Below are 64,378 nucleotides of genomic sequence, written 5' to 3'. Positions count from 1 at the left end.
CGACCCATTAAATAGGAATCCATGAGTCCAAACTACTATAAGTTAAAAAAACGAATAAATGCGAGGAGATGATGCTTCCCTTATGTTATATTGCCAACTAATAAATGTAAAGTGAATGATGGGATTAGAAACCCACCATTTGGCAACCCTCATAGTAATACTTAATTCAACCCAGAATGATCAATGGATATGAAAACTAGAGAGTGAAAGCTTAATGAGAAATGGGATATTTACAAAGCTTCAAAGTCCCTTGCCACAAAGCACTTTTAATTACTATAGTTAGCTGAATAGTAGCCCCCTAAATAATATGTCCATGTCCTAATCCCTGGAACCTGTGATTGTTACCTTACTGGGAAAAAGGGTCTTTGCAGATGTAATTTAAGTATCTTGAGCTGAGGAGACCACCCTGGCTTATCTAGGTGGGCCTTAACTCCAAAAACCAATGTCCTTTTAAGAGTAAGGTCAAGGGAGATTTGACAGACAGATGAAGAGGCAAGTGACCACGGAGGCAAAAATTAGACTGATGCAGGCAGCTACGTGTCAGGGAATGCCAACAGTCAGCAGAGGAAGAGGTAAAGAATGGATTCATCCCTAGAGCCTCCAGGGGGTGTAGCCCTACTGACACCTTGGTCTCACATTCCTGGCCTCCGGAAATGTGAGAAAATACATTTCTGCTGGTATAAGCTACCCAGTTTGTGGTAACTTATTACAGCAGCTACAGTAAACTCACCCAATTCCAACGGGGAAAGGGCAATCTTACAGAGGAGAAATCTGGCAAATACTACCTTAACCACATGATCCAAGTGAATGTTACATCATCAGTAATGGGACAAATTGAAATGGTGGGTCACCCACTAGGATGGAATGAGCAGACCACAGTATCCCTTCTACGACATTCCTGACAGAGATGCATCACCTGAATCTAATCACGAAGAAATGTCACACAAACCCAAAATGAGAGACAGTCTACAATTGTAATCTTCAACAGGGTCAAGGTAATGGAAGTCTCCTCAGTCTGAAGGAGACTAAAGAGACCTCACAACTGAATGCAACAGGTGCTCCAGGACTAGATATTTCTCTTAGAAATGGACACACTGAGTCAACTGGTGTAACTTAAACAGGTTATGAGGATCGGATTGAGATAATCTATGACTGCCAACTTCCCGATCTTGATAGTATTGTGGTTATGAGCAGATGGCCTTGTAGGACTTGCATACTAAGGGGAATGTCATTTCAGGAGCCTTGGGGGAATGTGTTTGGCCACTTACACTCAAGGGCTTTTTAAAAACACGGCCTTTGTGTTCTACTTGCAACTTTTTTATGAGTCTGACATTTTTTTCTTAACAAAAGGAAACAAAATCGCAACTGTTGTAATTCTTAATCTAAGTAACAATAGCTAACGTTGATTGAATCAGATCATTTGCTGGATTCTCACAGCAAACCTATGAGTGAGGTACTACTACTGTCTCCAATTTGCAGATGAGGAAGTTGGGGCATTTTGATATTAATCATTTACCAGAGTTCACACAGCTAGGACATGATAAGCCAGGAATTGAACCCAGATCTATTTGATGTTAGACCCTTTTCTTTTAACTAGTACACCATTCAATTTTATCATATTCAATTATTGAATGTTATATGTGTATAGATATTAAGAAGGGTTCTGTGGAGAAACAGAACCAAAAGGGTGTGTGTGTGCGTGTGTGTGTGTTTATTATAAGGAATTGGTTTACAATAATTGGTTATTATGGAGGCTGGAAAGCCGCAAGATCAGCAGGGTCAGTCTGCAGGCTGGAGACTCAGGAGAGCCAGTAGTTTAATTTCAGTTTGAGTCGGAAGGTCCGGGAGAGCCAATGGTGTAGTTCTAGTCCAAAGGCCAATAGACCTGAGACCCAGGAAAAGTCAGTGTTTCAGCTTGAATCTAAAGGCAGGAACAAAGCCAACAACCCAGTTACAGGGTCATTGGGCTGGAAGAATTTTCTCATACTTGGTAAGGTGGGCAGGAGGGAGATATTAGCTTTATTGGTTTATTCAGGCTTTCAAAGGATTGGATGAGACCCCCTCAAATTAGGGAGGGCAGTTTGCTTTAGTCTACTGATTTAAACGTGACTCTCATCCAAAAACACCGGGAATCATGTTTGACTGAGTATCTGGTCACTCTGTAACCCAGAGAAGTTGACATGCAAAATTAACCATCACAGTATATATACATATAATACATGAGAGACAGAGAAAGACAGAAAGAGAGAGAGAGAGAGACAGACACTAGGCTAAACAGTGGACTTTGATAGCAAGAATTGATTAGCACCTATCCAGCCCCGCCTGAGGGAGAGAGCAAGGTGTGGTTTCTTGCACACGCTGGAAGACTGTACTCTCACATAGGATGGGATGGTGTTTCTAAACAACATGCACAGTCAACATGAACTTTCTCTCAGATTACTCATTGGCTCAGGCTCTTGTGTGAGTTTGGTTAGGGTCAATCAGGCCCCTTGTTGTAGTCATTTCTTGGGGTCTCTGATCACTACTCCCCTCACTTCTCAGAATTCTTCATTGCCTGGCCCTGTTGCCCCACATTCATGGACAAAACAATCAGGTTTACACCAGGAGACCCTGCTTTCCAGGCCACAGTTGAGAGGGCCCTTGGCCCATGTTAGGTTGTGATTGAGAGATACTGGTTAGTTATCTTAGCAAGTCCTTGGAAATGAGAACACCTTTTTGTGAGCTTTCCTTGAAAAGCTTACAGACAAGAGAAGGTAGTAGAAATGTAGAAATGTAGAAATGTAGAAATCTGGCTAGGAGCCAGATGTTTTGGGTTCTGATGCTGTTTTGCCAGACTAGCTTTCTACACCTCAACTTTCCCATTTGTAAAATGTCAGGGTTGGAGAGGCCTTCTGAGATCCCGCCCTCTCTAACTTCCTGGGTGCTTATGTAAGACAATCCCAATCATGATGGTAATAAAAATAGAAGTCACGTTACGTGAGTGCCTACAAGTTCTCTGGCACCGTGCTACATGTTTGATATTCACCATTTCACTCAAGTCTTGGGGTGGGGGGGAGTTTACAAACCCCCATTTTATAGGTGAAGAAACTGAGGCTCTGTGAGTTTAAATCACTAGCCCAAAGCTACACAGGAAGTAGTTGAGTTGGACTTCGAATCCAGATGGCTACAATCCCGAAATTTTCATCTCTTTTTTGTATGCATTGCTTCTTTTTAAGGTGGGTCAACGACGAGCCTTGGGTTCAGGCAGGGAGGTATTTTTGTTATGATTATTAATAACACAGAGTGTGTTGGGTTTTTTGTTTTTTATGCGTACTCTGACGGCTGTGTGTATACACTCAATTCTTCCAGCACCTGTACAAGGTGGTCGGTACTAGTGCCATCCTCACACGGGCGGGGAAAGTAAGGCTCAGAGAGGCTCTGTAAATTGCTCAACATCACACAGCTAGTAAAAGATAAGGACTCAAATCCTGGGAATTGGCCAGGAGCACCCCGCCGCGACCACTCTAGCTGGAACAGGGGCGCGGCGGGCCATCGCCAGGGGAGAGGCGGGGCGTCGGGCGCCTGCCGGGTCTATGGGACAGCCCTGGCGGCCCGCCTCCGCCGCGCACGCGCTCTCGGGCTCGGCTCGGGGCGCGCGGCGGGCGCGAGGACGGCGGCAGGGAGCGTGCGCGCGGTGACGTGCCGGGCGCCATGTTGGAGGGCTGGTGGTAGCGGCTCGGGGAGGTGTTCGCTCTCTCGGTCTCGCTCTCTCGCTCGCTTCCCCCGGCTCCCTTCGGTGCCCCCCCCGGTCGCCTGCGTGCCGGAGTGTGTGCGAGGGAGGGGGAGGGCGTCGGGGGGGTGGGGGGAGGCGTTCCGGTCCCCGGGAGACCCGCGGAGGGAGGCGGAGGCTGCGAGGGACTCCGGGAAGCCATGGACGTCGAGAGGCTGCAGGAGGCGCTGAAAGGTGGGGGTAGCTGCCCCCTCTCCCTTCCTCTTTACCCTCCACAGCTCCTTCTCCTGTTTTTCAGGGCTGGGGGCTCCGAGGGGCCGGGCCGGGGGGGGGGGGGTTGCGCTTCCCCGGCTCCCATCCCCCTCCCACTTCCCCAGGGGCGGGGAGCCCTGTGGGCAGCTCCCTCCCACCCCGCTCTGGGCTTTGTGTCGGCCGCCGGCGTCTGGGCTGGGGGAGGGGAGCCGGGGAAGCTCTGGTAGGGGCCCCAGCCTCTCGCCGACCCCTCTGGGGTGAGGTCGTGGGCCCGCAGCCTCGTTCCAGGCAGGCTCCGTTCTCTGTCAGGCCCCCGTTCGCCAGGCGTCGGGCTAAGAGAAAAAGTAGAAGGTTTGGGGGGGGGGGTGGCGGGGAGAGGGCGGTAGAGCAACTTTAAAGAGTCTCAGGAAGTCTTTTTCAGAGCTTCTGAAGTCATTCCTCCACGCGCCCTAATTCTAAGGTGGTCTCCTTCCACGCAACAGGCTTGAGAACCGTGGTTCTCAAACTTCGAATACCGTGTGATTTCAGCATTTTCGGAATTATGAATTGACATCCAAAATCATTTGGGAACGGCTACGTTAGGTAGCTGCAGTTTCTTAAGACGCAGGTTTATGAACTTAACGTAGATAAACAGCTTGTGGAAGTTGGGGCCTGGGATTTGTATTTTAACTGGTTTCCCAGATAAATGTGATGTTGGTGTTCCTCCGGACCACACTTTGAGAAACACCACATTAAGGCTTTGTGGAGAGGTTGAGTGCCCCCTTTAGGGGGATTCTTGTTACATGTGAAGAGACAAATGTTGGAACTAGAACTTTGGGAGTCAGAGGTAGCTAGTTGGTTGAGAGGGTGATTTTTTTTTTTTTTAATAATTGCTTCTTAATATTTGACGAAGGACTGGGAGGAAAGTTTGTTTTTGTAGTGCTTTGGAGATGGTTGATGGCCTTTGGAAACACTGATAACTTTTCTTTTTTCCCTTATCTAGATTTTGAGAAGAGGGGAAAAAAGGAAGTTTGTCCTGTCCTGGATCAGTTTCTTTGTCATGTAGCCAAGACTGGAGAAACAATGTGAGTTGAAAACATGTATTAGTTGTTATGGTCCTGTGTATCATTCAGAATCGCTTAGGAAAGGGAAAAAACTATTTCAGAAGAAGTGAATGATACGTGTGTCCAAACTGTACAAGCTGCAGTTATTAGAGCATTTACTAAATGCATATACTTTAGTTGCTTTATGTATACTCTAATGAGTTTTAAAAATTTGTTAAAATTTTCTATCTATGCTTTTGTACATTTAGAATTTATTAGTCTGAAGAGCTAGAGAAAAGAATGCCTATCCCGTCTGTTATGACCCTTTTGGCTATAACAAACAGACTTATTTCCAAAATTTTGTGGCTTTGATTCTGTCTCAAATTTTTTTTTTTGTTGGTGGTATTTTCCAATATTGTCCTGTATCCAACCTTTTGTTGTCATATTTATATATTTGAGTGTTTGAAGTGTCATTTCTATTTATTCTCTTGAGGACTTCTGGTGATTATCTGACAATTTCCAGATGCTACAGTTTTGACTGTCCTGTAAACTTTCTAGGATAGCTAACTTGTTACATATGCTCAGCATTTTATTAGGCTTGTTTCCAAATGTTGTGAATCTGAAACTTAAACTATGAAGTTTATTTTCAAAAGGATCCTTCCATCTCATTGTGTGTGTAGTTTATGTTGCAGGAGTTGTTTTCACCATCACCAAGTTAATTTGTAGAAAGTAGTGCAGATTTGTGACTTCCTTGTACTCTTCTCTTTGGGTAGGGGGTGGGGAGCAGGAAGGAGAAAGATTTCTTTGGGTGCAGTGTTAATAAGTGAGCATTCTTTTGGCTCCCTTATGTCCTTTTTGTACAGTTTCTTTTGAGGCCTACTATAAGAGTGTAAGGTTTAGCAAGTGATAACTGCTTTCTTTGGCTTTATTAGCCAATGTTCATTTCTCACAAGATTGGCTTGTGGCTCTAGTGTGTGTAGCCTTCTAATAACTAGCTTAATTTAGAAAGGAAAAAGATACTCTGATTGAGTGGTCATGTAGACAAACTGAATCTCTGTAGTGCTTTATTAAAATTATCATCAGCTTAAGAATCTGATGTATTCAATCTTACATTTTTATTTATTCCACTTAAAAAATGGAATCCTTTAGGGGAAAAATCATTTTTGCCTCTGAATTACTCTTAGAGCATCTTTTAAAAATTGATGGAACATAACTCACTGGTATTTATGTAGATAAGCTTAAAAATGACTAGATGCCAGGTTTCAAAAAGAAATTAATCCCTAAATGGTAAATACTCTGATTGCCACTGTTTCTTTTGAATTGTTAGTTGGTCCAAACTTATCTCTGTACAATATCAGGAGGAAAAGCTTTTTACTTTCAGAGTTTTGATACACAAGATTATATCAAACTATTGGGAGATAAATACTTAAAACCTCTTCTCCTTATCAGGTCTGTACAAACTGTCTTCCCTTTTGATAACTTTCATTGGCTGTAAATGTGTAAATAGTTGAAAACTTCTGAAAGAAATGTTTTTTAATATCCTGTTTGGATCACCAGGTGGATAGGAAAATTTAACCTGATTTTTGTAGATATTTTGTCTTGATAGAGGTCTTAAGGTCCACTGCCTTACTCCCTCTCCCCCCTCCAACCTTTTTACATTTACTAATAGTATTTTGTATTAAAATGGTGGTGTTAGATTTTTTATAGAATTTGGAAAATATTTTTAGAGTTACTAAAGCAGCTGGTGTTTACAAAGTATTAGCCTTTGTTGCTTAACATGAGCATGCCTTAATTTTTTTTTTTTTTAATGTTTATTTTTGAGAGAGGGACAGACAGTGTGAGTGGGGGAAGGGCAGAGAGAGAGAGAGAGACACGGAATCTGAAGCAGGCTCCAGGCTCTGAGCTGTCAGCACAGAGCCGGATACTGGGTTCTAACAGGATCGGCATGGTCGTGACCTGAGCTGAAGTCCGATGACACTTAACCCACTGAGCCACTCGGGTGCCTCTTAACTTTTGATTCTGAAATTTGCAAAGTTTCTGTCATTCATTTATTGTTAAATTGAGCTTTATGTAACTTCTAAGATTTTAACAAGAAAACGTAAAGAACAGCAGATCAGTTCTCTTTAGTGTTTTAGGATAGATAGGTTGCTTAAGATAAAAATTCCATAGTTCTGTTTTTATCTTCATTGATACGTTATAGTAACAAATTATTAACAAAAAAAATATTTGAACTTTGTTTATGGATGAAAATTAGTGACAACTTAGGCTATTTATTTTTCATACAAAAAGAAAACAATTGATCTGTTTTCTAAACAGTTTGATTTCTAAACAATTTAGAATTCGAAGTATAGGTTTTTACTGAGCAGGAGGTTGTAGGAAAATTAAAAAGCCCTGGAACAATTTTGCTTTCTGGTCTATTAAAAATTACCTATAAACATCTAATATAGGAAGTTGGGAAAGATGCCAAGACGTGGTGTACTAAACTGTTATGAATACAGAGATTATCTAAAACAATCACCAAATTTGTTGGTTTTGGCTACTTGAAAAAATTGTATTTATGTTGAAAATGGGACATTACCTTGAACAAAACTTTTCTGAAGGTAACAGTTTGTAACTTAATGCCAAGTATATATTATGTGTTGGATAAACAAACATGTGGTGGGTTTCAATCATGAATTTAAACATTTGATGGGTTTCAGTTGTAGATTTAAACTTATTTGATAAACTTAGTTGCAGTTACTCTTTTTGGTGGGCATATTGTCCCATGTTTGTCCTATGGGAGCTTCTTTAATTTGATTCCAGAGTCCTTTGACTTAATAGTATCCATAACTCCCTGGTATGATCTGAGCTCATTTTTGCCCAGACCTGGAATCAGCCATTTCTCAAGAAGCCATGCTTTCTTTTAGTGGGAAATGGTCTTTAAAGAGTACAAACTGGAGAGGAGAGCTGCTTATTATTACTGAGTTGGTCATTGTTTCAAGCGTCTTCAGTGGATAGAAGCTAATGAAATACTTAATGATTCATACTGATGGTTCCAATTCAAAATCAGGACTACAGTGTTTTATTTCTTCCACAATTTTGGTTCCAAGGACACAGGGGAAAAGTCTAATAATACCACCAATGTAATTATTGAGGACATTAAAAATATTTCATATCTCTTCCAGTTTGTAGCCCCCATTTAAGAAAAGTAGTTGTGTCTACATTATCTGAACATGTAACAATTACAGAAGTCTCTCTTAACCATCACTTAATCTTTTATAGTGGCTCTATTTCAGATGCTCACCCTAGTCCTTAGGTCAATATCTTAGTCAGTTTGGTTGTCTGGAGTTCGTTCTGTACTAGATTCTTTAGGCAGAGCTCATGGGAGCATTCCTGAGTTCTTGTATATTTTTAAGAGTTTGTGCCCTTTGTTCTTGAAGGTCAGTTGGGTTGGAAATAAAATCATTGGTAGCGTAAATGTGTTAATTCCATTGTTTTCCTGCAACTCAAAGTTACTATAAAAAAATCTGATGATAATCTAATTTTCTTTACCTTGTAAGTCATCTACACTTTTTGCCTAGATTCCCAAAGAATTTTTTTTTCTGTTACAGTAATTTTTTTGGACTTTGTTTTAGTATTGGGCATTTTGGGTCAGTAAACTCAGGTATGTGGTGTGCTCCTTCAATCTGTATTTTCAGATTTTTCATATCTTTTTTTTTTTTAATTTCAGGAAATCAAATTATGTCCTTTGGTTTTTGTTGTCCTCCCCGACCCCCCCCTTGTATTCTTATTTGTCAAATCATCTTGCATGTCTTCAATATTTTGTCATTTTGTTGAATTCTTTTTCCTTATTCCTGTTTTTAAGAAAAACAGTTTTATTAAGGTATAATTTATATGCAGTAAACTTCATTTGTTGAAAATATGTAGTTTGCTAAATTTTGATACCCGCATTCAAACATTGACCACACTCAACATTGTAAACATATCCATTCATTACTCCTAGAAGTTGCCTCATGCCCCATTGTAATCTTTCTTCCCTGTGTATGTCTCCCCTGCCCTCAGGCAAGTAATGATTTACTTTCCATCACTTTAGATTAGTTTGCTTGTTCTAAATTGTATCTAAATGGAATCATACAGTTTGTATCCTTTGCCTTCTTTTACTCAACCGAGATCCAGGTTCGGATATTAGCAGCTCATTCCTTTTTGAGTAGTATTCATTATATTGATGCCCTAGAGTTTTTTTAGTACAATCATTTGTGATGGACATTTGGATTATTTTCAGTTTTTTCTGTTACAAAAGCTGCTATGAACATTTGTGTACAAATCTATATGTGGACATATGTGTTCTTTTGGATAAAAACCTAGGTGTGGAATGGCTGGATCATGTGGTGGATGGATGTTTAACTTCTTGAGAAATTGCCAAACTGTTTTCCAGAGTGATTGCACCAGTTTGTATTCCCAGCAGTACTTTGGGAGTTGAGTTCCAGTTCTCCATGTCCTTTCCAACATTGAGTATGGCCATTCTTTTTTGTGTTAGTCATTCTAATAGGCACATATTGCATAGTGGTTTTAATTTGTACTTCCCTAATGACTAATGATGTTGCATATCTTTTCATGTGTTTGCTGTATGTATATCATCTTTGGTAAATTGGTTCTTCAAATCTTGCCCATTTAAAAATTGAGTTGTTTTCTTACTGGTTTTTGAGAGTTCTTTATATGTTACAGATAAAAGACCTTTATCTGATATGATATGCAAATACTTGCTATAACAGTGTGGCTTTTCATTCTCTTGATAGTGTTTTTCAAAGTGAAATTTCTAATTTTTTTTGTTTTAAAGAATGAACTTTATTTTTATTATTATTCTGGGAGAGCCAGAGTGTGTAGGGGAGGGTCAAGGGAGGAGCAGATAACAGGGAACGGGAGGGAGAGAGACAGACAGACAGACAGACAGACTGACTGACAAGCAGGCTGCAGGTTCAGCATGAAGCCTGATGTGAGGCTTGATTCCACAAACATGAGATCGTGACCTGAGCTGAAATCAAGAGTCGGATGCTTAACTGAATGAGCCACCCAAGTGCTCCTGAAATTTCTAATTTAATTCTATTTCGATTTTTAAAAATACCTTCCTTTGAAGAACTCTTACTGCGTTACCTCTTAGGTTCTTTTGTTCTCATATACTTTCTAGTTTATTTCCTGAAGTAATTTTTTAAGTTTCTACCTAATTGGTTGCCGAATTCTATTGCTTCATTTTCTGAGTTTCTCTAATTCTGACTTATATCATTTTGTAAGTGTCTTTAGCTCATTTATAAATATTATACAGATTTTGTTTGTTTTTGGACGAGTCTTTGTGGATTCCTCTCATTGTCTGTAGGGACGTTTGTTCTCCTTACTCTCTTTTTTTTCCCTTATAATCACCTTGTACAGGATTTAACCTTGATATTTTTCTCTTGTACTCTTTTATGTGAAATAAGTTTTCCTGACCCTTGAGAACGAGATAGGGCGCAGTAGCATTCCTAACTTGGAGCTCTCTTGTTGTTTGTAGTGTTTAAGAACATGGAGCTTGCTTTCTGAAATTTCCAGCTTCCCTTTTCCAATTTCTGCTTTATTTGGATCCTGTCTTTCCTTCATCTTTATTGTCGTCTTATACTGGGGTCATCTCTGAATGGGAGCTCTGGTTGGTCTTTTTTAAGAGCACATGGGAGCAAGACTGCTGCTGTCCTTCAGCTCTCATTGTGGGTCCCTTCCGTTTTCTCTTCGGTGGAGTGGGCAAAACCCTTTTCGGTTTCAGCTGCTGTTCTCAGATTGGCGTATCATGATTTCTAGTGAATGCTTGTTGGCTGTTTTGTGGTTCTATTCCTAGGCCCTTCAGGTACACCATGACTTGTTTCTGCTTTCTCTTCCTCGGAACCTGATACGGTACAGGTCATGTGACTGTCATTTTTCTCACCTGTTTTACTCTTTGGGGTTTGAGAAATTGACTACTTGGTCAGCTAGGGTTTTTTTTTGTTTTCCAGCTAGTTATATTATAAGTTCATTTTTGTAACTTTATTTTTGTTAATTGGCTTTTCGCTTTGTGTCTAGTTAAGTCTGATAGAGTTTTGGAGACATGGAAAACTGTAGCAGCACTGTTACCCTCTCATAATTACACTTCTTCTGAAAACTGTTACTAGTATTCTCAAGTATAAAATGGGAATAATAGTAGCCTCTCCTAGTATAAGTAGTTAATACAGGGAAAACTTAGCACACTGTTTGAGTAAATGCTCGATAAATAGTCGTCATTCCTGTGTTGACACTGCTTATGTTGAGTCTGCTTTATCCCCCCACCCCCTCCCTGAAATTTCAAGTTGTCTGTGTTGAGCGATTTTGACATATGATTAGGAAAATAAAATTTAAGTTGCTTAAAAGTAGTTATCAACAACTAATTATTGAAAACAATTGAATTATAAAATCTCCATACATTGAAAATAAAATCTGCATTATTGAAAATCTCCTTATGAATGAGGCCGTTAGATCCCTCTTCTGTGAGTTTCTTAAAGGAGGAGATTTTGTTTTGTCAACATAGTTTCTAAAATGTCATTCTCCTATACTGCCTTCCTGATTTTTGCCACATCTTTCTAACTTCTGTATAATTAACATTCTTCTCTAGGTTGGCTTGATTTTTTTCAGATTTGTTTTTAAGTATTACTAAGTAATCGTGACCCCAAGATCAAGAGTTGCATGTTCTTCCAAATGAGCCAGCCAGGCTCCTCTTTTCAGATTTTTTTCAAAATAGAAAAATATTACAGAAGTTAAGCGCTCATTTTGCCCTTCCCCATAAATATATCACTATGTTAATTTTATTCCCCTTGTAAGAAACAAGATCTGAAACCACTGGTTTGTTGCATTAGTTCTATCTTTTAAAGTTTCTTTAAAATCTGTAAGTACTAAAATACATACCTAATATGAGTTTTCCATGTGCCACCTAAAGTCCTCATGTACCACCGTCACAGTGGTACACAGGAAGCACAGTAGATTTTCAATAAATATTAGTTAAGTGAATGCTCTTTTTGTTTCAAATATTACAATAACTGCAGTGATTAAGGTATGAACATGAATAAAATTATAGTCGTTTTCATTTCTTTCATCCCATCATGCTGTAATCTGGATGTGTCTTCTACACTGCACAAAATTTATTGATTGGTGCATTGGAAGATAGACCTGTCACCTTTGTTTTTTGAGTAAAGTTAACTTCAAATCTTCAATCTCTTTGGTGTGCAAGTGAGCTCATATTTTCCATGTTAAGATTTTTATTAGTAGTTGGCCAGTCCCATAATTTCCTGAGAGTTAGCATGTGGTAATATCATTCTTGGAAGAAACATGGCTTGAGTTCTGAATTCAGCTTGGTGATTTCTCTGTGTGAATTTGGGCACATTATTTGTGAGCTTGTTCCTCATTTGAAGAATGGAGCTTATACTCTATAGTTGTCTCAGCTCTTGTGAGGACTCAAATAAATGAAAGTATGTAGCTATAAATACTAACATTTGGGAGTAAAAATTAGAATTGTCTGTATGTTGGGCATAAATTCAATGATTTGGGCTTAAGAAACAAGCCTGAGGTACTTTATCCTGTGGAAGGAGCTCTGGTTTGAGTCAGGAGAACACCCAACACCTAGGTTTGAATTCCTGCCTCTACCCGTTAGTCTGTGGCCCAGGCTGACTTCTCTGTGCCCTAATTTCCTCATCTGTAAAATATGAGTAATAAAATCTATCTCAAGGTGTGTTGTGGGGATTCAGTGGATTTATACATCTAAAGTTTTTGATATAATGACTGGCACACAATGACAGCCCCCTCCCACCGCCATCCTTTAAATGGAAGCTGCTGTAACTATTTTACTTACCATTATTTAAATCATCTAAGTTACTAAGGGACACAATTTGCTCTGATACAGACTGAGGGGTTCGTAATAGATGACCTCCAAGGTTCCTCCCAGCTTGAAAAGCTTATAGGAGCCTGTTGAGGCAGTAGTTCTGTAGTTATCTGGGGTGGTATTGCAGCAATAATGATTAAGGGTGGAAATGGGGCACAGTGATAGTCGTTGAAGTTAAAAATATCTGCTGATGGTGAAAGATGTTAACTGTTGAGAGTATGTTGCAGAGGTGAATGGTTTGCAGACCAAAAAAATGGAGAATTGGTTTTGTAGACTTAGATGAGAAAGATCAGTCATTGTTACCACTTAATTTATTAGAGCCACAAAGAGGTTCGTTCACAGAATGCCATTCATAGTGTACCCTGTATACATGTGTGGTTTTTATCTATATCCAGAGATCCTCTCTGTGCCTGCCAATTAATGCATGAGTTCAAAATGCGGATGGTCTATTACTGAAGTTTGTGAAAAACTTGATGCTGCTTCAGAACATCTTATTAATAAGAAATTAAGGAATTTATGATCTAGAATTTACTGTGCTTTCCCTCTGTTTTGTGGACTGTAGATCTTTTACCTTAATGATATAGGAGTTTGTCATTGAGGTGAATGAATGTGTCTGTCTGCCTCCCTCTGCTGTCTTTATCTTTTCTTTCTATACCAAAATCAAGTTTCAGTATTAGTAGCAAAAACAGACAAAAAACCAACCCATACATGTACTCAGTGACTAAAACAGTATAGACAGTTGAGGAGGAGAACGTTGGCTGTTATTTCATTTAATACATATGTGTGTGAAAGAATTTTACTTTAAAAATAACCAATGAGGGGCACCTGGGTGCCTCAGTCTGTTAAGCGTTCAATTTCGGTTCAGGTCATGATCTCACGGTTTGTGAGTTCAAGCCCCACACTGGGGCTCTGCGCTTAGAGTTCAGAGCCTGGTTGGGATTCTCTCTCCCTCTCTCTCTGCCCATTCCCCACTTGCGCCCTCTCTATCTCAAAATCAGTAAATAAAAATGTTTTTTTTTAAAGTACACTTAAGGGGCGCCTGGGTGGCTCAGTCGGTTGAGCGTCCGACTTTGGCTCAGGTCATGATCTCGGAGTCTGTGGGTTGGGGCCCCGCGTGGGGCTCTGTGCTGACAGCTCAGAGTCTGGAGCCTGCTTCAAATTCTGTGTCTCCCTCTCTCTCTGCCCCTCCCCTGCTCATGCTCTGTCTCTCTCTCTCTCCTTCAAAAATAAACATTAAAAAAAACTAAAAAAAATTTTTTAATATTCATTTTTGAGGGAGAGAGAAAGAATGTGAGTGGGGGAGGGTGGAGCAGAGAGAGAGAAAGGGAGACAGAATCCTAAGCAGGCTCCAGGCTCTGAGCTGTTAGCACAGAGCCCGATGTTGGGCTCCAATGAGCCGAAGTTGGATGCTTAACTGACTGAGCTACCCAGGCGCCCCTATTTTTGATCCTTCTAAAGTGTTATTCTCCTTTTGTTACTTGCATGTGGTGCTTCTCAGTACTCCTACATAGAATCTTTGATTGATTTTAAAATCGTGAACCTAAAACTGGGATTTATAAGGGACTAGAATTTTCACTTGTTTTGGGTTAAAGTTCTTTTATCTGCTTAAAAGGCAAACTTGTAGTAAACATTTATTTTGTGCCAGACATTGTCAGATATTTCATATGTCTATCTTAATTTGATCTTTACACTGTCTGAAGTAGGTATCTCTGCTTTTTAAAAGATGATACTGGGGTGCTCAGTTGAGCATCCAACTCTTGATTTCAGCTCAGGTCATGATTTTGAGGCCCTGAGATCCAAGGGCTGCGTGTGGAGTCTGCCTGAGATTCTCTCTGCCCCCCCCCCCCCCCCCTGCTTTCTGTCCTCTCTGTCTTTGGCTGTCTCTAAATAAATAAACATTTTTTTAAAAAGAGGGTACTGAGGGTGCCTGGATGGCTCAGTTGGTTGAGCATCTAAATATTTCAGCTTAGGTCACTATCCCGGGGATCAAGTTGAGCATAGAGCCTGCTTAGCATATTTTATCTCTCTCCCTCTCCCTCCCTCCCTGCTCTCAAGAGGCTAGCTTGCTCTATCTCTGCCTCATATAAATTAAAAAATAAAAGAGGATTCTGAGGCTTAGAGAACTTGAAAGTTTTAAGGTTGTGCATCTGGTGAGTGACAGAATTGGAATTTAAACTCAGGCATACCATACCGATAGGTTCTCTCATAAGTCTTACTTTTTTATACCCCTTGTCCCTTGTGCCTGGATGGCTCAGTTGGTTGAGCGTCTAAATCTTCATTGTTGTCTTCACATCTTTCCTCTTTACTGAAGAAATCTGAGAATCTTTTTAAAATCATTAGAATTTGAAACTATGCTTTTGATAGGAATCTGTTACTAATTATTTCTGAGATTTTCTTGCTGCTTATCTAATCCTGATCTGAGGCACCTGTCCTGCTTTCCCTGCATTGTAGCATACTATAGTGTGATCTTCTAAGCCCTGAGACCATGGATAGTTGCCTGGGAGTTGTGGCAAGAATGGGGAGGTTGGGTGTGGTAGTTTGGGACTTAAGAAAATTAAGAAAATCTATGTCAAGAGCGTCAGTAAGGTAAAGAAGTATATATTTGATATACCCTTAACATGTGTAAGTTAGACTATTTCCAGTAACTTCAAAAGTTGAAAGCTAGTAGTAATTATAATTTTGCAGAGGTGTAAATTTGAAGCATATAGGTAATGTGATTGATGTATATTTAAATTGAAAGTAAGAGCCTAATTTTCTTTTTAATGTATGGATTTTGGATTTGTTATTCTTAGTCAACCAAAAATATTAACCTTGCGGGTTAGGTGGTAATATTTCCATTTACTGGTGATGAAACTGGAAAAAAATATGCTGTAGAAGAATTTGAAATTTGAGAGGTATAAGAGCTGTTACAAGTGCATTTGTAGTGTGTGCTATTGTGTATCTCATAGAAGGAGGGTGAGAGCTTTTTTTTTAACTGATGAAATAGTTCTATTCAGAATTGTATGTTGTAAAGTAAATTTTATATTTTGGAAGTTGTCTTATTTTGGTCTTATTTTAGGGATATTGTCCATGGTAACTGCAGGGTGACTTTTGAGATTATGGCTGTTTTGTCTCAAAGTGGTTCTTTAAAAAAAATTATTTTTTAAACATCTATTCATTTTTGAGACATGGAGCATAATTTAGGGAGGGGCAGAGAGAGAAGGAGACAGAGAATCTGAAGCAGGCTCCAGGCTCTGAGCTGTTAGCACAGAGCCTGACATGGGGATTGAACTCACAGACTGCAAAGTCATGACCTGAGCTGAAGTCCAACGCTTACCTGACTGAGTCACCCAGGCGCTCCATCAAAGTGGTTCTTTATCTGGAGACAGGTCCAACTTTTCTAGGGATTTTGAACAATAGGATATTTCTGCAAGGAGTAATCTTAAATGGGGGTAGAATGTGGCCCGGTTTTCTTTTTTCCCCAATTAAGTATTGTTAGTGAATTCAGGATTTTCCTGGGCATGAGCTGTTGTTGTAAGACAAGTGGTCTTTCTCTTCCTCCTATATAGATACTGATAACTTTCTTGTCTTGCCCTGTTTATATTAGAGGGTTCATGAGGACACCTGTCACTGTATCTGGTTTTTTTGTAAATATTGTCTGTGGTATTTGATTTTGCTTTCTTAGTTGTTAGAGGATATGACAGAAATCAATGCCACAGTCAGGATGTGGCCACTTTAAAAATTATTTTCTGACAAAATTTAGATGAGTGAATAGGTGGTAAATTTTAAATACTTAAAACTTTCAGTCTTTCATATTTTAAGTATCTTAATGTGGAGACTATCATCATACTGTTCTGGTCCTGTTCCCATTTTAGTTAAGGAGAAAGTTAGAATAACTGCATATTGAGTTGAATGGATCACATGAATTAAATACTTATTGTCTCCATACTGTAAAAAAAAAAAAGTCAGGTACACAGATTATGGAAATCAGTACTGCTTTAGATAAGCCTGTCTCATTAAAAAATTTTTTTTTATTTTTATTTTTTTTTTAAATATTTTTTTTTAACGTTTATTTTTGAGACAGAGAGAGACACAGCATGAACGGGGGAGGGGCAGAGAGAGAGGGAGACACAGAATCGGAAGCAGGCTCCAGGCTCTGAGCCATCAGCCCCGAGCCCGACGTGGGGCTCGAACTCGCGGACCGCGAGATCGTGACCTGAGCCGAGGTCGGACGCTCAACCGACTGAGCCACCCAGGCGCCCCTCATTAAAAATTTTTTTATTCAAAGCACTAACAATAAGAAAAAAATCAAACTGTACCTTTAACCCACTTCTTCTATATTAACAGAATTTTTCTATGTTATATAAATGTATGTGTTGATTCTTTAAAAAAAACCACCTAATACCAAACATCTGCAGTTTGCAGAATACTTGCTGTATTGGCTGTCTTTTCTTATCAAAACACTTAAGTTTACCTTATTGTTTTTATGGGTTGCATACTAGTCCTTTGTTTGGGGTATACTGTAATTAATTTAACCTGCCCTTCTTTGATGATTCTTTAGGTTGTTTATATTTACAGACAATTCAAACAGTGTTTAAGTGAGCATATTTATGCTGGCACAGATGCAAGAATGGGATCTATAGGTTGAAGTCTATATTATTATTTTGACAGGTATTGCCAGTTGGCCTTCCCCCAAATTTTTTCAACCTATGCTTATACCAACAGGGTGTGCAACTTATCTCTCTACCGCAGACAGCACTGAGCATTATTAGGCTTTTAAATATGAAAATCTGATAGATAAAAAATAGTATCTAACTTTAACTTGTTTTATTTTGTGTCTGCATCTTTCCATTTGTTATCATTTATAGTTTCTGTTGTCCTCATTTATGAGGTTATGATTTGGTTTTCAGATTTTTATTGATAAAAATGTTAAGTATCCTGATAAAGTTGATTCTAAATAATTATACTTTTTATGTATTTTGAGAGAGAGAGAAAGTACACATGCTGGTTGGGGTGGAGCAGAGAGAGCCAAGCAGGCTGTCTGCTGTCAGTGTGACGCCCAACATGGGGCTAGAACTCACACACTGGAACCACGAGATCATGACCTGAGCTGAAATCAAGAGTCGGATGCTTAACCGACTGAGCCACCCAGGTGCCCCTAAATAATTATATATTTTACTGTGTTAGGAATAATTTGAGTTTACGAGTCTTCAAGCAGCAAGTTGTTTTAAAAAGATGGTCATGACTGTATAGCAAATGTGGTTGGTGGATTGAATTGTTATTTCTGGTGTTTGTCTTATTAGTTACACTCTCTAGACAAGTAGTCATATTTATCAGTAACAGTGACTTCAAATATATAGTCTGAGCAGTGTCTTCAATTTTAATGACTGTGTTTGAAATTTTGTCCTTATAAAAGAAATTTTTTTTCGCAGTATGGTTCTCGCCTGTTTCTTTGTGAATTGGCCAAAACAAACCACTTAGCTTAAGGGAAAAAAAACCTATATTCTGCTCTTAGGTTGACTGAATACTGAGGGCATTCTGAGATTTCAAATGTCAGTCATACTCAAGCAGAAAGAATGAAATTATTTCTCACAAAAATGGACGTCTTAAGATTGTTCCTACTATCTTTAGTTTTGAATAAATACATACTTTTTTTTAAATGTAAGTAAAATATTTAATCTTACCTGTGGTGTTTATGTAAGCTTATAGGACTTTGCAATAATTAGAAGTAAAAGTAATTGCAGATGTTTGAGATTTTGAGATGTGGGCTTTTTCTTTGAATTTGCATTTAATTCTATAATGTATGTCTTCACTTACCTTTTTAAAAATATACATCAGTGGTTCTTAGCCTACGAAGATAATGACTGGAGACATTTTTGGTTGTTACTAGTGGGGGAATGCTACTGCCACGGAATGAGTAGTGGCCAAGGTTGCTGCTGAAGATAACTCCCAACAACAAAGTATTATCAGATCCAAAATGTCAATGATGCTGAGATTGAAAGATTCTGCTCCATAGGAAATAGCATACATCAAACTTGAAAATGTGTCTTAGGAGCACCTGGGTGGCTCAGTCGTTTGAGCGTCCGACTTCAACACAGGTCATGATCTGGTGGTTCATGAGTTCGAGCCTCGCTTCGGGCCCTGTGCTGACATCTCAGAGCCTGGAGTCTGTTTTGGATCTGTGTTTCCTTCTCTCTCTGCCCTTACCCTGCTCATACTCTGCTGTCTGTCTCTCTCTCAAAACTAAATAAGTATTTTTAAAAAATTGTTTTTTAATGTGTTTTATAGTTCTTTCACCTGTAAAATAAAAACAATGGTGGGTAGGATCAAGAGTTTAACCATAGCTTCTAGCTTTACCTTTCAGAATTCTATTTGAGAAACTTCATAAACTTCAATTTGAGAAGTAGATACTACTTGAGAAAGAGTTATAGTCTAATTATTAAAGTGTTACCTTTTTTGATGTTCAGTAGATGGAAATCTTAAAAGTTATGTCTTTAATCAAATGTTGCCCAGAAAATTCTGTTTCTCCTTTACTCTCAGCCTCAAAACACTTCTGACACTACGTGTGTGGGCTTTTCTTCTCCACACCGAGCAATTCTGTGACACCGCGGAGTGTCCTACAATTCAATTCAGTTCAGACTCTCTCTCTCCCGTTTCAGATGCCAATCAGCATTCAGCTTGTTACCCATGCTTCTGAGTAGCAGGCTAAACAGAGGTTTTCATGGCTTGCTCCTTGGGTTCCATTAATTCACTAGAGTGGCTGCTCACAGAATTCAAAAAAAACTGTTTACTTAACTAGACGACCAGTTTATTACACTGGGTATTGAAGGATACAAATGAACAGCCAGAGATACAGTGGGTGAAGTCCAGCAGGGTCCTGAACATAGAAGCTTCTGTCCCCATGGAGTGTGGGGTGCATCACCCTCCCAGCATGTGGATGCATTCTTGTTCATGATTCTGGAAGCTCTTTGAATCCATAGTTTGTAGGTTTTTATGGAGGCTCCATAATGTAGACCTGATTGATTATTCACTCCACTTCTAGCCCCTTTCCCCTCTCTGGATAATAGGGAGGGGGCGGTGCTGAAAGTTCCCAACTTCTTTTTTTTTTTTTTTTTTTTTTTTTTTTTTGAAAGTTCCCAACTACTGATCCCAACTTGGTCTTTGTGATGACACACCCCCAACCAGGTGCCCACCAAGAGTTACCTTAGCTGTTTCAGGCGCCTGGGTGGCTCAGTTGGTTAAGTGTCCAATTTTGGCTCAGACCATGATCGTTAGTTGGTTGGTGAGTTCAAGCCCCACACTCAGCTTTATGCTTACTTACAGTTCAGAGCCTGGATCCTGCTTCACATGCTTTGTGTCCCTCACTCTTTCTCTACCCTTCCCCTGCTCATGTTCTCTCTCCTTCAAGAATAAATAAATGTTAAAAATTTTTAACAGAACAAAAACGGTTTCTGTTATTCAGGAAATTCTGAAGATTTTAGGAGCTCTATATTGGGAACTGGGGCAAAAGACTAAATAGTAGAACAAAAGATTGTCCTAATACCCCTATTTTCAAGGGTTTTAGGAGCTCTGTTAGGAATTAGGGGTGGAGACCTATATAAATTTCACAAATACATCCATTAGCTTCATGGGACTCATATACATAGGGGAGAGAGAAGCTTTAATTCCTCACTTCATTAAAAGGGTGCTGTACTGGCTTTGTGTGTTAACATTAGCTACTCTGCATATACCTTGAGAGGGTAGGGTTAGGTACATTGAATCAGAAAGGGGTAAGTGAAAGGTAAATTATGTCATCTTTCATATTTAACTGCACATTAAAGTGAGGCCTATGTTATACATGCATTTCATAAACAAGCCGACAAGATCATAGCAGCAGCTGGAAGTACAAAGTGAAGAGGCCTACTAAACTTGCATATTTTAATGTAATTACTAATACTTCATTAAATACAGTACCAATGGTAAACTGGATGGAACACCGGATGAACAGATGTAGACCAGGACTCTTCTAACTAGGATGTATAGTCATTCTCCATTGTTCCCTTTGAAGTCACCCTTCTTAGCATTACTAGTTAATACCATTCCTTTTTTATCATTCTTTCATTGAGATTATTCTTTAAAATTCTTTATTGGGGCGCCTGGGTGGCTCAGTCGGTTAAGCGTCTGACTTCGGCTCAGGTCACGATCTCATAGCTTGTGAGTTTGAGCCCCGCGTTGGGCTCTGTGCTGGCAGCTCAGAGCCTGGAGCCTGCTTCGGATTCTGTGTCTCCCTCTCGCTCTGCCCCTCCCCCGTTCATGCTCTGTCTCTCTCTGTCTCAAAAATAAATAAACATTAAAAAAAATTAAAAAAAAATTCTTTATTGATTTGGGTTCATCTTACCTTTTCAGTCTTATGTTTTGCCACCATTTGTAACTTCTCCATATTATTTGCATTTCACTGAATATGCAGTGCTCTCTTTTGCTAGTAGTATTAAATTCTAATAGCGTCTTTCTGTTGGTTGCCTCTGTTCTTCCTCGTGGCATGACCTCCACTTGTCTTTTAACATTGTTCAGATAGCTCAATTCAAATACATAGCAATCTGCGGAAAAGCTTTTCTCAGATTCCTTTTTCTTAATAGAAATTACCGTATTTCTGACATGCATTGATCACGTTTCTGTTGTAGCTGTTTGCTTACTAATCTGTTTATACTTGTGGTTCCCCAAGTGTTAAGGGGGCTGAAATTCCCTTACTGAGAATGTGGCATGAAATAGGAGCTGGATTAAATATATGTAAATGGAAGAAAAATCAAAATGTTGTCTTCTTCTGTTAAAGAAATATTTTAACTTGAGAAAATAATAGAAACTATTGTTTCCAAATCATAAGGTTTCTGTATGTAAGAGAGAGAGAAGCTTGCTTTCTCTTCCCTTTTAATTTTCCCTATGTCTAGATTCTATTTATCCTTTGTCACCTTTGCTTGTGTCTAAGCCTTCCCAGGTTTTCAAAAAAGATAGTAACTTTGCTGTTATAAATTCTCCATTTACCATTTTCTGCTGTGTATTATGGATATATTAATACAGATATTATTTCTCCTGGCTAGCTAGGTAGGCTCTTTAGAGATCATAATTTGGTTTTTGATCTTTATATCCTTCTGTGTCATATGTCACTGTTTCTTCAGTAATAGACTTGCTGTCTTATGTTGGGTTACGAGAACAAAATATCATAGATCACATGGCTTCAATAACATTATTTTCTCAAAGTTATGGAGTCTGGATATCTGAGATCAAGGTGCCAGCATATTTGGGCTTCGGTTGAGGGCTGTCTTCTGCCTTGCAGAAGGCCACCTTGCTTTGTCCTCAGATGCACTGTGGGAAGAGAGGATAAGGGAGGTGTAATAGCTTGCTGTTCCCCCCTCCCGTCCCCTTCCCCATCATTAGGGTCGCATCCTCACGGTTTCGTCTATACCTGATTGCCTCCCAAAGACCTTATCTCTAAATACTGTAAGTTTGTATGTTAGGGTTTCAACATAAAAATTTTGGGCGAACACATTCAGTCCATAACATTTGCAACTGATTTGTGCAATTAGTGCATCTTTCTCTGTTTTTATAGCTACTGATTGAATTCAGGTGTGGATTGTTTTATAGAGATGCATTCTTGAAGTTTTTGAATTTCTTTCAGTTTTGTGAAGTAAATGTTTTAGGTACATTCTCTTTAAAAGAAAATGGGAAAGAGAAGGGACTGGGATTTATTGAAAACATACTATGTGATAATCCATACTGTGTGACATTCTGTATAAGATATGCTGGTGTGAAATTCACTGAATGCAAAAGTTCCTTTTGTTATTTTTTCACCACTTAGTTTTTGTGTAATTTCTGATTGTGCATTTTTTGTTTAGTGTTCCTTCATTCCTTAACATCTCTGTGAGATGTTACTTAAGTCAGCAAATACTCAACATATAATCTGTGCTAGGTACTGTGCTAGTTGCTGGGAATGCATTAGTGAGCAAACAAACCACAGTTGCTTTTGTTTATTATTTTGGCAGTAAGGTATTATATTTATATTTATATGATGCTTGTTGCTTTTATCAGCATTCCCGTGTATCAGACACGTTAACTTCATTTTTAAAGTTAGGACAGGTGGAAACTTTAAATGTAGTTACTTAAGTTAGTAATTTTTGTCATTTGATTCCTGAATTAACCTATGCTATGAGCCTAAGACTAATTAGGTATTGAAGAGGTTAATCCATAATAATTTTTGTCATACTTTTCTGTATTTAAATTTTGGGTAGGGAGGGAAAGGTTTTAGTTTCCAGAGATACTAGCCTCATAATGTATGAGGTGCAGTAGAACTTTGTTAGGTTACATGGGAGTAAAATTGAAATTGCTTTAAATTTCTGCTTTTTTCTTCTATGTATATATCAATTCCATATATTTCTCAAAATTTTGACATAATTACAAATTTTATTAAAATAAAGGTTTAACCTTAGATTTTCTTTGCTACCCAAATAAACATTTTAAGAATAAAATTTCAATGAATTTTCTTCATTGATATGTTTTTTCCATATTTTAATATCTCTGAAATTGAATGTCTTTCAAACACCAGTTAGTGGTGTTGAATTCTTAAAATAATGGGGAATCTCACAGTTGATCCTGACTTAGATTTGGTGAATATAGTGCTGTTATTACCTCTTTGAAGTTTTAGGAAAAGCACATATTTAAGTGTATTGGATAGCTCGTACGGTTTGGAAGAATCATTCATTCAGTATAAGATTGATTTAATTATTGGCATATCTCAAGTTATAAAAAGTTATAAGAAACATAAGTTTATATTGCTTTTATATTTAGTTGGTAGTTTTCAAAAGTTCTTCAAGTTATGAGGATTTGTGAATAAAATCATATCCTTATTTGTAAATGTTAAGAGATTTTACTTTCTGAAAATTTATAGTTGAACAGTATACAACTTTACAGAATCATGTTGATGGGATGAAGTTTTCTAAATGGACTAATTTTTAAAATAACTGATTTTCTTACTGATGTTAGGCATGGAGTGTTAAGAAATGTGGCTGGGTATTTAAAATGTATTGTTTTTATTATAAAAGTAGGATACCCTTGTAAAGCAATTTGAACAGTGCAGTTATTCATAAAAGAAAGAAGTGACAGTTCCTTCCATTTCTGTGCCCCAAGATGTGTTGAATTTTTATATTCATTTCAGTAAAATGCAAAACAGAAGTGAGAATTTAGTAGTAGCTTTAAAAGAAAAAAATCATAAAAAACTTTTATGGAAAAACTGAAGCATACTTGAGCGTAAACCTTTGTTTTCTAAGGAATTAAATTCATATTATTCATGAATAGCCCTTTAAAAATACTGCTAGGATCAACTTTGCTTTCTAATACTTAGTTTGAATATTTTTATTTCTCAGAAAGTTTCAGCTTAATTCAGTTTATAATTTTGTTGACTTTAAACAATTAACCTTTTTATACTTCCCTTCAAAAGAAAAAACATAGATACGATTGGCTGAAATGTACAACCTTCTTCATACTTAATAAATTCATAAATATGAATTCATTTATGAATTCAGCTATAATTTCTGATCTAGGAGAATCATGTTTTTAGGGCTGATGCAGGAACCTTATGTATTTTGAACACTGGATATTTATATTGGAGAAGATAAAATTCAAACCATAATCAAGGGATAAGGTGCAAATAAAGAAGCAAATAGCAATAAAGTTACTTTATTGGCAGTAATCTCATACAGAGGTGGTCAGTGTATATAACATCATATAGGATCTTTGACATTCTGGAGGGTTACATGCAGAGAACAAAACTAAAACCCAAATTGCCTGAATACTGTGGGTAGGCTGCTAGATTGAATGATCAAATGGTTCATTTGGGGACGTCCCCTTAGACTTGAATTAATTTTTTAGTGTCATAGCATTTTAAATATTACACCATAAGAAGTAAACTTTTAAGTTGTAGTTTGAAAATACCGAAGAGACTTTTTTCTCAGCTCAGATTTCTACTTAAAGATAGAGCCTTAAGGATGTAGTCCTCAAAAGAAAAATAGCTGTTTGAAAGCATCAGATTCATTTAAAACTATCTTGCTTGCAAGCAGGACAAACTGATTTTGGTTCTCTTAAGCCCAAAAGAAAGTGAGAAAGGAAGAGAAAGATTTTTTGGAAAGATACTGAGGTAGATAGAATTTAGAATCACAGGGAGAGTTAAACTACCAAGCCAAGGATAGGACGATGGGGTACCTTGGGGGCCTCCGCCATAGAAGTTGCTGGATCTCTCCTTCGGATTCCTGCCAAACGGGTGATTTAGTCCAATAACTTCCATTGTGTGTTCTCTCCATATTTCACATTTCTGGAGGAAAATGTCCAATTGGCCTAACCCAGGATTGATCCATTTCTTTTTTAGAGGAGGAGGCAGGTAACATGGACAGGGAAACAGTTGGTTCTTGGAGGCCCATCTTTGTGTATTACATCCCTTTCCTAGAAAGTGGCTGGGGAACCAACTCAATTGGTGTATGCTATAATCAGCATATGTGCATATACAGTATCCCCAGTTCCTTATACAGGTAAAGTATTAAAATTACTACCTTAAAACTGGTAGGAGATTATAACTGTGACTTGGGGGAAACAACTCCTGTTCTTTTATTATGAGAAATTCATTGTCCTTACCAGGATCTCTGAATTGTTGAAATGCTTACAATTTGAAGGATAGCTTTTGCTTAAGTTCTTACCAGAATGTTCTCATAACAAAAGACGGTTCCCTCCCCAAAGATAAATTCTCTTGCATGATGCTTAGCTTCTTAGTACCTCTTAAGGGGGAAAAATGGTCTGGGGCAGAAGGTAATAGTTGCTTTAAGGGAGCAATTAAAATGCTTTGAGAGAAGTAGAGTAACAAGTTGATTTTTGAGGATTAGGGAAAACTTTGATACCAGAGGCAGTTAAGCTCAATTCCGCCAGAGGGAACAATAAGCAAAGGGATAGTCAGGAAAAAGTGAATGGTTATGAAGGTGTATTTGAGACAAATCAGAGTATCTTGCCGATACAAAGAATTTTGCATTTAGAGAGACCTTAGAAATTATTGAAGGTTTTTTTTTTAGCAGAAGAGAGAGAAAGCAGAGCTTTGCCTTGGGGAAACTAGTGTCTAATTCAGTTGAGTTACTGGACTTTAAGGTAGAGGAAATGAGAGCTTGAAATAGGGCAGTGTTAGTGGGAATGGACATGGGAGATTCTCAAACATTGGGTTATGGTTCTGTAGACATTATCCATCATTCTCATCTTGCCTGAGTTTCTGTATAGGCTTTTCTAAATGGTTTCTTAAAATGCAGTTTTGCTTGCCCTGTTTAGTGTCTACTCTATGCTACTAGCCATGGACATGCTACAATGTAAATAACACGTTATTTCCCTGCTTAAAATTTTTATGCACCCTCCTCCTTGCTTAAGTTAAAATTTAAGATCTTTATTATGTTTTAAGATGCATATGATTGTGTCTCTGCTTAGCGTGATATTCCCTAATTTGCTCCCTTTGTTTTTTTCTGCTTTGCTAAACTACTTACAGTTCTCTGGTGGATCATGCTCTCTCATCTCAGTGACTTTGCTTACTATTGCCTCTCCCTGGAACAGTCTCTTTTCCTTTGTGCTCATCTTTTTAAGATCTGTACTAAGTCTGGAAAACTTTACTCCAGGTAGATAAGTCTTTAGCCCACTTCCAGTACTTAGTGATTGCTTCCATCATTATTGCATGTAGATTTTGTTTTGCTGTCTTTTTTACACTTGATCTTAGCCAAAAGGCCGAGAAGTGATGTTTTGCTGTCTTTTTTGCTTAGATTGTGAATTCTATGAGGCATCTAGACTTTTTTTTTTGGTATCTTTTCCTACTGCACAGTAGCATACAGATGCATATTTGCGTTGCCTTTCTTACGTTCTTTCTTTTCTTCTCTTTTTTCTTTTTTTCTTCTTTGCCTGTAACTAGATGTCCTGACTTTCTAGGAGTATGGATTTTGAAGCCAAATGCCTAGGTTAAAATCCTGGCTCTGCCACTTACTAGTTGTGCAACCATGGGCCGGTTATTAAACGTCTTTGTTTCTTAGTTGCCTGCTGATGGTAAGATTGATGAAGTAATATTGCCTAACTCATAGGGTGGTTGTAAGGATTGAATTAATATGTCCAAAGTGCTTAGACCAGTGTCTGACATTGATGGTTGTGTGTTTTTATTATATATTGCAGTTCACATATGAATCTGTACTCCTTTTGCAAAAACAGTTGCACATATAGTGCTTCCAAATCTGTTTGGAAAGTGGTATTTTCCTGATTTTTTCCATACTGTAGTTGGGTTGCATTATTCCCACCAAAGCATGCTTCAGGATATTCACCAAATAATTACTGAGCACTTAACTATTTGTCAAACATATTTCTGGTAGTTGTGATATATATTTAGGTGAAGAAATATGTGGGCACATAGTAAATGTAATAAATTGCATGTTATGTGATTGTAAGGGCAATGGAAGAATAAGAAGAGTAAGGGAAATGAGAGTTAAGGGTCAAGAGGTACTTGTAATTTTATTTTTTTTTAACGTTTATTTATTTTTGAGAGTAAGAGGCAGTGTGAGGGGGAGAGAGACACGGAGAGAGGGAGACACAGAATTGGAAGCAGGCTCCGGGCTCTTGAGCTGTCAGCACAGAGCCTGATGTGGGGCTTGAACTCACGAAACAGTGAGATCATGACCTGAGCTGAAGTCAGACACTCAACCGACTGAGCCACCCAAGCGCCCCAAGAGGTACTTGTAATTTTAAATGCAGTGGTCAAAATAACCCTCCTATAGAAGAAGAGCATTCCAGGGAGAGGAATCTTCCAGTGTACAAGTCCTTAAGTAAGAGTGTGTCCTGCCTTTTCACAGACTAATAAGGAGGCTACTGGAGTAGACTGACCAGAGAGAGGAGGTCAGAGACGTAAAGGGGATTGGAGTTAGCTTATGTAACGCAGTGTGGACCATTGTAAGGACTTCGGCCATTACTGTGACTGAAATTGGAAGACATTGTGTAGTTTTGAACAGAGAAGTGACATTATCAGACTTAAGTGTTAGGATTGTTTTACAAACGGCTGTGCTGAAAATGCACTTTATGTAAAATAAGCTAGAAGCACAGGTTATTGAAGATTGATAGTAGCTTGGGTAGCAGGAGGTGGTGAGGATTAGTCACCTTCATTATATATATATCTGGAAGGTTTAACTGACAAGATTCCTTGTAGATAGGCTGTGGTGTATGAGAAAAAGAATGGAGTCAAGAATGACTCAAGGGTTTCCCCTAAGTGTAGAAGATGGAATTTCGTTACACCTGAAATGGAAAAGGCTGTGGCAGGGGCAATATTTGGGAAAGAAAAGCATGTTCAGTTTTGGACATGATGAATGTTAATGTTAATGTGGAGCAGGTGCTTGGATGGATGACTGTGGAGATCAGGAGGTATAGTTTTGGCATATAGATGGTATTTAAAATCTCCAGACTGGATCAGATCACCAAATGTAGATAGATAGTCTGAGCTTTGGATCACTCCAGAATTAAGCAGTTTGGGAAACTTGCAAAGGAAAATGAGCAGCAAAGACCAGTGAGTTAAAAGAAAACCCAAGAAAATAATTAGGAAACAGTGATCAGCTGTGTGAAATACTCTTTTAGAGCAACTAAGGATGAAGTGTGAGAATTGAACTTCGGATTTAGCAATATGGGAAGTCATTGATGACTTTGTTAAGATCAGATTAATTTTAGTGGTGCGGCTGAAAGCTTGATTGGAGTGAATTTGAGAGAGAGAGGGAGACAACTCTTAAGGAATTTTCCTGCCAAGGAAAACAAATAAATGATGTGGGGGATAGGTGGGTCAGTGGAGGAAAGAGGATTTTTTGAGATGGGAGAAATACTGATATATTTCCATGGTATAGTGGAAATTATTAGATATTAAAAAGTAGATATAAATGTAGTTAGTAGGAGAAAGATGGAATTACATGACTGAAGCTTTTAGGTGCACAAATGGAGAATCTGGTAAGTTAATAGATGAGAGAATGTATAGTTCATCTGTGATTACGGGAGGGAATTCAAGGTGTGTGTATATGATCCTGATAGTAGGTGGTTAAATGTGGTAGAACTTTGGAAATTTTGTTAACTGCTTCAGTTTTGTAAGTAAAACAGGAAGAGTCTGTGATGGTGAAGAACTCGATGGGGATTTGAGGAGAGAAGATATAAAATAGTTACCTATAAGGGTCTGAGAGTGAATAAACTAGGGACATGTATTATCTGTCAGCGTTAATAGTGTACTTGAGTCTAACCAGCATGGTGGTGCCTTTTTCTATAACTTTTGTCTTCCTCTTTCTGTGCACCAATGAACGGGCACACATGTGGTGGGGATTACCTTTAATCAGTGGAGTTGATTTTGTGAGTACAATGAAGGCAAAGAGAAACTAGAGAGTCAGCTGTATGTAAGGGGGTGATTATAATGAGTATTATAATTTAATCTGGGTAATGAAGAGAATATCAAAGGGGAGGATATCCAGGGGAGGATATCAAAGTGGTAGGATTGGTGGATTGGAGATCATGGTGGAATCAGAATTTTTGGAGCAAATGTAATATATGAAATATTTTCTAGTTCATCAAGAACTGTAAAAAATATAACTAGCTAAGGTTTGAGAATGCTAAGTGACATATAGATTATTTTTTCCTATTCTCTCTTCTTATCTGTTAGCTGCAACACTTCATTTATTTAGTTTCTTTAAGGGAATAGTTTTGTTAATGGTGGAGGGAGGAATATTGGTTAAAAAATTTTTCCTGTCTCTGATGAAGGGAATAAAGACATATTCTTACGCCAGAGAGATTGCCTGAAATTGTTATAATCTATTATGTGGTAGTACATAAGATTTAGCCCAGCCATTTTGTTATAGTCTAACAGGTCTTGCTCACTGTTCCAATTCTTTCTTAGTAAATGCCACTTGGAAAGCTCTCTGCACGGTTCTGCTGTAATTCGCAGCTGCTCTCCCTGTTCAAGTTTCTTGAGGAAAAACAATCATTGAGTGTTTCCTAGGTGTGCATTACTTTGCTAACAAGCACTCTACTTACAGCAATGTTAATCCTTACAGCAGTTCTGTGAAGTAGGTACAGTTATTTCCATTTTACAGATGGGGAAACAAAGGAGGGATTATCTGTCTTCGATGAAGTGAAAAGTCTGAGCTGAAATTTGAACTCAGCCTAGCTTCCAGTTTATTTTCTTGGTTTCATTATATATAGGTTGACATTCTCAAGAAGGGTTGTCTATTTCAGTGTCATGTGTTTGTTTTCCACACGTTGAGACAGTTCTTAGACCAGAGTATAAATTGTTCTTGCACTAGATGCTGTGCTTTTAATGATGTTTTTTCTTCCTTTGGGGAGTATGTAGAAAATAGAAAATAGAAAAATGCTAAGTAATTAGATTTTTATTTAATTAGTAATTTTAGAGTAGCACATAACTCTGGGGCATATTTCAAAACATGAGTAAAAATAATCTGTATGTGATACAGCACAAAATAGACACGTATCAGACAATTAAAAGCCACTATTGCAAATACTGTTTAAGACTGTTTGAGCCTCATCTTCAAACTCAAGATTCTCCAAGATGAGGGGCGCCTGGGTGGCTCAGTCGGTTAAGTGTCTGACTTCAGCTCAGTTCATGATCTCGCCATTTGTGAGTTTAAGCCCGGTGTCGGGCTCTGTGCTGACACCTCAGAGCCTGGAGCCTGCTTAGGGATTGTGTCTCCCTCTCTCTCTGCCCTCCCCTGTTCATGTGCTGTCTCTCTCTTTCAAAAATATATAAACATTAAAAAAATTTTTTTAAAGATTCTCCAGGATGAAACCTGGGTACTAAAATGTACAGTAATCTCCTGCCACCTGTGGATGTGTAACCTCATTTTTATATTTCAATGACAAATTGTAAAGCCTTAATCATTTACTGTATAGAATATATTGCAGTCTTCTTAGAAAAAACCCAAACAATTACTGATTCTTTGTTTTGCAGCAGATGAGTTTGTCTCTGAGTCGGGGTAGAAAGATTTGTTGTTGGTTTTTTACCTCTACCTTTCTCAATATGCAGAAGACTACACCTGAGAAAAATTAAGGTCAGATCTTCACAGCACATTTTCCCGTACAGTTGGAAGTGACTCATGAGGTAGATTTTAATGTTAAAGAACATTTTATTCATTTCTTAAATGAATCCTCTGCATTTTAGAAATTGTCTCTGCCATTGAAAAATATATATGCATATTATTTTATTCTTCAAATTTTGTGAGTCTTTGATCTTGCAGTTACCATTTTCCAGCCTTACTAAATTTCAGGAACCAATGTAGTCCTCAAAAAAAGGAATTGTGTATTGCATTAGTACTAAGTGTGTTTGTTGAGGGGGCAGTACCCCCCCCCGTTCATTTGGCATTGTCTGGGGACCTTTTTGGTTGTGATCACTCAGGGTGGGAGTGCTACAGGAAGTTCTCTTATAACTTGGAACTGTCTAGCCCAAAATGTCACTAATGGTAAGTTTGAGAAATTTGATCTCATTAAAGTGTCTTCTACTTTTAGGTCCTGTATCTTTCCACTTTGTTTTTCCATACTCCACTCATCCTTCTAAGGTCTAGCTTACAGTCCCATTTTGTCCTGAAGCTTTTCCTAGATAGCTCTAAGCCTACATTTCATGTTTCCTTTCTTTAGATTCTGTTGTACCATCACTAAATCTCTACAACCAGTAGTTTCTGATGTCTTATTTGTTTATTGTCATTGTATCTTGTTTTCTAAAGTCATATGAGTGGAAGATCAGGTTGTATTTTTTCTGGGCTGTTGTTGACTTAGATGTATAGTATGAGTTGGTAGAATGAAAAAAGGGCCCCGGGCCTACCTAGGCTCTGGCAAATGTAGCAGTGGAGAAAAGGACCATTTCCTGTGGATGGGAATTTGGAGTTGTTAATTTATGAATTGTGGTGAAAGTGATAGCAGTAGTGGTGAAAGTGGAGAGAAGAGTGACCAGCCCCTCCTAGAAGGGGCAGAGTAGATCCACCTCAGCCATTAAGCTAGGGCTATTAGAAAACCTCAGTACCCTCTGAGTTCTGAATTGGCTTTCTTCAGCCTGAGCTGTGCTGTTAGAGATGTATTTTTGTTTGATTTAGCTGTTTTTATGGGAGAGTGAAGGGTTCATGTTTGTATAGTAATAAATTTTAGAAAGATTTTCAGTAAGGGGTTAAAGGGGTTAGCTCAGAGTTAAGTATAAATCAAGCTAATCAGAATACACTGTTTCTTCAGCTTTTTGTTTTAATTGGTAGGGAGAGATGGGTGAGTGGAGGAAAGTAACTTGACTCTTTAGACATGTTAGAATCCTTATCATTGAATGTAAAAGTTGCCAAAGAAGAAACCCAAGTTCATGCTGAGGTATTACCTGAACGTTTGTGTTACCTCTTGAAGCTTTCTTTTCCATCAGATTGGATCCTTGATGTGTACAACTATCATGAGATTTTTAGTACTCTTTTTTCTTAATGTTTATTTTGAGAGAAAGAGCTCGTGCATGTAGGGGAGGGGCAGAGAGAGAGAGAGAGAGAGAGAGAGAATCCCAAGCAGGTTCAGCATAGGGCTTGATCTCACCATGGTGAGATCATGATCAGAGCTGAAATCGAGAGTCAAGTCAGAAGCTTAAACATCTCAGCTGAGCCACCCAGGCGACCTGAGATATTTAGTACTCTTAATTTGAAAGATTCACTTTTCAGTGTTTGTGTTAGAAAGAAATGTATTGCTTTGGAACAGGTACATACCATGCCACCTTCAGATAAGTGTTTGTGCAAGAAAATGTGTAACATTTGAAGGGTAATTTCAAAATAGGAACAATTAGATAAATATTTTAGTGTCACTTCAAAATTTATATAAAAAGTTTTCATTATTTTAAGCAGTCAGTACAGAATGGGAATCTGAAAGTTATGTTCACACTTAATGTCACATAGTAATTTCCTTTTTCTGTGAGTAAGAAAAAGATATTTTAAAGGGATAGGGAGGGACAGTGGTTCTTGATTGGGAACAATTTTTGTCTTCTAGGTAACATTTGGTAATATTTTTAGACGTTTATGGTTGTCATAACTTCTGAGAGTGGGGATTGGGTACGACTGACTTCTAGCGGTAGAGGCCATGGATGCTGCTCAGCATCCTATAGTACACAGGACATTCCCCTGTGACCAAGAATGATCAGGCTCACAGTGTCAGTGAAGCCAAAGTTGAGAACCCCAGGATGAGAGGATTGCAGAGAACCTGTTCAAACACAAAAGAATGTTCTTGTGAACAGTGAACATAGGTTAAAATACTCAGGTTTACTAGCAGTGAATGAAGTGCATATTAAAGTGTTTTTCTACTATTAAATTAACAGGAGTTTTGAAAGATTTTAATATTTGAGTGAAATAGGTGTTAATATACTGTTGGCCCTATACAGTAGTACAGCATTTCTGAGAGGCTCTTGAAAGTATGTATCAAAAGTTGCTATTTATATTTTAAAAGTTTTGACTCCGTAATTCCACTGATGGTAATCTATCCTAAAGTAATAAAACAGATCCCTCCATTAGGATGTTAATCACAATTACTTCTCATTGTAATGAGCTGGAAACAAACCCAGCTCTTCTTAAAATGGTGGCGATTAAATAAATAATAGTGCAACTATATATGATACAGATTAAAAATCCTTCTTGCAAAGACTGTTGATCATGTGACAATACCTATATAGTGAATAAGGAGGGAAAGAAGGATATCAAACTAAGGATGCCAAATTTTAATAAAGGAGTAGAACAAAGTTTAGTGAAAAATACACTAAAATGTACTTTAATAATGATTAATGAGCAGTTTATGGGCAGTTTTCATTTTATTTTCTGTTTTCTAATTTTTTATGACTGTACCATTAATCAGAAAAAATTGTTTTTACACTCTAGTAAAATTTTATACTAGTCCTATAATTTCTTAGGGTATTTCCTGATTAATCTGTCCTTTCCCATATACCTAGTTTCCTTTTGTGTTGCGTCTATGTCTGGTCTCTCTTCTGTATTTTATTCCCTCAGTTAATTGATGAAGTATAATATATGGTATAATCATGATGAAAAGGGAAGGTTCTCTTGAACTAGTAATTTGTATTTTAAAGTTCTTAAAAATCTTGTCATTTTGTGTAAGCAGTTCACAATGTACTCTTATTTTTGCCATGTGATTTTGCTCATGTGATTGAATATTCAGATTAAATTTACTTAGTTTTGCTCTCTCCTGTCATGCAAAAATTCTGACACTTTGTCACCTGACTTAAATAGCTGCCTTTTGAAGATTGTTTTATAAGCCTGTCACCTTGTGTGATTGATCAGCCTCCTTAATTTTTTTGTTTTTATTCATTCTTCCCATATTCCCTTTTTGATATTTCCAAATGGTGTAATATTTGGTATCCCTTGGAGGTAATAGGCCTCTCCTGTGCTGTCTTGTGTTAGCTTCCCACACATTGTGTGGCAACCAGTAAGGCTGAGTAGGAGTGATCTTAATAGAATTTGGAACTGTAAGAGGCAGCAAATTAAAAGATGGTGGTCACTGGTCACTAAAATGTTTTAGAACCAGCTGAGAAAATAAGAGATGGCTTTTCTGCCCTTGAGCCTCAAAAAAATACCTTTAACTCGAGAATTGTGAGGGAAACATGTTTGTTTTGGAATAGACTTGTAAGTTCCTATAGAGGAAAAAAGTGTGTGATGTTTTATTGACGGATATCTTCATTAGTGATGTGAGTTGTGCCTTTCTAGAAGAGAAACTGCGTAAAGAGAAAAATGGAAAGATAAGAAAATGAAGGGAGATGAGGTTACTTTAAAAAGAGTAATAAATTTCAGTAAATTCTTGAGTTAATCTTAGCAAAGTAGATTAAATTGTATTTTACTCTTTGGAAATTTTTTATGTGGAGGAATTGATTCTAAAGTTGAAAATGTGTTTGTTTCGTGAGCATCTGTTTAGAACAATTTTATTTTCATTTGAAAAATAAGGTGTTTTTGTTGTTCATTTCTAGTTTCTACTCAACCAGTGAGTACATTCTGAATAAAAAAATTTTTTTGTTGCCAGATTCTTAATTGATTTGATCATGGCCTGTTTTTTGTGGTCAAATTATATAATATTCAGGGAAGCATTTTCTGTTTTTGTTTTTTTATTTTTTTTTTAACGTTTATTTATTTTTGAGACAGAGAGAGACAGAGCATGAACGGGGGAGGGTCAGAGAGAGAGGGAGACACAGAATCTGGAACAGGCTCCAGGCTCCGAGCAGTTGGCACAGAGCCCGACGCGGGGCTCGAACCCACATACCGTGAGATCGTGACCTGAGCCGAAGTTGGACGCTTAACCGACTGAGCCACCCAGGCGCCCCGTGTTTTTGTTTTTAATCATGTAGTTGTAGTGAAACAAAAAGTTGCACCTTTCAACATTCTGCAGAAGTGGTTTTTCATCTTTATATGGTGTAGTAACTTCTGAATTGCGTCTCTTGGATCTAATTCTTAAAATACAGTATTTACAAAATTTAGTTATGAGACTTATTCTTGGCTGGTAAGTTAACATGATACTTTTTGAATATCCCCATAGTTTGCTTGTGTGGGCTGTATCTTTTCCGTTAATGTGTGTGGCTGTTTTTTGGGGTTTGTGTTTGTGGGTTTTTTGGGTTTTTTTGTTTTTGTTTTTTAAATCTTGGGTGGATTGACAAGTGGTTAATGGAAAGATGGGGGGAAAACTCCTGTGTGTGTATAGAAATCCTAATTCATAATGTAGATTATTACTTAGTGGCTTTATTAAAACTATAAAATTTTTAATTTAAGAAATAAAAAGCATAAGTGTTCTCTTTCAGTAATCTTCCTTGGTGAATTCCTCTGGGGAGCCTAGTGAAATTTAGAGATAAATTGTAGTAACCACTGGCAATTGTATGTTAATCAGAAATTAATATAAGGCATGTCAAAAATTATAATATGCTGCCTCTGCTCGTTAAACCTTGAATTCCCCTTCCCAAAATAGACCAGGGAATGGAAGAAAGGTGATCGTGCAAATAGCTTTTGTTAATCATCCTCAACAAAATTTTTTAGTGTCAATGCCATTTATATACCATGTAATTTAACTCATTTAATAGAATGGAATTGTCAGGTCACGTGTTAACTCTGTGTTTAACTTTTTGAGGTACTGCCAAACTATTTTCCCACAGTGGCTATAGCATTTTGCATTCCCTCCAACAATGTATAGATTTCCAATTTCCTTACATCCTCCCCAACACTTGTTATTGTCCATCTGTTTTCATTATACACCCCTTAGTGGATGTGAAATAATGTCTTGTGGTTTTGATTTGTGTTTCCCTAATGGATAATAATGTTAAGCATCTTTTAACATGTTTTTTTGGCCATTTATCTTCTTTGGAGAAATGCCTATTTGGGTCTTTTGTTCATTTTCTAACACTTTTGGTGTAAAATACATATAAAAATTTTAGTATTTTAAGTGTATAATTTGGTGACTTTAAATACATTCAGAGCTTGTGCCGCCATCTTCATTATCCATGTCCAAGCCTTTTTTGTCTTGCCAAACTGACACCCTGTTCCCATGTAACAGTAACACCTCACCCTTCCCTTCCCCCAGCTCTTGGCTAATGCCTTTCTGCTCCTTGCCTCTTTGAATTCATTTTAGATCCCTCATATAAGTGAAACCATAAAATTTGTTGTTTTGTGTCTGTCTTATTTCATGTAGCATATTATGTTCAAGATTAATCAAAGTTGTAGCATGTGCCAGAATTTCCTTCTAGTTTAAGTCCTAATAATATGCCATTGTTTGTATATATACCATATTTTGTTTATCCATTCTTCTGTTGACTGATGGTAGTTTCTACCTTTTGGCTATTGTGAGTATTACTGCTTTGTGAGTTGGTGTACAAACATCTTTTGGGTATCTACTCAGAAATGGAATAACTGATCATCCAATAATTCTTTGATTTTTTTTTTTTTTTTTTTTTTTGAGAAATCACCATCCTGTGCCACAGTGGCTGCATCATTTTGCATGCCCACCAGCCAGTGCACAAGGTTTCCAGTTCCTCTACATCTTCAGCAGAGATACTTGTTACTTTCTGTTTTTGTTTTTTTGGAATGCAGTCACCCTAATGGATGTGAAGTTCTGTCTCATGGTTTTGATGTATGTTGTAATGATTAGTGATGTTGAGCATCTTTGCATTGTGCTTATGGGTCATTGGTATATCTTTGGAGAAATATCTACTCAAATACTTCACCCGTTTTTTTCACTGGATTGTGGCCCTTTTCCTGCTGAGTTGTAGGAGTTGTTTTTACCTCCTGGATAGTAATAATACCTCATGGGGGAGATTATTTGCAAGTATTTTCTTCCATGTTGTGGGTTGCATTTTCACTTTTGTTGATAGTGTCCTTTGAGACACAAAAAGGTTTTGATTTTGATGTAGTGTAATTTTTTTTTTTTTTTTTTTGCTGTCACATAATATTGTTGACGTCAACAGTGACTGATTTTGAAATGTCCTGGGAACGTATACGAAACCTCAGCTCACACTGAAAAGCATTTTCTAGAATTTTCATTTTTTGTTTTGAAGTTCACATTTTATTGTTGACCACAAATATTTTAGTTCTTTCTCTTCAAGTCATTCATTTTTGAGAAAATGTCCACCACATTCTCTTGTTCTGAAATAGCCTTATTTGTTTGACAGTCCTTTCAAGCAAAAGTGGCCTTCTATGATAGCAGCTAGTTCCACTGGCAACAGTATTCAGCTGTTGTTCCTTGACGTGTCTGTAGTATTTTCCTATGCAGCAGAAGTTTTTTTATGTATACTTTTCATTTTGTTACTCAGCATATTAGAAAGATGTGTATTCAGAGGTTGAGAATTAATAAAATGAGTAATTTTTTTGTTTTATTAAACATTAAGTGAAAGGGTTTTTGTTTTACTGTGAATTTGGTGGTGAAGAAGATGATGACTACTAGTAGATACAAGTTTTGTACTGTTACCTTGATTTGTGCTAAAGTATCTTCATTTTCCCACTGCTCTTTTTGCACTACCAAGACAAATGTTAACACGGTAAAAACAAAAAAAAAAGTTTGGCCTCTTCGACTATACTTTGAGAATAGCTGTCCTGGTTTTTAGGATTGTGGATGGAAGGGAAAGGTGATCGCAGATTAGCATCCCCCTTATTTTGCTTAAGATTGATCTGCTGCCACTAATGGTTTTACTTTCTGTGTGGGGAATTGGTTCACATTCCTGATTTTTGGCTCTCCTGGAATTTAGACTATTTAGGCAGGTAGCATCCCAATTTTTTTTTTTATATTAGTGGGAAAATGTGAGAGGATAGGAATAAAAATATATTTATATTAGTAAATGAATAGATATTAAAAGCACATAAAGAAATTATGTATTTTTACTTTGTAGATACATATTGTATAGAACCTGTGATATATATACTTTGTTAAAAGACATAAGATTCTGAAAATACTAGCTGAAAGTTAAAGGAGAAATTGAAGTTTATTTTGCTGTTTAACATAGATAAAAGACAAGAAGCTTATAGAGTCATTTTGATTTCTTTATTTAAAATTACAAATGTGAACTTGCTCTAATTTCTAATAACCTATTTAAGATGGGACAGTAACACCTCCCTGGTTAGGTTTGTTATGAGCAATAGAGTCAAAACAAAACTGTTTTAAAATGCTAGTAATGAGACATAGCACACAGTAGCCTTTCAGCCTGAGGTAGTTCTTTTTAAAGCTTTTTATTAGAGATTTGGGTGTCGTTTGGGTCAGGAGTGGGGAGAATTGGACATAACTAGTTTGGAGCTTCTGAGTCAAATTCATCAGATGCAGTCCTGGTATATGTTACTGAAAAAGATACTCTCACTGCTACTTATTCAGATCTTCATTTTGTTACCATTCGTGTCATGATAAATTCTGTGTTTGTGGTTTGTGTTGAAGAGTTATAAAGCTACATGATACTGGTTTTGTTTTGTTTTGTTTTGTTTTGTTTGGTTTTTGCTTATAGGATTCAGTGGTCCCAATTTAAAGGCTATTTTATTTTCAAACTGGAGAAAGTGATGGATGATTTTCGAACTTCAGCTCCTGAACCAAGAGGTCCTCCCAACCCTAATGTCGAATATATTCCCTTTGATGAAATGAAGGAAAGAATACTGAAAATTGTCACTGGATTTAATGGGTATGCACTTAATACTATTTTAAAGGTTTACTTTTTAGCAGAACATTATGGATTTTTATTTACGCTTTGTTCATTGATTATCCATTAAATAAGTTCTGTGTCTTTGGTGACATTTAGTAGTTATGATTTTTAGCTTACAAGTATTTAAAACAATTACAGCATTTTAATGTATTTAATTTGTTTAACTTGAACTACCTTTATGGGTATCATTGGCATTTGAACTTTAAATGGGTATGACAGTGAAAACATGGAGGAAATATGTTAGTTTTTGCTTTCCATTTTATATGTGATACTATAAGTCATTATATTTTATCTAGAACCTGTATATCATTGAGATAAATGACACCTTTTTGAAAATGAAAAATAACAATTTATGTACATATTCCCCTTGGAATTTTTTACTTAAAAAATTTTTTTTGGAGTTCCCCTTTTACTCCCAAGTAAGAAGTAACTGTTCTTAGCCCTTTGTAAAACATTGCATTGAAAAGATACACTGCACTAAAATAAACCTACTATTTTAAAAAATGTTGCTGTATGTCATATTCTGTGTCATTTTAATATTTTTCTTTTTAGGACTTTGTATTGGGGTTCCTTTTGAAGGGAAGAAGTATTTGTGAAGTTGAATTGTTCAGTATTTACATTGGCAATAGCAGTTTGGAGTGTGGGTTGGCAATACCAAATTTAATGAACTGTGGATATGTTAACTGAATTCATATTTGGGCTAGGGAGTTTCATTTGTAAGTATTTTTAGGTAGCATAAACAGTCTCATTTTTTCCCTTCAGATATTTAAACACATGGATTTGCACCAAGATAGTGTAATTCAGTTAATTCTTTATATGTTATGTTTTGTGCCTTTGAGTTTTGCTTAAAATAACACATCCTTCGGCTTTGGTTTGAGATAAGTCACTAAAATACTTCCTTGGGGGTAGAATTTACGGCTGTATGTTTGAACTGCCTTTGTGGGTTTGGGGTGGGAGGGAGACCTATTTTGACTTTGTACCCTGTTGTACTTTTGTACTGTACTGAAAATTACTTATCTGTATTCATTAATTTCTTTTTTAATAATAGTATATTTTAAATGCTCATACCAAAGAAAGTCACATGCTATATATTAGAAGTATGTTGCATAAGATGTATTCTTGATCTGAGTTACTCACGGTAAGAATGCTTTTTGGGGATATTTATAAATAGTGTATAGGTAGATAGTATTTACATGTTATGGTAACTTTTAGTAAGTTATGGCTACCATTTAAAAATAAGAGTTAAGGTAAAACAAGTGATACCACATATACTACTGCATTGTTAATGTTAAGCTAATTTACTTTTGATTCTCAATTAGTAATACCATTTTTCTTTCTTTCAAATTAAAATGGACTGGATAGGTAGGTTATTAAATAAATCTAAATATTTATAATCTCTTAGTCTATAAAATAGGTAATTGACTTCTGAAAATGATTTGAGCAATCATTTAAATACCTAAGTATACTTAAGATGTAATTGCTTTTAAAACATTTTTCATCCTTGAACTGTAAGTATTTTGAACTTACATTGTTTTTAATTTGATGTTTCAGAATAGTAGTTATGAATCCTTTTCCCTAATCAGGCAGGATCCAAGTCTTATTAATCAGTGGTAAATAATTTTCAGTTTTTACTTAAGCTTTTTTGTCTATATTATCATATATTGGCATATTGAAATGTGTTTATGGTTTTTCTCAATTTTATTTACATGCTTTGAATACATACAAATGCTGTTTTAAAAATTTTGCTATGAATGGTGGCTAAAATTGCACTTTGGTCTTTTTCAGCCAGATTGAGGATTTGTCCTTTCTAGTATACCTTTTTGCTATTATAATAGGTCATCTTTTAAGTAACAAAAATGATACTTGGTCATGGTTTCAAAAAGATCCTCAGGTGTCATAGGAGTAGTCCATAAAAAAAAAAAAGTAGGATCATGTCATGCTATTTGTATTTTCCATTCTAAGATTAGCTTTGATATCACTGTCTCAGTGCATTTATAGTTGTCTATGTATTTGAAATAGCTGCATTATTTTTTATTATACAAGTGAGTTAAAATTCATTTGCCTTATTTCCATTGGTGGTGGGTGTTTTTGACTTCTACAGGTAGTGCTTGTAGTGAGCGTCTGTATACATACCTTCTTGTGTTGATGAGTGTCACACATTGAATGTATATGTAGATTGTTGCTTTTCCTTTTGATTTATAGAAATGGAATTGATAGGTCAGAGTGTATGCATACCTAAATTTTTACTGATCCTGCCAAATTAACCTCACAAAATGTGTTAATTTGTCATTCCATGTGTGAGAAAGTGCAGATACTGTAATTATTCACTAGTTTGTGTGTGTATATGCATAGGTTTGTGTGTCTTTGACTGCAAGTGAAATTGAACATCTTATTAAGTGTTTATTGGCTCTTATAAATTGTTTCATACCCTTGTTTTTCTTACTTCGAGGCGATTTTCTCACTGGTAAGTTTATTGTTTTGGTTTTGCTTTTAATTAGTAAAAGCTCTGTTGTAAATGCTTCATAGTATTTAGCTATAAAATAGAGTATCCGTTTTCCAAAATTATTTCACTATATTGTCAGCACTTAAATTTTCCCTCTTTGAAGTGGTAATTGTCGATTGACTTGTTGGCTTGATTTCTTGAACTGTAAGGGGTTACAGACACAGGGTTAAGTGTCTTCCAAACAAGGCCTAGAATAGTCAATGCCTGAACATAGTAGGTTTTCAAACAAGTACTGAATAAATGGATGAAAAGAACAAAAGCATGCTTCTATATTTATATTTTGTTTCTGGTAGTTCATTCCTATAATAGTACACAGGGACTTCAAGGGGTAGAAAGAATGTAATTTACATTTCTGGTAGTTTTAAAAAAGATAGTTATATGTCCTCTAAATGACTGAAGTGGAAGAAGAATGAATACAAATTAACTGTGTGTCTTTGCTTCTCCTTTGTCAATGGTGTTAGATCTAAGGCCTTTCTAAAATAAGCAGTGAGTTTCAGTTGTGGGTAGTTGACTAATATAGTATGGCTATGTATTTATGAGCATGTCTGGAAGAAATACATAACCATTTGATGCCTAAAAAAATCTTTTAATTGTTCTATCATCTGTAAGGCAGGTACAGTCAGTTACAACAGAGGAGTGCTTTTCAACTTTTGACATGATAGTCTTTCTGAATATTGAATTTGTTCTCTAAAGTTACTTTAACATACATGACTGACCAGATTTTTCTTAGTCCTAAAAACTTCACACTAATTGTTTTACATGTGGGTCGCATACATACAGATACTAAGTTTCTGCACTTGAGTGTGTGCCTCTTCATACCTTTTTTAAAGGTCGTATATGAGATTTTTATACTCTTCTATCTGCATCATAGATGTAAAACACACTCCTGTTTTGATTTTGTATTGTTGCTTTACACTTAGCTTGAGATTACTCAGGGATGAGAAGATGGGTTCTAGTCTTTTGTTACTTTGTTCTCTTTGACCTGTTGGTTGCTGAATTTTCTTTCTTCTCTAGTTAGGGAAAAAAAAGTTTTTGCATTTTTTTTTGTGTTGAGCATATTAAATCTTGTAGCTGTGTTTATTTTCTTTGATCTCTTTCACTTAGCATAACATAGTTGAGAATTGAAATTATTTAGTAACCTACCCTCCTTGCTCTACCACCACTTTGTCTTGTCCTTTGGTAATAATATTTGATTTGATGTCTAATAAAATGTTTTAAATCGAAAGGTAGTATATAGCAGAACTCTTCATTTTTTCTTGACATTTTCTGTTTGATAAAAGTACAGTGACAAATCAGCCTGCTGTAGGCACTGTAAAAGATGATTTAACTTGATTAAAAGTGTTGACAGTTGCTACGGACTTAGTTTGGGATGGGGAATGGTGCAGATTCTTCGTTTTCTTAATTGTTTGTACTTATAATTTTACGTTGATGTTTTCAGTGTCAGGATTTCTAACGTTGGATTTGAGATAGGAAATATATACCTAAGAATGTTTATGTGTATATTTATACAAATATTAAAGCCTGAGTACAGGTAGAGCATCTTGCTTTCTGTAAAAAGGAAATGTCACGTGGCATTTCTGACTTTTGTAGGACCTAAGAGTAAACCAAACAACCCGTTTAGCCTTTGATAAATTAAGATATATTTAAGTTAGTTTTTATCTAAATAGTTCAGGTCAGATTTAAGTAATTCTGTTAACTGAATATAGCCATTAATAGAAAATACAGTAAAAACCACATCTTTATGCATAAAATAAAAGCGAGCTGGCTCTTTTAGCATTTTTCATAATAGGGTGTCTGATTTTACGGTTATCGCTTAGTTTTTTTACTTGAATGGCCTGTGTTATATTTTATATTCCTTTATCTTCTTTATGAGGAAAGTTTATTGTATTACAAGAGTAAGATAATAAGTTATCTGATTCTTATCTTAGATCCTGAATAAAATGTGCATTTTCTTTTTCTGAATGCATTCTTTCCAACTGAATACCTTGGTATGCATTCAGAATATTTGTACATCTTAGTGATAAAAACATTTAAACAGACTAAGATAAGTTTTAATCAAACTATAATCTCAGGTTAAAATATAAGGTAGGAAATTCTTCCTTTAGGTGTTGGCTTTATTGTGTAAAATTTCTTTCTTTTAAAACTAACATTGAATTGCTAATTTTCGCTTAGATGTTTTTCTCATGTACAGACCCTTTCCTGATACTTGAATTCTCACAGCTTTCAGGTCTGTAGGACTTGATACTTTTTTTTTTTTTTAATTCGGTGAATGGGAACAGATTGCAGTCAAATTAAGATATACTCTGTAGCTAATATAAAATGGGTGATCCTCTTTAATCAGGGTTAGTTGCTCTCCTTGGAATTAAAAGGAATATTTTTAAAGGCAGATAAACTTTTGATTTTGTTCCTCTGTAGTTGGTCTTTGGAGTGTTTGTGCTTTCTAGTCTCTATTAATTAAAGGGATCAGGATGATGATGGAACCTAAGATTTGATGAACACCTTATAAAATATTTCAGGCATTGTTAAGTGGTTTATATACATTATGTTATGTTACATTTTGTGTGTGTGTGTGTGTGTGTGTGTGTATACACGCTTGGACATGGTCTCCCAGTGGGCTATCAAATATGCTTTTTTAACTACACTATATAATTTTGTACATCAAAAGTAGACTGGTTGACAGTGTTCTCTAGTGTTTCTGAGTAATGCCATTTTGAAAGAACCTGTCACTTTTGGATCTTTAATGTGGTTTTGTTTTAAGTTTTGCTGGATTTTATAGACACCTTTTTTTTTTTTTTTTACAGTGGAAAATGCTAGCTAATCATGTTCTTTTTAAAAGTCCCTGCCCCCCCCCCCCCCCCCCAGTTCCTTATGTATTCTTTGTTTTTATCTTTGGTGGGCAAATAAGGTAATACATTGCAGAGTAAACTAAATACATTTTTATTTCAAATTACCCCAAAGATTTTTTTTTTTGAAAAATTTTTTAATGTTTATTTTTGAGACAGGCATAGTGAGCGGGAGAGGGGCAGAGAGAGGGAGGCAGAATCTGAAGTGGGCTCCAGGCTCTGAGCTGTCAGCACAGAGCCCTACGTGGGGCTTGAACTCAGGAACAGTGAGATCATGACCTGAGCTGAAGTCTGATGCCTAACCAGCTGAGCCATCCACGCACTCCCTGCCTCATTTCCTTTAGCAGATTTTTCTGCTAAATTTTATATTTTACAGTATGTTGTTCCATTGAATATCTTTACCCCATTTCCCCAAATTTAGGGATTCTGGTTTAGGTTTTTCATTGTGTGCATTTTTGCTTTTTTCTTCTTAGCACAGGGGTCTTAAGTTAGTGATTTTTATTGGCATATGTGCTGCTGAAGCGAGCATGTTTAGTGATTTTTATTGGAAAAAAACTTGACTTACAGGAGCTAGAATAAATGGTTTTGTTTGCTATGTCTCAAGAGTAACAGAAGAGGGATGCCGGGGTGGCTTAGTCAGTTAAGCATCTGGCTCTTGATTTCACCGCTGGTCTTGATGTAAGGGTCATGAATTCAAGGCCCGCACTGGTCTCCGTGTTGGGCATGAGCCCTACTTAAGAAAAGAAAACAAGTAACCGAAGGCAAGCTTTTTGTAACAGTTTTTGTAGCAAACATTCATTTTGGATTTGTCTGGTTTATTCTTAGGCCTCTTTTTTAAAGACCTAACTCAGATGAAGTGTTCCCAGGTTCGTGCTTGCTTCCTTGGCATACCAGCTTATCCTGACAGCATTGTGTACAATTTTATTAGCATTTACTGTAATGACTTATATGCTCTGCTACTGAGTAAATATTTCTAGCTTATATTTACTTAAAAAGTACAACTGTGTGTAAAGAGACCTTCATTGGAGTTATCAAGATTATATTAATGTTTCCAGTGCATACTTTTATTTACAAGTAATATTTATATTTTAGCCTGTTCAGGTAAGGAGTAGGGGTGTTATATGACATTTTAGTGCCATCTGTTGGACACTTGGTAAAGTAACTCTTAAAGCTGCAGAGGTGCCTAAGAAGTAAACTCATTTTATCACAGGCTATTATTGCAAACATTGCTATGCAGATATAATACACTCCCCCCCCCCCACCCCCGCCCCCAAAGTAGTATTATTTACCAACATATGCAGTGTTGTTAATTGGCTACACTTTTACTTACCTTCCTAAAGAAAATAGGCAAAACATTTAGGGTAAACATTGTTAACAAACAGCTTAAAGATATTTACGTTTTAAAGCTCTTTCTTTATTTTTTTTCCATTAAAAAAAAAAGTTTGTTTATGAGAGAGAAAGTGTGAGTGGGGGAGGGAGAGAGAGAGCATCCCAAGCGGGCTCAGTCTCTGGAACCCGAGATTATGACTTGAGCCAAAATCAAGAGTTGGATGCTTAACCAACCGAGCCACCCAGGTGCCCATAAAGCTATTTTTAATTTAAGAGAATATACTGGTTTTGGTTCTTGAAAGAAATGTAGTCGGAGGAAAAGATAGCTAGATATAACATCTATTTAAGTAGTTGTCAGTTAAGTATTGTTTGACTGTTCTTAACTTTGGGTGCTATTTTGCTTCTTTTTAATAACTTACCCACTCAGTTACAGTGTGTCTATTACTTAATTAGGGAATAGCATAGGTGGACTGTGTTCAAGGTTTGGGAAGTAATGAACTTGAAGAGGGGCTGACGTACAGAGATACTATTAATATTCAGAAATCCCTAATGGTAATGCATTTCAGATATATATGTGTACAAATAACTTACATATTGAACCTAATATGTAGGAGGAGATCCTGCCCTTAAGCTTTCAGTTAAATCTGAGGAAAGACAATTGTAAATTTATGTTGTTTATTATATATGTAGCTTGGGAGATGTCTTTTTTTTTAATTGTTTAAATGTAGTTAACAGTTTTGTGTATTAGCTATATGTAGGTTTTCAGTTGTGTTGTCTTTATAGAAATGAATAAAACACATGTGTAAGCTTACTGTCTTGTTTCTAGTAACGTTGTTGATGTGCCTTGTTTCCTTTTTCCATTTTAAAGATTCTTAATTTGGACTGTATACTCCACTCTGACTGTATTTTCAAAAGGAAGAAATGGTCTTTCTCAGAAATCAAAGGCATTTCCTTTAGCATTCATGATGACATCAGAGAAGTTCTGTAATTTCTAGCTCCTTCTGAGTATTTGCGACATCAGCCACACACATCTTTTAGTTCGTGCTCAGTCTTTTGTTGGCAGAATGATAGCTTTCTCAGTTTTAGGTTTTGATGCTACTTGAGAGAAGATTGAGTCTTGGCTTCTTATATATAAAATGTTTTCATATGAATAAATGTATATTTTTTCAAGATAGGTTCTAAGTCTTATATTGACTTTTTATAAGAACATAAGGGTAGTATTGATGCTAAAAATAAGAGAACCAAATATAGTTTGCCCATTTAGACAATTAAAATTTTAAGTATGTTTGGAATAGTGGAAAGGGAAGACAAGGGATTTCAAGTTAGAGATACTGGCTTTGAGTCCTGGCACTGTTACTCACTCACTGCTTTCCCTTGTTGGGGAGAGTACTGTGTCAAAATGCCTATACTCAGTAAAGAACTTTGTGAATGTTAAGTCTTAATTCGAGGTTTTGTAATTGTTTTTAAGGAGAATAAGTAGGTTTGAATGGCAAATACTGAAGTCTAAAGTTTATGTTTGTACTTTTTAGCTGTTTGTCCTAATGCTTTTATGTTTGCTGTTCACACTGTAATTCTAAGGAATGCTAATAGTATGTGAGATGAATTTTTTTACATTTATATAATGATATTAGTCCAACATATATCAATTTTGTATTTGGTATGATCAAGTGAAAATGTGATTGTGGTTGAAGTATTTGGTAAAGTTAATAGGGCACTTATCAAAATAATGATGGTGTTTGTATTTTATGTCTGATGAAACACACATTGTATATAAAACTGTAATTATGGAGCGGGACCTTATTTATAATACTTTTTTATTGAATCATTTGCTTTGTTCCATCCAATAACAAAACATTTACATTTTGGGGGGGGGCACTGTACAGAAATCTTTGTGTGCAAAGGAATGCTTGAGGAAAAGTTTCTGTATTTAATAAACTGTAACTTGATTATTACTTGTGTTGTCTCTCTTGTAAACTTAAAATTCAATTATATTCAGAATGTTAAAATTTTTTTCTCAGTTTTGAAACTTTCAAAAATTTCTTTCTTTTTTTAGTTACTTTTTAAGGCAAGGGATTTTCTTATTAAAAAGACAGGTGTACTTATTGTCTTGCTTATTTTTAAGTCACTCATCTATTCATCTTCCTATTGTAACATTTTCTTTTGTCAATACCAGATGACTAGATAAATCTTTAAATAGCAAGATTAATGATGTTCCTGATTCTCTTAATAATTAATGATCTCAAACTATAAAATCATATTCTTTTGCAGTATCCCTTTTACTATTCAGCGACTATGTGAGTTGCTAACAGATCCAAGGAGAAACTATACAGGAACAGACAAATTTCTCAGAGGAGTAGAAAAGGTATTTATTTTATTTTTGGAATTATATTAAACTTAGCCTAATGTATTTCAGAAGAGAGTATTGAGTAAGTGCTGTTATAGGCATCTTTTCTTTGGATAGGCTTCCTGAAACCTACCTAAAGTTTTTCCAAGTTGTTTTCCTAATTTGGGAAAAACTAAGTTTTGGAGAGAGAGTTAATAGGAGGGGCATAGAGGGAGGGCTTGTGATCACTTAAGTTTGGGGAAAGCACCTTATTGTCTTTTCGGAGTTCATGGTATGCATTCACATTAAAGGCTCTGCAAAATTCTAGCATTGATATTTTAACTTCAGTTGTGTTTTGCACACTTGTTTACCCATGGAATTCATTTCTTTATTTCTGGCTTTCAGAGATGCACAACTTTGGAAAATCTGATGCAAAAATTTAAGTTAGATATTGAGAAAGATGTAGATCAGACTTAAGAATGAGGAAAGCATTGGGTTTTTTTGTGGGTAGGGGATGTTAGTTATAAGAGAAGGGTATTTTGGACAAAGGAAACAGTGTGATGAACAAAGACATCAAGGTGTTTGAGGAAATGAAAAGTAGGAAATTGACTTGTCTGGAGTAAAGAACCAGTGAGGAAACCCTATGAGAACCAAGATTGGACCAGTGGGTTTATAATTCCCTGTGATTGATCCTAAAACATAGTTCAGTGTTCATAGTTAATTCAGATTCAATTTATTTTACCCTTGGAGCAGGAATCCAAAACCATTTCTTAGTGATTTACAATAGATCTTAAGGCCTTACTGGATTAATGTATTTTGGTGCAGCTTCCATGCCCTCAATTTAATAAGATTCCTGAAGGGCAGGAAACTGAGATGATTCGTCAGGACTTATTTTCAGCCTATGGACTTTTAGCAATTAGATTTTGGCTATCTTTGGGTGAAGAGGCAGTTGTAGCAGTTGTACCAGGGGTGGCCCTCTCACCAAATCAGGGCTACAGTGTTTGATTTGGGTGACCATAGACTAGTTATATAACCCAAGTCTCAGTTTCTCATCTGTAAAGTATGGATAATAACAGGGTTCTGGAGGGGATCAAATGTAAAGTGCTTACTCTGGCTTAATACACATTTAATGAATATTGACTATTAATAAGGTTCGTATTACCAGGAAGATTATACTCTTAAAAAGTTCTTAGGCTCTTTTTTGGTATATGATGCTACTACACATCAGGCTTCTGATTGGGTACTGCTCTATAAGGAAATTCATTATACTTGGCCTAAGTATTTGAATCTCTAAATATCTTGGAGTGATTTCAATATAATGTAAGAGTGTGGCTCCACTGTATGATTGATATATATACTGTCAGGACTCCAAAGTAGCTAGAGTAGAGTTAAAATAATACTGGCAGAAAAAGCAAATGGTTTAGTAGGTTATATTAGATTTAGTCTGGGGATGCTTGGGTGGGTCAGTTGATTAAGCGTCCAGCTCTTGATTTTAGCTCAGGTTATGATCTCATGGTTTGTGGATTCATGGGATCCAGCTTTGCATCAGGCTCTGTGCTGGCAGCACGGAGGCTACTTGAGATTTTCTCCATCTCTCTCTGCCCCTCTCCCACTCACATGCACATACGTGCTCTCTCACAATAAATAAATATTAAAAAAATAGTCTTATTGTTTCAGTTTCTCTTGTTTGATTAATCCTTTCTAACCATTTATTTCCTTGTATTAGTAAAATTGGAATAGATAGGCACTTAATCTGTCAGGGGGATTCTGAGAAATTAAAAACAAATGATTAAACTTTATGTTGTAGTGCTTTCCCTCACATTAAAGCAAGAACTTTTGTTATTACAGAATGTGATGGTTGTTAGCTGTGTATACCCTTCTTCAGAGTAAGTATATATAGATTTTTGCATTTCTGTATATTCTAATAATTGTATCATTTCTATTAGTCTTTAAAATAGGTTATATTTACTTTAGATGGAATGAAGCATGATAACATTTATAAATACTTGTGAACCTACTACCCAGTCCCCCAAGTAGAATATTACCAATGACATTACCTCTATGTTTTTCTGATAAAGAGATGTGGATTAAAGTGATTTGATAATTTACTGTAATCTTTACATTTGTGGATTTGTCTACTGTCAGGGTGTTCAGAACCCTGAGATCCCATTCTAGATACCTTACCATGGTGTTTGTAGGGCAAAACTCCTAGGTTTGGGATAACTACTTGATGAGTTTCCTCTTCATAATGGAAAAGTATTTCCAGTTGTCAAGATTTATATAACAAATTAACGTATCAGTTTAAGACATAGTCTTTGGCACTATTGATCCTTTGTTTTGAGTGGATGTCCTGGGAATTACAGCAGTTAAGCCCTGTCCTTGGCTTCTACCCACTGGATGCCTGTAGGGTCCTTCTCCTTCCTCAAAGAATGTCTTCACGCATTGTCGGAAGTCTCCTGGGGCTGTGGGCTGGAGGAAGGAGAGCTGCGAGAATGATGTTGCCTCCTGTTGAGAAACACTGGGTTTATAAAACGTCTGTGATGCCATAGGTAGTAACAGTGAGTTTGTTTTTAGAACTCTCACAAGAATAAACCTGTGGGAAATGAGATATTAAGGTAATCCCATAATTAGGTTGTTTCTCACAGAAGTCTTTTTGTTTGGTTCTGTGACCGTGAGATCTTACTTAAAAGATGTTTTAGGTCCATGGCTCTTACCAAAATTAAAGAACTAAATGATCTGTAACAGTGTTTTTTTAATTTTCTCCTAGGAAAAACAATTCCAATAGTTTAAATCGAATGAATGGTGTTATGTTTCCTGGAAATTCACCAAGTTACACTGAACGGTGAGGTTATTGATTTTAATATCCAGAGAGATTGCATTTTCCTAATTTTGAGCAGCAGGTTCAGTATACTTTGTTACAAATTGGGCATTTTGTTGAAGATACAGGATAAATTAATTTGGTAACCCAAAATCTAAAAGTCAAAGTTAAATACTTCTGTGATATGTATATATAAGCAAACTTTGGGAGGGCGACCTATTACAAAAATGAGAAAATGATGTTCATTTATCTTACCATAGGTCTAATATAAATGGGCCTGGAACACCCAGGCCGCTTAATCGACCAAAGGTTTCTTTGTCAGTCCCCATGACAACAAATGGCTTACCTGAGAGCGCAGACAGCAAAGAGTCAAACTTACAGCAAAATGAGGACAAAAATCACAGGTTTGTATGTGATTTATATTTTAAAACAAACATGTTTTCAAAAAAGGTTGACGTTTATTGATTGTTTTCAGCACTCATTATTTACTATTTACTGTTGTTTTGAGGAACACAAAGGTTTTAGTGTGTTTTACAGGAGCAGTCTGTGGCTTCTGGTAGTTTCCAGTATTAGTACATGATGAAGATGATCATAGAAAAGGTTGAAAACTGCTAATTTGGGGAGGTCCTATTTATAGTAGGGTCTTAAGAAAGTAAAGTGGTCATGATATTTTTTATTTCTTGTTTTTGCAAGTAACCTGAAATGTTGAAATTTAGTGAGTTATTTCTCATTATAGATTATTAAAGGAAACCTTTTGTTTATATCCCATTTCACATTTTCTGCAACACATTAAGGGAAAGCAGACAAAACAAGTGAGCGATCTTAGTGAGTATATCCGTCTGGAGGACTTGCAGTTATGTTACGGGAAGCCATTTACTGCAGAATTGAACAGAAATGTCATGCAGCTTGTTGACTGGTTCTAGTGGGAAGTACTCATTAAACAGTTGAGCTTCCCTCGAAATTACTGTGTTGTGTTTCTCTTTGCCCAGATGGTACAGTTTAACTTTGACAGTGAAATACAGTTTTAAAAATTACTAGACCTTAAAAATGAGATGAGAATGTGGAAGATGAAGAAAATCTTACTAATGGCATTTTAAAAAAAACATTTACAGTGACTCTGTGACCGCTGAATCCGAAGGTTCCTCAGTGAGCCCTATAAAAAATAAACACCCAGATGAAGATTCTGTGGAGGCTGAGGGGCATGAGGTAAAAAGACTCAGGTTTGACAAAGAAAGTGACGTCAGAGAGACAGCCAGCCAAACATCTTCCAGTGAAATTTCTTCGGTTATGGTAGAAGAAACAGAAACATCGTCGTCATCTCAGGATAAAGACAAGGAAAGTAGTTGTACCAGACAGCACTGTACAGAAGAGGATGAAGAAGAGGATGAAGAGGAAGAAGAAGGTATTTAGAGACCATCTGTAAAAGGGTGGAGTAAGGAGATCCTCAAATTCTTGTACTTCATTTTTGCGTGAAAGAATTAAACGTAATGGAACTCCTTATAATGCTGATGTTGGGCTTTTCTGCCACCTGTATGTAGTTGCTGCTGAGTTTCAGGGGATAGGATTTGAACTGTAGAATATCAGAATTCATGAAACTTAACTGTGGAGGTATTTTGAAAATAAAATTTAACTACAACAACATTTGCTTATTTTTAGAGTCTTTTATGACATCAAGAGAAATGATTCCAGAAAGAAAAAATCAAGAAAAAGAATCTGATGATGCCTTAACTGTGAATGAAGAGACTTCTGAGGAAAATAATCAAATGGAGGAATCTGATCTGACTCAAGCTGAGAAAGATTTACATTCTGAAGGTAGTGAAAATACAGGCCCTGTAAGTAGTGGTTCTGATTGCCATGAGACAGAAGAATTAGTAGGATCCAATTCCAGTAAAACTGGAGAGATTCTCTCAGAATCATCTATGGAAAACGACGAAGAAGCCACAGAAGTCACAGATGAACCAATGGAACAAGACTAACTATTTAGAAACATGTAGATGCAGTATTTTACATACAGTTCTGGTTTTACACTGTATAAAACTTTTATGTAATAAAATGGACCTCTAGTTTTTACAAGAGAAGCAGGTTGTAAAATAAAGTACTTTATGGGATAAATCCTGAAAGAGTTGTACATGTAAGAACTGTGAATATCAGCTCCTCTGGGTCCTGCTTACCGCTGACTTTTTTTTTCAGTCTGGTCAAATCAGTGGTTTGTGTATAGATTTTTTTTTTTTTTTTTTTGAATTAAAGTTTTTAAACTGGAAGGTAATAATTATAATTTTCAAAACCTTTTGGAGATGATCACATTTAGTTTATACATATGCAAGAAGTCTTTTTGTCTTGTCTCTTTCTGACAGCTCTAGCAGTTTTCATATTTTGGTCATAGTTTCAACATTTTAACATGTGAATTATAGGGTTTCATGCTGGTTTCCAGATTTTATTGTTTGACTATGTACAATGGAACTTTAAGTCATATATACATATATATATATATATATATACACATATATATATATACACATATATATATTATTCTAAGGGGGGAAATGTTATATTTTTCTGTTTCTATAAGAGATGAATACAGTGGATACTTTTTCTATTGGTAATGATTGAGTTCACCTCTTTCAGAAGACAGTTTCAGTTTCTCTTCTGAGTAATTCAAATAAAATCTGGCCCTTGTGAAACCCTGGAAATAAGTCTGTTGAAATACCAGGTTAAACACATTCCAAGAGATCTGTTCAAACTAAAATTCTTTTGTATACTTCTGAGGTGCCTGAGAAAAAGACTTCACTATTTATGAGAAAATATGCTTTATCTTGGAAACTGTGTTCAAACATTAGCTTATTACTATTTTGTAGAATGAATGCTGACATGAGACCATCTCAGAAGAACCTGGCAGGTTCCTTGACCTTTTGCTTGCTTTTCTGAACATTGTGAATATTACACATTTCTTTCTAAATTATTCTAGAGTATGCAAATGTCATTGGTGTGAAACCCCACTGTACTGGAAGAATTAATATATTACTATAGTAATGTACTGGAGCTAAATGGCTGAAGCTTTAGGGGTGCATAGAAACCACCATAATTTGTATGACATTTTGAAGTGAATTAAATATTTTTGAACATGCTTCTTCGACAGCCAGTGTTATATTTTTCAGATTAACACAAAGCACAATGATTACTCTAAACTCAATATTTTCCAATTCACATATTTAAAGTCATGCAAGCTGCAACTTCCCTGTCAAAATGACTGGCTGCCAAATTTATACCTGTTTCTTCAGCTGTACCTTTTGATATTTAGAATTTTTAAATTTCTGTAAAGTAGATTTTGTAGAATGTAATGTGTTCACTGCCTTTGTGAAGCGGTATATAATTGTATAATTTCTGTGTGTAAACTGAATGCTTGGGCTTTCAATACAGTATTCATATAAAGCAATAAATATTAATGTTATGAAATATTCGAGTACATTTTTATCAAAATACAAAAGAATCCCTTTTTTAGTTTCAGATATCTGAATTACACAAATGAACTTAGAAAACTGATGCAAACAGTTTCTGACACTGTATCATAATCTTTGGGGTGATGTGGGTGGCAATTACAACTTTTGCATTTTGACTACTTAAATTGCTATAATTACCAAATTGGGCTCCGTTTATGTTTATAGGGTAATATACTACTGACTGACTTGACTGTCAGGTTCACAGCAGCTAGATGATATATTTATGAATATGTCTAATAGTTGACGTAAAAACTACATATTGATTTACTGTGTCCAGGAGGGGAGAAAAAAATCACACATTGTAAATTTTTAGAAAATTTTTTGCAAAAATGTTAAAATGAAGCAAATTTTAAATGTGACATTCATTTGTAGTGACTTATTTTGTTGAGGGATATTTTGCCAATGAGAACAGATTTTAAACATTTTAAGTTTAGAAATTTTAAACTTTTCTTTAGAATATTTATGAAATTATTGTCAATAAACCTCTTCTTTAAGATCCTGTGACCTTTGATATTTTTTGTTTTAATTGTGCCATGGACCATTTGTAAACAAATCAGTTTACTTTTGTTGGTTATAAGTTGAAGATTTAGCAACATGATTTTAAGGTCTGTGGTTTTATTTGTAAACTTGCAATTGCTATTTTTGCAAGGGCAAATGTATTTCTTTATTAAATAAAGTACAATAATGGTGAATGTACCAAAATGCCATCATTTAACTCTATGAGAGATCTGCATTTTAATCTATAGTTTAATAGTTTTAATATTTATTAGATATTCATATGTTGATCATAGATCAAACTTGTTGCTGTTTATACAGATAATTGTAGAATGCTCATGGGATATATTCTTTAGGATAGGTGGGATACTTCTGTAGTTAAACTGGGAAACCTTGTTCAGCTGGTTTAAGATATTGATGCCCATTTGGAAGTAGATTTCCGCAAGTATGCATAGGTGCACTTACACAGACTTTGCTTAATGAAAATACGAGTTTTAATAGTAACTGATTGAGATGTGAATCTTTTAAAGGCTAATTTTAGGCACATTTTAACACACATCAGCAAAGTCATTAAAAGATCTAAATGAAGCATCAAGACCTCAGTGGTTAAAAATAATTATTTTCTTTTTTTGGCCTTGAGCAGATTGTTTACCTGTTAGAATGTAGACTCTGAACCCAACGTGTGAAAAGGACTTTCAGTGCTGATGAGGATACAGAGTGTATATGTACGATGTTTTTAGCACTTTCCCCTTTTAAAAAAGTGAAAACATTATCCTAGTACATTTTTGGAAATACATCTTTTCAGGTCTGAAAATGTAGCAGAACAGAGACGAGTAGTGGAAAGTGTCCTATTTTAAATGTTGATTATTAAATAAGTTTAATCCGGTTAGGGTTTATTGTAACTACACCTTTCACACGTGTGGACAGAGAGCAGTGGGATTCCCCATCAGGGGGCTGTCACCCTTTGGCTTGGGAAGGCGTCCCAGAAATCCTGCGCCAGAAGGTATAGCCTGTGAAAGCATGGAGGTTCAGAGTACTTTGTCTTGGTGGTGTAGATAGGCATGTATTTATGCATTTTTGCATTTGTAAAATCAGTAATTTTTCAAATAATGTAAATGTAATATACTAGATTACTTATAAAGGTACTGGGCAGAATCTATAGCTGCTACAATGTTTGATTATGAGAAATGTAACGTGATAAGAATGAAATGCAACTTGTAGAACCAAAGGAAATACACATTTTGGGTAGTGTTTCAAATTGTCTTCTGAACAGGAGTTTAATTACATTGGTTTTGATCAAACGAAGCTCACTTCTCTCGAGATTTGTGCTAATAAAATGGATGAATGCAAAAACACCTTGTAATTTTATGTGGAATTATTATAATTAGGTTTATTGGATTATTGGCCTAATAAGGATGCTAGTATGTATTGGTTAGAATACATCAAATAGTTCACATTTAAAAAATCAGTACACTTCCTTCGGAATTTTATTTTATTTCAATTTGGAGCCTAGATTACTTTGCCAAATGTATTATTTTCATAATGCAATAAAATATAAATTAGAAGAGTATCTTTGTGTGGAATTCCTTTATTTGCCATAATAGTTCACACTTCCTCTCTCCCAACTCCTCCTCCCCTAGTCACTTCAGATGGTGTAGGATCCATAAGCATTTATTTCCTGGTCTATAGGGGGAAAAGCCTAATGCGTGACTTTATTGCAGCTCTGTTTCTTGAGTGATAATGGTATTTCTGTGTGGAGGGTGCAACTGTGTCGAATGGACAGTTCAAACCTGGTATCTGATAAAATCCTGGTTTACCGTATAAAAATTTCTCTTTGGGAATAATATGGCACTAATTTGCATGCACAGATCTGTAACATTTGTGTTAGAATTCTTTTAGAACTGCCTCTTTCAGACAACTACCATGGCTAGAAATGTAGAATTGCCCTGAAAGAAGAGGATGGGTTCTGTTTTCTTTTCTGGGTTCTTGTTTCTTCATATGTACTGCACAGTAGGTGATAGTAAATAGTAACACTTGGGGCTTTGGATTCAGAAGATACTACTAATTAACTAGCATGTGTCTGATTTAAAAAATTTTTGAGTTTCAGCTTCTTTATAGGATACCTAATTTGCCCCCAGGCAACTTTATTATGTAGTAAACGGAATTGGTAGTACGAGTTTTGTTTGGGTAAGGAAGACTGATTCTTGCCCTAACTAGGAAGAAGCACAATGGTGGGCCCTTACCCTAATCTAGAATGAAGAGTATACTATTTTCTGTTGTCACAGTTTAAGAGCAACAGACGTTTTTTTCTTGTTTAAAATTGAGCAGTAGAGTTTGTGGTCTGGGATTTATAAACTTCCAGCCTTTTTCTTCCAAAGGCAATGGATTTTTTAGCTAAAGAAAAAGAAAAATGTCAGCAATCCTGTGTTTTCCAGTCTGCACACTCTACTCTTCTCACTTTTATACTTGGACAAGCCAGCCCTGTGCTTGCCGAGTGGCGGACAGTTGAAATCAAGTGGGCTTGTGGATACTGTCACACAGTCCACTGTGAGATTCCTAAATTTTACTAATCTTTTGATAACTCTCTGCCCACTTGAAGGGTTCTGTGTTCATCCCTGAAGCCTGTCTTTGCAGTGAGGCTTATGGTGTTGGGAGCAGTACACACAGGTGGATGCTCTTGACTGGAGCTCCACGAGCAGTTTGTATCACCAGGAAATAAGCATGCTGGTGACACAAGACCTGGTGTCTGCAAGACCTGGCCTAGAGCAAGGAACAACACACCCTCACCTGAATAGGGGACAGTGTTCCTCTGACCCGGAGGTTGAGTAGTCAAACAGGCCCAGTCCTGCTTTAATGTGGTATAATGGGACTTGATATTTGGTTACTACTGGTATTAGTAATAAATAATACTAAATGTAACTAATAGTTCTATCAAGAAATGTTTGCAGATGGATAGGCTTGCAAGTGTTAATGCTGCTTATATTTGCTGAGAATTTGAGGGTGAAATATGTGGTATTGGGCTATCTTCGGATGTTTTTCTTTGCCTGGCTTGCAGTGCTACAGCATGGAAGGGTCAGGTTAGGTGATGACCCAACAATTGCCATCTGCATTTAGGAATGCACACAACCTTCCACTTTTCAACTTGACTAGGTACCTAAAATTAAGTTGGGTGGCCACTTGTATGAGCTGTGTATTTGCGGGGAGAGGGGGAGGCTCAACAGAGTAGACTCAGCCCTTTTGTGACCTTTGAGGGATTTAGTCACTTTTGGAGAAGAAGTTTTTAATTCAAGGTGGTCTGAGAATTGAGATGTACAGGAGAGACACCTGAGTGCACTTGTGGCTGTGTGGGAAGGCTTGTCAGATTTGGCCTCGAAAGATGAACTGGACAGGGAGGTAGCAAGGTGTAATGGTCAGAATAGAAGGGCATAGGAGTTGGCAGTGATCAGCGTTAAGCCCAGCTGAGGCACTGTGGGTAGGTAACAGTATTTCTTTGAGCCGTAGTGTCCTCATTGTTGAAATGGGGAAATAGTATCTGCCTGGCAGTACTCTTTGGGCATTCAGTGCAATTAGGGGTATAAAACTAGATCTGGTTCAGGATCTGACATTTCTTTTAAGGAGAAACATGGAGGGGAAGGTCTGTATTGTTCCTGGGGATGACAACCGTTTTATCAGAATCAAAGTTGAGGTTTCAATCCTGGTCAATAACAGGATAATAATCGCAAGCACTAATTGAGCACTTACTTTATGCCCCTCCTTATCCTCAGCACATGTCACCTCTTTTAACATTCCCATCAACCCTATGAGGTGTGGAATGATATCCTCATTTTATAGACAAAGAGTCCCAGGGACCCTTTGAAAGTAGAAGGTCAGAATGAGAATTAGGGGCTCTGACGCTAAAAAAACCAGTGGTTTTTGTTGTTGTTGTTTGTTCGCTTGTTTACCATTATGCTCAGATCCCTTCCAGTCTTGGAAGGCCAGGAAGGGAGCTGTTCCAGGTGTCCAAGGATTCTCAGATCCACCTAGACTGTCACATTCAGGTGCATCAAAGGGCTTTGCCAGTCAACAGACCCAAAGCACTTGGTTTCACACTCCATGTACTTCACTGTTTTCTGTTTATTTTTTTTCTATCGCCCATGATTTTCCACGAGACGTTTTGAGTACACACTCTATTTTAAAAGTTAATGCACACCTGGCAAAAATTCAAACAAAGTAGCATATACTGAATTGTTTTAGTCCTACCACCCTTGCTCCCATACCCCTCAGTTACATCCTCCCGCCTCAATCCTGAGGTAAGTGCTCTCACTAGGTGAGCCATAGTGCTTGACAGCAAAGATCCTGGAGCCAGATTGCCTGGATTTGAATCCCAGCTCTGCCATATGTTGTCTGTGTGATCGCACATCTCATCTCTAAGATGAGAATGAGGTCCCAACCTCAGGGCGTGACCACTACAAGAGATCCTCACTCTCCAGTGGTCTCCCCTGACTTCCTGTCCACAGTGAAGGGCACTTTCCTGCCCTGTTTAATATGGTCATTTTAACAGCCGCATTAGTACGTCAGCATATAGATGAACCATGCTTGGTTTAACCAGCTTCCCTTTAAGAGACCTCACGAAGCTTTGACTTGTGGCCACTGTTCACCCAGTTTGAGCGGTTTGACATGGGGACGTATGAAGTCAGCTTCTCTCCTTACCCCCCACCCTGGGAAGAAATAGCCAACCAGCCACTGAACTTGAAGTATTCCTTAAAAGAATCATTAAGTAATGTGTGAAATAGATGCCCTCGTCCCTGGGATGTGGTGGAAGAGAGGATGAGGGATTACCTGTTAGGCAAACCACATGCTGTAATTGCCAGCCATCAAAAATAGTAAGAGACACTGTTACGTGAAGTAAGACGTTAGCTGCCCACTGAAATATGCTTTGTGATATTCCTGCACAGGGCATGGGTCAGTCACAACGGTCTCTCCTGGCTTGACATTTTCATCTCTTTTGATGAATTTTGTAATTTCTCCATTGTTTGTACTGCTTTGGCTTGTGATGGGCAATCCTGCAATGAAGCAAAACAAAGCTCCACCTCTTTGTGCGTATTTTCATTTTTTAAGCTCTTGGTTGTCACTTGGCAACAAAGTAGGGAATTAGTCTCCCACAATGACAAATACTCGCTTTACTAATTGCTGTCATTTACTAATTACTTGCTCTTTTATTGTGACTTTCACGACATTTTTTTTCCCCCTGAAGGGACATGATAACTTTTTGTCTCAATGCAGAATCACAGTGTCAGTTAAAGACATTTTCAGCAGCAATTAATTTCAACCCATGTCGTGTACCAGAAATGCACAGAGCTCAGTTGGAGTGACAACGGTATGAAATGGTGACGGCCACTTTGCATATGCTGTCTCGTGACCATTGCCACCACCATACTGGCCCAGGGCTCTTGAGAGATGGATTTACTCAGAGCTCTGAGCGGACGAGAGCAGGCCAGCATCAAACATCGCAGAAACAGCCATCAATCAATCCAGACGGTGATCTGTTGCTTCTTTGGTCATCCATACGCGTTTATTAAGAGACTGCTTATGAGCCTGGGCCTGGGAGTACAGCAATCAAGACAGAGAAACAAGGTAAGTGGAAATATATGTAAGACTGTGATGAAGGCTATAGAGCTGAGGAGTATGGGGAATAAAGGAGGGTAGTTCTATTTTAAATCAGGTGTCTCTGCAATGACATTTGTGTTAAATATGTCAGTTGTGCCATTTTTTTTTTATGTTGAGAACATCTAATACCTATTCCTTAACCACTTTCACGTATATAATACAGCGTTGTTAGCTGTATCATGTGAACTTTAAAATCAGCTGGTGTGATTCCAGAAAAATGATCTGTCGGTACTTTAATTTGATTATACTATGTTTTAAAATTAAGTGTGGAATGAAGGGCATCTTTATGATGTTGAATCTTCCCAATTAAGAACATGGTGTAGAGCTGATAAATCAATTCAGTAAAGTCACAGGATACAAAATCACTGTACAGAAATCTGTTGGTTTCCTATACACTAATAATGAAACAATGGAAAGTGACATTAAGAAAACAGTCCCTGGGGCGCCTGGGTGGCTCAGTCAGTTAAGCGGCCAACTTCGGTTCACGTCATGATCTTGCGGTCCGTGAGTTCGAGCCCCGCGTCGGGCTCTGTGCTGACAGCTCGGAGCCTGGAGCCTGTTTCAGATTCTATGTCTCCCTCTCTCTGACCCTCCCCCCATTCATGCTCTGTCTCTCTCTGTCTCAAAAATAAATAAACGTTAAAAAAAAAAATTAAAAAAAAAAAAGAAAACAGTCCCTTTAGAATTGCACTGTAAGCAATAAAATATCTAGAAATAAACTTAACCAAAGAGGTGAAAGACCTGTACTCTGAAAACTATAATACACTGATGAAAGAAGTTCAAGATGATGCAAAGAACTGGAGAGACATGCCATGGTCATGAATTGGAAGAACAAATATTGTTAAAATGTCTATATGACCCAAAGCAATCTACAGATTCAATGCAATCCCTACCAAAACACCACCAGCATTTTTCACAGAGCTAGAACAAACAATCCTAACATTTGTATGGAACCACAAAAGACCTCGAATAGCCAGAACAATCTTGAAAAAGAAAAACAAAATCGGAGGTATCACAATCCCAGATTTCAACTTATATTACAAAGTGGTAGTAATTAAAACAGCATGGTACTGACAGACACTAAAAACAGACACATAGATCAATGGAATAGAACAGAAAACCCTGAACTCAACCCACACTTACATGGTCAATTAATCTCTGACAAAGGAGGAATGAATACACAATGGGAAAAAGACTGTCTCTTCCCCAGAAAACTGGACAGCCAGCCACATGCAAAAAATGAAACTGGACCACTTTCTTTCACCATACACAAAAACTCATAATGGGTTAAAGGTCTAAATGTGAGACCTGAAACCATAAAAATCTTTGAAAAGAGCACATTTTTTCTAGATATGTCTCCTGGGGCAATGGAAATAAAAGCAAAAATAAACTTTTGGGACTACATCAAAATAAAAAATTTCTGCACAGCAAAGGAAATTAACAATAAAACTAAAATCAGACTGTTGAATGGGAGAAGATACTAGCAAATGGCATAGGTGAAGAGTTAATATCGAAAGTCTATAAAGAACTGATACAACTCAACACACAAAAACCAAATAATCCAATTAAAAATGGGCAGAAGACATGAACAGACATTTCTCCAAAGAAGACATCCAGATGGCCAACAGACACATGAAAAGATGCTCAATATTACTCCTCATCTGGGAAATGCAAATAAAAACTGTGAGATACCACCTCACCCTGGTCAGAATGGCTAAAACAAAAAATACAAGAGACAAGTGTTGGCGAGACTGTGGAGAAAAATGAACCCTCTTGTACTGTTGATGGGAATGTCAATTGGTGCAGCCACTATGGAAAACAGTGCGGAGTTTCCTCAAAAAGTTAAAAATAGGACTACCCTGCCACCCAGATATTGCACTATTTACCCCGTAAGTACAAAAACACTATTTCAAAGGGATACATGCACTCTTAGGTTTATTGCAGCCTTACAGTAGCAAACTATGGAAGCAGCCCAAGTGTCCATCGATAGATGAATGGATAAAGAAGATGTGGTGTATACACACACACACACACACACACACACACACACACACAATGAGAAATTACTCAGCCATAAAAAAGAATGAGATCTTGCCATTTGCAACAACATAGACAGAGCTAAAATGTATTATGCTAAGCAAAATAAGTCAGAGAAAGACAAATGCCATATGATCTCACTCATATGTAGAATTCAAGAAACAAAACAAAAACAAGCAAAGGGGAAAAAAGAGCAAGAGAGGCAAACAAGAAACAAATTCTTAACTATAGATAACAAACTCCTGGTCGCCGGAGGGGAGGTGGGAGGTGGGTTGGGGGGGGGGGGATGAGTGAAACATGATGGGGATCAAAGAGTACACTTATGATGAAAGATAAAATAAAGAACATGGTTTATCTTTCTGTTTAAGTTTACTTTTGTGACTTAAAATTTTTTTTTTAATTTCTTCATACAGGTTTGTGTGTTTTTCTTGTTAAGTTTGCTCCTGAGTGCATTATCTATTTTATTTTTCTAACTCAAGGGTGGGTCCACTTCAGGTCCACTGCCTGTTTCTGTACGGCCCACGAGGTAAAAACAGTTTTTACAGTTTTAAAAGGGTTGAAAAAAATTAAAAAGAAACATAATATTTCATATCATGTGAAAAATTATTTAAAATGCAAGTTTCAGCGTCTGTAATACAGTTTTATTGGAATACAGCCATGCCCATTCATTTTATGTATTGTCTCCGGCTCCTTCCTCACTATGAGGGCAGAGTGCAGTAGTAACAACAAAGACTGTATGGCCCACAAAGCCTAAAATATTTACATTTTGACCCATTGCCGAATGTCTGCCGACTTCTGTCCTTAGTGGTGGTTGGTTTCACGCATACTTGCATCCTCCGGGTTTGTGATCACTCATGACTAACCTGGTCCTCCATTTAAGACCATTGAGAGCTTGACCGAGGTTGAGGGAACATTAGCAGGAAGACTGCCATGAAAGGTTGCTACCAATAACTGAAATGCCCAGGATATATCCAGTGGAGAAATAGCCTATAATACTGTTGACAAAATATTTAAAGTCTGGGGGCGCCTGGGTGTCTCAGTGGGTTAAGCGTCTGACTTCGGCTCAGGTCATGATCTCATGGTTAATGGGTTCGAGCCCCATGTCTGGCTCTATGCTGATAGCTCGGAGCCCAGAGCCTGCTTTGGATCCTGTGTCTCCCTCCCCTGTTCGCTGTCTCTCTCTCTCTCAAAAATAAATAAACATTAAAAAAATTTTTTTCTAATGTTTTTTTAAAAAAGATTTAAAGTCTGTTTCCTCTTGCAGGCGATGTTTGCTTTCTTTCCATCAAATGGGATTATTTCTTTTGAAAGGTACAAAATCTTTGGGGAAAGTCAGGAAAGAGACCATCTAACCAGGTGACCTGCTTCACAAAAGAGAAATGACAACCACCCCCCCACCCGACCTCGTTTTTCGTGCCCCCCCTTCAGTTGTGGCCCCCCGCGGAGGCAGAGCCATTAGCCAAGAGCCTCCAGTCAGGGGTTCCCCAGCGCTGAGGACCAGCTCTGTGTCTTCTTTCTGTCACGACTCCACACAATCTCCTCTTTTCTCATGGAGGCTTTCGGATGACTGACGGAGGGCGGCTGTGTCCTTCCGGGAAACATCTCTCCTCATCCCACCTCAGCTCCTACTTCTCATTCAGGAGTTGAATCTAGGTCCCAGCCTGGTTTCTATGAGTAGAATGTTAATCACGATCTGGAGCAGAAACAGATGTGTTATTTGGCCTAATAATATACATCTGCATTTATGACAGCTTGTAAAAGTTTGCGACAAGACTGAATTCCAGTGGAATGTGTTCCACGGTCATGTATATGAATCCGT

The 64,378-nt window shown here is 37.0% G+C and overlaps 1 protein-coding gene across 1 annotated transcript; it reads left to right on the top strand.

Moving 5' to 3' along the window:
* The first annotated feature begins 3,670 nt into the window (after positions 1-3,670).
* PPP4R2 (protein phosphatase 4 regulatory subunit 2) lies at positions 3,671-56,446 on the top strand. The gene is made up of 9 exons (XM_027042484.2): positions 3,671-3,943; positions 4,944-5,025; positions 38,877-39,047; positions 48,012-48,105; positions 49,915-49,952; positions 50,834-50,908; positions 51,145-51,288; positions 51,997-52,286; positions 52,541-56,446. The coding sequence occupies exons 1-9, from the start codon at positions 3,910-3,912 to the stop codon at positions 52,858-52,860; spliced, it is 1,248 nt and encodes a 415-aa protein (XP_026898285.1). The 5' UTR covers positions 3,671-3,909; the 3' UTR covers positions 52,861-56,446.
* The last annotated feature ends 7,932 nt before the right edge of the window (positions 56,447-64,378 follow it).

This window comes from Acinonyx jubatus, chromosome A2 (assembly GCF_027475565.1).
Source record: "Acinonyx jubatus isolate Ajub_Pintada_27869175 chromosome A2, VMU_Ajub_asm_v1.0, whole genome shotgun sequence".
NCBI lineage: Eukaryota > Metazoa > Chordata > Mammalia > Carnivora > Felidae > Acinonyx > Acinonyx jubatus.
The sequence above is the reverse complement of the archived record's forward strand: the minus strand, read 5'-3'. Positions and strand labels throughout refer to the sequence as shown.

Excerpts from the sequence above, each read along its gene's own strand:
- PPP4R2 (XM_027042484.2), top strand. The coding sequence starts at position 3,910 with ATGGACGTCGAGAGGCTGCAGGAGGCGCTGAAAG. Across the intron at positions 5,026-38,876 it reads GCCAAGACTGGAGAAACAAT|GATTCAGTGGTCCCAATTTA; the intron begins GTGAGTTGAAAA and ends TTTTGCTTATAG. Across the intron at positions 39,048-48,011 it reads ATTGTCACTGGATTTAATGG|TATCCCTTTTACTATTCAGC; the intron begins GTATGCACTTAA and ends ATTCTTTTGCAG.